Source organism: Ursus americanus, chromosome 4 (assembly GCF_024610735.1).
Source record: "Ursus americanus isolate L20-20 chromosome 4, mUrsAme1.1.p, whole genome shotgun sequence".
Taxonomy (NCBI): Eukaryota; Metazoa; Chordata; class Mammalia; order Carnivora; family Ursidae; genus Ursus; species Ursus americanus.
Window position 1 is genome coordinate 57872338 of NC_142130.1, and position 72089 is coordinate 57944426.

Below are 72089 nucleotides of genomic sequence, written 5' to 3' on the forward strand. Positions count from 1 at the left end.
AAAGAAATGGGAAAACATTCCATGCTCATGGGCTGGGAGAATATATATTGTTAAAATGTCTATAATATTCAAAGCAATCTACACATTTAATGCAATCCCTATCAAAATACCAATAACATTTTTCATAGAACTAGAACAACAATCCTAAAATTTGTATGGAACTACAGAAGACTCTGAATAGCCAAAGCAATCTTGAAAAAGAAAAGCAAAGCTGAGGCATCACAATTCTGGACTTCAAGTTATATTACAAAGCTGTAGTAAAGCAGTATAGGACTGGCACAAAAATAGACACATAGAGCAATAGAACAGAGTAAAATATCCAGAAATAAACCCACAATTATATGGTCAATTAATCTTTTAAAAAAGAAAGAATGTCCAGTGGGGAAAAGACAGTCTCTTCAACAAATAGTGTTGGGAAAACTGGACGGCAACATGCAAAAGAATGAAACTGGACCACTTACTTACACTACAAACAAAAGTAAATTCAAAATGGATTAAAGACCTAAATGTGAGACCTGAAGCCATAAAAATTCTAGAAGAGAGCACAGGCAGTAATTTCTCTGACATTGGCCATAACAACTACTTTCTAGATATGTCCCTGGAGGCAAGAAACAAGAGCAAAAATAAACTATTGAGACCATATCAAAATAAAAAGCTTCTGCACAGTGAAGGAAACAATCAAGAAAATGAAAAGGCAACCTATGGAATGGGAGAAGATATTTGCAAATGACATATCCAATAAAGGGTTAGTATCCAAAATATATGAAAACTGATACAATTCAACACTCCCAAAACAAATAATTCTATTAAAAATGGGCAGAAGACATGAACAGACATTTTTCCACAGAAGAACATACAGATGGCCAACAGACACATTAAAAGATGCTTATCATCACTCATCATCAGGGAAATTCAAATCAAAACCACAATGGGATATCATCTCACACTTGTCAGAATGGCTAAAATCAACTACACAAGAAACAACAGATGTTGGCTAGGATGTGGAATAAAAGGAAGTGCACTGTTGGTGGGAATGCAAACTGCGGCAGCAACTGTGGAAAACAGAATGGAGGTTCCTCGAAAAGTTAAAAAATAGAACTACTTTGCCATCCAGTAATCACACTACTCTATATTAGCTCAAAGAATACAAGAACACTAATTCAAAGGGATACATGTACCCCAATGTTTATAACACATTATTTACAATATAGAAGCAGCCCAAGTGTTCATTGATTGATGAATGGATAAAGAGGTGGAGATATATGTATATATTCCATATATGTATATGGAATATCATTCAGCCATAAAAAGAATATCTTGCAATTTGCAATGACATGTATGGAGCTAGAGTATAATGCTAAGTGAAATCAGTCAGAGAAAGACAAATAACATATGATTTCACCCGTATGTGGAATTTAAAAAACCAAACCAGCAAAGGAAAGAAAATTAGAGAGAGATAAATCAAGAAAGAGACTTTTAATTATACAGAACAAACTGATGGTTACCAGAGGGGAGTGGGTGGGGGATGAGTGAATAGGTGATGGGGATTAAGGAGAGCACATGTTGTGATGAGCACCAAGTGTTGTATGGAAGTGTTGAATCACTATATTGTACCCCTGAATATGACGTTGTATGTTAACTAACAAGTTAATATAAAGACTTAAAATGAAAAAAGAACTAAATTATTGGTGTGCTTGGGCTGTTCAGTCAGTTAAGCATCTGCGTTTGGCTCAGGTCATGATCCCAGGGTCCTGGGATTGAGCCCCAAATAAGGCTCCCTGCTCAGCCTCTGCCCCTCCCCCTGCTTGTGCTCTCTCTCTCAAATAAATAAATAAACATCTTTAATGAAGAAAAAAAAGAACTAAATTGTTAAATTACTGGTGTTTTGCCTTATAATTTGAATTATGAAAAATTAAAATATTTTTGTGTATTTTGTGGATACATATATAAGTACATATGTGTATTTATATGTGTGTATTTATTTATCTATACATATACATATATAACAAAAATTAGCTTTGTGCATATGGATTATTTTCATTTGAATAGCTATGGATAGTCAAATAATTTTGCATACTATGCTTTAATATTGCAAATTATTTTTGAATGTCGTGGATTTTCTTTATTTTTTTCACCTTTTAATACATTTATTATGCATTTGAATATCCTCTTGTGAAGAGTCTATTCCAGTCTTTTCCCCATTTTTCTATTTTCTTTTTGATTTTATTTTACTTGTTTATTTTTATTTTTTTAATTTAAATTCAACTAACATATAATGTATTATTGGTTTCAGAGGTAAAGGTCTGTGATTGATTTATGGACAATTTAATAAAACTGACTTTCCCTTTTTATTTGGAAGTCAGTATAAAATGCTTAGCATTTCACTTTTATTAATTCATATTGAGCCAGCAGAAAGGCTTTTAGGGAAAATATTACTTCTATGTGGCAGGTCTCTGTATAGTTAAAATATTTTTGCAATGTGCAGAACAGCTCTCAAATATAGAAATTATTACTGATAAACATTAAAGATATTTTTTACAAAATATTTTAAACACATAAAACCTTATACCTTATGTAAATCATAAATATCAACTAAAAATTAAGTGGTGATTTCTGGCTTTTCACAATGACACTTTAGACAATGAGTGAATAATGTAACTAATGATAATACTTAATGAATAAGTGAACAAAAATATCTATTTGATTGCATCATATAGCCATGGAGTCATAAAAATTATCTTCTTGGATCTTAGAAGAATTTGGTGGCTAAATATACATGGTAACTACAGCTTTTAACTATTATTATTGTGGACTTTGGTGGTCCTTATGCTTAGTTATTGAATAGAAAAAATGACATTGTGCATAAAACAAAGTCTCAAGATGCCCATATATAAACAGAAAATTTTAAATGATAATATTTTTACAAAATGAGATAAAATTTTAAATTCCAAACCCATTATATCATCATAATCACAAAGATGTTAGTTTTTCTAATTATATGTTAATTTAACTATTGTAAAAACAAAGTTTGTATTGAAGCCAATATTTAAAAGCTCATGTGGAACAGAGCTGAAACTTGACGCAGCTATTCTTAAAAATGATATAGTGTTCTTTTTGCTCTGTGAAATTTCATGGTCCTTCTTTTTAAAACAATGGTTTGAAAATAGGTAAGGACTCTGTGACTGAAAGAAATGGTTGATGTTGAAAACAGTTCTCATTGCTTGATTTGCCAATCAATGAAATCATCTTTGACGCACATGGATATGCCAGTTTCTTCCTGATGGTCAACATCTCATATATGACATTTGTGTGTGTGTGTGTGTTGCATTCACTTGAGCTGGAGACACAAAGCAAGTTAATTTTCTACTGTTCTAGGCACCTAAGAAATGTCCATTTTTCCATTCTGCATTTGAAAGTGTTGTAGGGATCTTCAATGACATCCATATAAATAATGAATAATTGGATGAAATATTCTGTTTTACATATAGAAAACTATAAAGCTTAATTTCTAAGCTAAAATAAAAGAATCCTAACTACAGGATAATAATTATTAAAAAACATAAAATTTATGCAATCATGTAACCCTTTACAAGTTTTTAGCAGAGAGAATTAACTTGCAAAAGTATCATTTTTCTTTAATGTGCAGTAGTGTAGAGTCATAAGTTTATTTAGATACAGATCATAAACCAGAATGTCTCCTGTAAGAAGCATAATATATATCCATTCTTTGTTTTAATTACTACCATTAATCCTATAATTACCCACGAGCCTACAAAAGCAGCACATTTTAACCACATATTTATACAGAAATCTTCCACATCCACAAGACTACATTTCTTTAATAAGAAAAAATAATTCCAGTAGAAGATAAATTTTTGAAAAACTGCCAAAACACAAATGCCTAACATATGTTTTAAATAATCTGTATCTTGTCTTCCTAGAAATCAAATGCTTTTTCTTAAAGAAAAGTTCTAGTCCCACCAACCTAATGGTCACTCCTTTAGCCTTATATAAGATTTTAAAGGAAAAAAAACTTTTATTTCAATAATTTTGGACTCAAATAATGTGATTAATGTTTTCTCTCTTTGTCTCTATGTCTGTCTTTTTGTCGTTTTCCTTCTTTATCTCATGCATATGTTCAAGCACACACCATAAAAAAAGCATAACTCTACCTACCTAAACTATAACTTGTTTAAAATTAACGTTTCAGTAAAACAGTTTACAGTGAATGTCAACCTTCACCAAGATTTAACTGCGGTAATGTTATTTCTTAATAATACTGAAAACTGGAAATAATACTGAATACTGAAATACAAAGAATACAATATAGGATTAGTTGAATACATTTTACTTTGACTAAACAAATATTACAATAGCACTGTATAAATGTATTTATAAGCATTCTCATATTCATGATATCATTTGAACAGAGAAATCCTACTACAAGATGCAATGTGAAGAATGACCAATTTTGTACAAACGTGTGTACACATATAGATATTTATGATAATTTTCACCTATAATCGAGGATTTTTAAGACTGTGATAAGGTAACAAGTGAATTTTTTTATTACTGACTATAACTTTTCCAGTAGCAATGCAATCATTTCTAGCCAAATGCAATATTATCTATTATAATAAAGATACAGAATAATTAAATTCTTAAGAGAAGTATATGACTAAAGCTATGAAATATCTCAGTCAGAAAATGAAAATGCCTTACAATAATGAATGATTACTTGAACAAAAACCTGATACCAGTGTTTTCTATTTTATAACTTATTTGTTAAAAATCAAAAGGGAGTGACATTTTTTTATCATGTTCTCATATAAGATAACAGTACTAAGATTCATCCTCAGAAATAACTTTTGATTTATCCATATCCAATCATTCCTTAGAATATACTTGTAGGCTTACTATATTTCAACGTTTACATGCTATTTTTTGTAGTGTAAGGCTTATGAAGGCATTCTAATGTATGTTTCGTTATATCCTATAAACATTCAATGTTTTTCTATGTCTGTTGAATGTTCTAACTTAACAAAGGAGAAAACTTTAGTTTTTAATTTTGGTAAAGAACACATAACGTGAAATTTAACTTCTTATCCATTGCCAAGTGGACAGCTCAGTAGTGTGGAGCATATTCACATTATTGTGCAACAGACCTTCAGAATTTTTCAAAAGTTTTTTGCAAACCTGAAACTCTGCACCCATTAAACAACAACCCTCCCCACCCCGTCTGCCCTCCCATAGTTGTTAAAAATAACCATTCTATAAGACTTTCTTATCTGGCTTATGTCCGTGCAGTTTGATTTTTCTGTAACCCATCTCAAAACCTGCTTTCCAAGAACGCACCAAGTCTTCTCATTTCCCATTCAGGCTGTCATTTCAGGACTTTCATCCACATCCCATTGGTTGGGACACTCTTTCCCACCTCTTGTATAGCTAACTTCTTTTCCCCCCAGATTTATCAAGAAATAATTGGCATGCATTACTGTATAAGATTCAGGCATACAGCATGATGCTTTGATTTACATATATTGTAAATAATTATCACAAAAAGTTTGGCTAGAGTCTATCTCCTCCTAAAGATAAAACAGAAAAGAAAGATGAAAAAAAAATACTTTTCCTTGTGATAACAACTCTCAGGATTTACTCTCACTAACTTTCCCATATGTCACATAGCACTCTTAGCTATAGTCATTTTTTTTACATTGTATCCCTAGTACTATTTATCTTATAACTAGAAGTTTAAACCTTGACCACCTTCCTCCAACTCCCCCTCCCCCACCCTTAGTCTCTGGTAACCACAAGTGGTTATGATAGCATTATCAACAATAGCCAAATTATGGAAACAGCCCAAATGTCCACCACCTGATGAATAGACAAAGAAGTTGTGGCATCTATATATGCAGTGGAATATTACTCAGCCATCAAGAAGAATGAAATCTTGTCATTTACAAAATGGATGGAGCTAGAGTGTATTATACTAAGTGAAACAAGTCTGACTTCTTTTTCTGTGAGTTAGGCAGGGTTTGTTTGTTTGGTTTTGGTTTTGGTTTTGGTTTTATAGATTACATATGTGAGATCATATAGTATTTGTTGTTTTCTGTCAGACTTATTTCACTGAGCATAACACCTTCAAGCTTCATCCATGTTCCACAATTTCTTTTTGTTTTCTGGCTGAATGATATTCTGCTGTATATATGTACCACAATTTGTTTATCCATTCATCCATCAGTGGACACTTGGGTTCTTTCTATTTCTTGGCTATTTTAAGTAATGCTGCTATGAACACAGTGGTGCAGACATATTTCAAGTTAGTGATTTTCTTTCCTTTGGGTATATTCCCAGAGGTATAATTATGGGGTTATATAGTAATTCTATTTTTAAGTTTTTGAGCATTCTCTATATTATTTCGTATAGTAGCTGTATCAATTTACAATCCCATCAACAATGCCCAGGGTTCTCTTTCTCCATGCCAAAATTTGTTATCTCCTGCTTTTTGATGATGGCCATTCTTAATAGGCGAGAGGTAATATTTCATTGCGGTTTTAATTTGCATTTCCCTAATGACTGGTGTTGTGGAGCAGTTTTGCATATACCTCTTGGCCTTTCATATATCCTCTTTGGAGAAATGTCTATTCAGGATTTTTACCAGTTGTTTAATTGGGTTATTTGTTGGTGGTGGTGGTGGTGATTTTTGTTTTTGTTGTGCTTTTGAGTGGCATGAGTTCTTTATATATTTTGGATATTGGTATATGGTTTGCAAATATGTTTTCCCATTCCATGAGTTTTCTTTTTACTTTGTTGATTGTTTCTTTTGCTGTGCAAATGCTTTTTATTTTGATGTGGTTTCACTTGCTTACTTTTTATTTTGTTGCTTATGCTTTAGGTGTCATATCCAAAAATCATTACCAAGACCCAGGTCAAGGAGTTTTATTTCTGTGTTTTCTTCTAGGAGTTTCAGGTCTCACATGTAACTTGTTCATCTATTTTGAGTTAATGTTTGTGAATGGTGTAAAAAATGGGTTCAGTTTTCTTCTTATATATGTGAATATCCAAATATTCCAGCAAAATATATTGAAAATAATGTTGTTGTTGTTGTTGTTGTTGTTGTTTTAATTCAGTTAGTACTATTGGCTTTCTTGTCAAAATTAGTTGATTGTGTATGTATGAGTTTATTTCTGGGCTCTCAGTTCCGTTCTATTGTTCTATTTGTCAGTTTTTATACCAATACCATACTGTTTTGATGATTATAGCTTTATAGCATAGCTTAAAATCAGAAAGTATGATGCCTTCTGTTTTGTTCTTTCTCAAGATTTCTTTGGCTATTGGGCACCTTCTCTGGTTCCATATAAATTTTAGGAGTGTTTCTTCTACTTCTGTAAAAACTGACATTGGGATCTTGATAGGCATGGCATTGACTCTACAGCTTTTGCTAGTATTGATATTTTAACAATACTAATTCTTTTAATACATGAATACAAGACACCTTTCCATTTATTTGTGTCTTCTTGATTTTTTCATCAATGTCTTATAGCTTTTCAATGTAGAGATCTCTTACCTCCCCAGTTAAATTTATTCCTAAGTATTTTATTGTTTTCAATTCTATTGTAAATGGGATTGATTTCTTTATTTCTTTTTCAGAAAATTTGTTAATGTGTAGACATGCTACTATTTTTATATGTTAATTTTGTATCCTGCAACTTTACTGAATTAATTGATTAGCTCTAACAGGTTTTTTTTTTTTTTTGTAGAATCTTTAGGATTTTCTGCATATAAAATCGTCATCTGCAAATAGAGACAATTTTACTTCTTCCTTTCCAATTCTGAAAACATTTTCTTGCCTGATTGCTCTAGCTAAGACTTATAGTACTGGGTTATATAGGAGCAGTAAGATTGGACATCCTGTCTTCTTCCTGATCTGAGAGAAAAAGCTTTCCACTTTCTGCCATTGAGTATGATATTAGCTAGTGTTTATCAGATATGACCTTTGTTATGTTAAAATATGCTTCTTCTATGTCTAATTTGTTAAGAAGTTTTGTCGTAAGTGGATCTTGATGGGTGCCTGTGTGGCTCAGTTGGTTAAGGATCTGCCTTCGGCTCAGGTCATGATCCCAGAGTCCTGGAATTGACTGCTCAGTGGGGAGTCTGCTTCTCCCTCTCCCTCTGCTGCTCCCTCTGCTTGTGTTCTCCCCCCTTCCCTCTCAAGTAAATAGATAAAATCTTTAAAAATAAAATCTTTGTTTTACAGATGAGTGAAATCTTTGGTTAGGATTGCTACTTGTGCCCTTGCAGGAATAAACATGGTTTGACAAGATCTGTGTGTTGGTTGTTTCAAGTTCCTCCCCCCTTCTCCATCACAGACTACTAGTGGTTCAGCCCTGAAGATTCCCCTGCAATCCCTATGGTGTGAGATCAGAGTAAGGTCTCCTGCAGAGCAACTCACAATGTGGTGCAGGGGGCTGGTTGTCCCTCCTGGGTTCTCTTTTTCCACTGATGAAGCCAGAGTATTCTCCACATCTTGGTGATGTCACCCGGTTTTGTTTTGTTTTTCCTAAACCACTTTATTGAGGTGTGATTGACATGGAAAAAGCTGTACATGTTTGATGTATACAACTTGATGAGTTAGGAGATAAGTATCCACCAAGAAAAATTACTATAATCTATGCCATAAATGTACCTTCCTTAAGTTTTTATTTTTAGTTGTACAATATGTGAAAAATCAAATAGCTTTCAAAGAAAATAATGCCTACTACATTATTTTTCTCCTTGATAATTATTAGTAGCACTACACTTGGTAGTTTACAGACATATACTCTTAAAATTGAATTACTTAAAACCTTATTGATTTATATGATTTTTAACTCATTATTCTAGTTTGCTTGTATGAAATTTTACTTTAAATTTGCAGTGATTATTTATTCACCCAATTTCCCTCACACTCAATTCTTAACAAGAAATACTAAAAATGTATATCGGTAAATATCTGTTAAAATTGTATTCTGCTTGTTGTGGAAGATCTTGATTTTCTGAAGAATGCTGTTATACATAAATGACAACTAATGTTTTATCTGTAATATTTCATTGTAATACAACATACTGATTGATTTTATGTAGAATTAAGTTCTTTAAACAACTTAGGATAAATACGATTTGCATATTTGTAGCTCAAAGCAGTATAATTTGAAAAAAAAATAAATATGATGTTTCCTTTTAGGTTCCTTTCAGCTTTTAACCTTATTCTATAATATAAACACTAAGGTTTTGGCAAAAGTTGATAAAAGTATGTAGGAAGTTTGGGGAAATTCCTTATCTATTTCTGAGGAAATCGGTTAATGTATTTTTCAAAAATGCTAGAATATTTTAAGTTAGGATAAGTCTTAACGACGATGTGAGCTATCCCCAGTCTGCCGTTGACCTCTATAATCATGCCATTCTCTCTTTCTCTTGGGGTTTTATAATTATTTCCTAGAGGAGTGAGGGTCCAATGCCTTAAGCAAAAGTCTTCTACAAGGCGATCACCCAAAGAAAGTGTATTCTCAGGGGAACAGCTGTCCCCATTACAGCCCTGCTCTAGTATTCCCTCCAGACATAATTAATTGGGTGAACTCTTAAAAACTAGTATTCTGATAACCGAATTTTATTTAGGGTTGATAAAAAGTGAGTGAGGATTTTTTTTACAACTAAGAACATGAAATGAATAAAAAGATAATTTTTGCTGCAAGATATTAATTTATTTTTTCTCACTTTTCTAACCCATTTACATTAATATGACCCATCCATATGTTTAACATTAAGTATACATTAAAATTTAGTATATATCTTGGATAGTATTTATCAAAATGTAAAGTGCAGTTCTATTTCAAATAGATAATAATGAAGCTTTTATCTTACAGACCGTTTTTAAAACAGCTTCATCTCTCTGGCCCAAGGGATGATTTTGAGGTAATTTGTTCTGCCTGTCAATGCTATCAGAGGACATTGGTATCTGTAATTCCTAAATGGCTTGTTTAGCAACAGATTCAACCATTTGCAAATAATGTCTCTCAAAAAAAGAAAAGTACCCTTTTTGTGTATAGTGGAATAAAATGCTTTTTGTAGTAGCATAAAAATGGGCAATGTTTTATGAGGTGATCTTCAGAAAAGTTCAGATTTCCAAATCTATTTCTAGAACAAAGGGATAGATATTTAGAATGTCTTAATAGAGATAGAATAATAAATATTTAATAATATTTCTGGTGCTTTTATTGTGCTGTAATGACACATATTTATACAATGACAACATTAATCAACTATTGTGAATATAAAGAAAATCCTTTTATTTCTAATTTCTGGGGAAAAAAGTGTTTATCTGTTGTAAAATATAGCCATCATAAGGCAAGGTAAAATATCTTTGTTTCAAAAAGTCCCCTTTGGGTTCAAGAAAACCAAAAAACAAATGAACAGAAAAATGAAAATGATACATGGTTAATATGTTTTTAGTTAATTTAAAAGAGAGATTAGAGTTTTTCTTTCTGCTTGTTATTGCTGAGGCTGTGATTTGGTCTCAATACAATAATTTATTAAAATTAAATACATAGTGTGGATAATATAGAATTAATTCTTAATTGTATTTGGCTTCCCCATTTGAACTTTACATTGTTTTCCTTTTTTTTTTTCCATTCTCATTAATCATCTGGTAACTATTTTTTACTTGAATTTTTAGATGTTCATAAAAATCAATCTTTAGACCTGAGCTGTGGGATCCATTTTTTTACCCCCCTCTTCACTATATATAAATTTTCTCTAGTTTTTCTGTTATCAATCTCTATAAACATTTTTTTCTTCATTTACCTTTGTATATTTTAGAATACAGTCTAAGCTACTATACATAGAGCTCCTGGCTTAGATGAGACATAATTTTATTTCACACTTACTTAGAAGACATGAGGTGAGTGGTTCAGCCTCTTAGGGAAGCTCAGCTCCACATGATCATTCATGCTGGAGCTGGAGGAATTCTTTTTTATCATTGAACAAGAATTACCATTATTTTGTCCATTCAATCTATAGGAAGAAAAAGAGACTTAAATTCTAGGGCAAGCAATTTCCTTTTAAAAGAAGAGACCAAAATAGTTAAAGAACTCCCTCTCACTTTCTATTTATTATATTTTAGACAAATGGACATAAAAAGCTATGTACAAGAGAGACCAGGGAATATGGGTCAGCTGGGTGACCATATCCCCAGACAATTCGCTATTATCATATACAAAGGGAATAACACATTTTGGGTAGACATTAGCAATGTGCTATATAAAATTAGAAAATTTTGAGTAATATAATATTGATTTTCTTTCTTATATAAACATTGTATAAGCAAATTTAATTCTTTCTGTCTATAGGTTCAGTTGGACATTTTAATCATTTCCAATCCTCTAGACTTCTTTAATGATATTAAGGATATCGTAATCATTTTCTAACCTACTTGAATAGTTAGGGTTGGTTAATTTTTCTACAGGACAACTTTGGAATGTATTGACTATATTCAAGAAGTATTACAAAATGTTCAGCAAACTTTTATCTACTTAAATGATTAAATTATTGGTGCCAGTCTAATCTTTCCACTATATTTCAGCTTTATCTTTTATTGTTGCCCATCCATTCTTTAAATCCATAACTCTATATGTTTACCTTTATGGTTCTGCTTCTACTGTTCTCTTTGCTTTGAGTGTTTACTTTTGCTTTTATTGGAAATTTTCCAAACCTATAAAGCCTGAAACAAATGTTACTTTTTATTTGTCACCTTTTCTTTTGCCCTAAGTAAGAATTGATCTCTGTGTTCTAAAACTCTATAGAATTTCTATTTTGCTACTTATTTTACTAATTTACCTTATCCTATGATAAAATAGGGAATATAATGTAGCACAGTAACTTCTGGATAGGATGGAGTAATTTGCTGCAGACCGATACTCCTCTCATGAGCAATAGAAAAACTAGAAAATTAAATAAAGACCTCAGAAGTAATGAGGATGAGAGGAACTAAGTTTCTGGAGGTGTAGAATCAAATAGTGATGAGCTGACAATCTTCAGACACATTTTTTTCTGAGGATATTTGTGAATCCTGGTCATTGTCAAGAAGCTTAAAATATGAATTTGCCTGGGTAGAGTGGAACTTTTGTAGAAGATCACAACATTCAGGGCTTTTTTTCATCTCATGGGCTAGAGAAAGAAATAAAAGGAACTTTAGAGGATTCCAATATGTAGTGTTACATGCCCTTCTTAAGATGTTTGCCAAATTCTAAAGTCATGTGACTGGAAGATACAAGTTTTTACTTAAAACTTCTAAAAGTAAAGTGGGGTTTTCTAAAGTCTGATTGTATTGAGGAGACAAAGAGTTGAGTTCAGGACTAGACAAAGAGGTAAGACCTTTCAGAAGAAGTAAAGGTCCCAACTAGAATCTTTTAAGGTGTAGGCACAAGGAGAAGGCAAACTGGAGATCCACTGATACTTATCAAAACTGCAATTTCAAAATCAACTCGGCTAGATCCTGGAGCTGACTAGACCCCAATTTGCCTGTCTTGTACAGGAAAGAGTAAACTGTCCTTGAATGATAATAATATAGACTTTAGCCTCTGTAATAGATGATATTTTGGTGTCACATCATCTTCAACAGGATGTCCACATCCCTAGTTGCTAACAGGATTATTTGCTAATAACTAACAAAAAGCCCAAAGAATTTTCCAAAGTATTTCCCTTGGCTAATAAGATATTCTTTTTTTGATAAGTTACCTTTCCTTATGAGGGGGTCAAATCATAGCCAATGATTGTATTTTACAAAGGTACAAAAGGCAGGCCTGTTTCCTCAAGTGGGTCCAATGGTACTATGCAATATATACTTCTGAGACAGAAGTAAGATTGGACAGCATTGGAAGCTACATATTTGCTCAGCTATCTCTTTCCCTATCCTGCCTAATGCTTTCATTATGGGATTTTCTTGACAGGCACTCTATTTCAAGCTTTATTTCTAGAGAACTCACTCTAAGAGAGACTCTAAAATTATTTTCAGCACTCTGGATTTTATTAAAAATAACCAATGAGTGCCTGGGTGGCTCAGTCAGTTAAGCATCATACTCGTGATTTGGTTCGGGTCATGATCTCTTGGATCGTGAGAGCAAGCCCTCCATTCAGCTCTGAGCTCAGTGGGGAGTCTGCTTAAGATTCTCTCTCCCTCTCCCTTTGACCTTCCCAATAAATAAATAAATAAATAAATAAATAAATAAATAAATAAATAAATCTTTTTTAAAATTACCAAGAATGTAAGATTTGGTATGATACAAACCAAAAAGCAAAAGAAAAACAGAAAATAAATGTGATCCAGGTTTTGAAAATAGTAGACAAGGACTTTAAAATAAATATAATTATGTGTAAAAAAATTAGAATAAAAATGAAAAGAAATAAGTAAATGTATGGAGAATTTTACTAAAGAATTAGAATCTATTAAAACAAAATCAAAAATAACTTCAAGAACTATAATTGACAGGTTTAGAGAGTAGAAAACAGAATTAGTCAACTAGAAGAGAGGTCAGAGCAAAATACACAAAGTGAAACACTTTGTTATGGTTGAATCATGACCCCTCAAAAATGATGTGTTGAAGCTCCAACACCAAGTATCTCAGAATGTTATCTTATTTGGAAACAGGATTATTGCCAATGTAATCAATTAAGACAAGGTCATATAGAAGGTGGTGGGCCCTTCATCCAATATGAATGTTGTCCTTTAAGAAGAGGAGGAAACACAGAAGGAAACCAACCACGTGAAGGCACAGAGATACAGAGAGAATGTCACATGAAGGTGGAAGCACAGATTGGAGTGTGCATCTACAAGCCAATGATTGTCAGTTGTCCCCAGGGGTAGGAAATGGGAATGGAACAGATTCTCCCTCAAAACTTTCTAAAGTAACCACCCCTACTTTTTCTGTCTCACAGAAATTGAATGTTGTGTAGAATGTATGTTCATCACTGGCCATATTTGTATAAATGGACAAAGGGAATTGAACCAAAATATTTTCAGTCTGATTTAAGATATCACATATGGACTGGAAACTACCATTGTTGTGTACCAGTCATGAAATTATAATTGTCCTTGAGCACTTTAAGATTTAAGGTTCTTTGGATACTGTTCATTGGACTTTTTGGCTGTTCTTGGGTTTAATGTTTCATATTCTTTTGTGTCTTATCTTTGCTTCTCTCTTGCCTATAGAATTGTGTTGCTACAATTTCAGCTGCTTTGAAACTGATCAAGAATACCCGGGAGTATGAAAAAAAAATTGACTTTTTGTGCCTATTAAATTGAAAGGGATTAGACTGTTTAGAAGTGCTTGATAACTAATTGCTTCCAAAAAGGGATAGAGCTAGACACAAATACTTACTATATCTAATGATGAAATTTATCAGTTTCCTTATATTTTGTAAATAAAGTACTGATAATTGGTGTCATCATATATCAATATTCTTTAAGCTATGGGCAAATGAACTAGAATAAAATATGGAGTGTTTTCTGTTTTCAGGGTAAGGCTGTGGTGAACATATATATATAGATGGAACTAAAGATTAACCATTTACATTGTGTAAAATTCAAAATTACTGTGTCAAAAATAACAAAAATAAGTAACAAATTGTGAAATATACGCAGCAATTTCACTCATTGAAAGTTCTGAATAGGGGCGCCTGGGTGGCACAGCGGTTAAGCGTCTGCCTTCGGCTCAGGGCGTGATCCTGGCGTTACAGGATCGAGCCCCACATCAGGCTCTTCCGCTATGAGCCTGCTTCTTCCTCTCCCACTCCCCCTGCTTGTGTTCCCTCTCTCGCTGACTGTCTCTATCTCTGTTGAATAAATAAATAAAATCTTTAAAAAAAAAAAAAAGAAAGTTCTGAATATATGTATGTATATATGTATATAAATATATGTTATATGAATTTTTAAAATCACAATCCTATACAAATTTATGCAAATTAAAATGTTTAAAAGAATAACTATAAACAAACAAAATAAAAGGAAAAAGTTTCAAATGTCCTATTAAAGATAATTATAATTAAATATTTGACATAAAAATATATTTTCTTTCCAGCTTGAAATTTTATTTATGTATTAGTTTAACAGTAAAATTTTGAAAGAGCTCTCACAAAGTACCATTCCAGAGAAATAAACAAAATTTTAAGATAATCTTGTTTTTACTGAGTGATTCACATTTAAGAAAATTATAAAATCCATGAGTTTATAGAAGCTTATATGCAAGTTTATAAAATAGCAATAAAATCATCTTAAATCAAACCATACCATTTGTTTCTTGTCAGGAACACTGTCCTATCAAGACACTTATTTTAAATTAAGTATTCACCAAGTAACAAGACTCTTTCACTTAAACTTTACCACACTAAACTAGATCTTCTCTCAATATAGTTTAGTTTCCCTGACCATATAGTTTTTATCTTGAACATCATATAAATTGAGTCATAAAACATGGACTCTTTTATGTCTGACATTCTCTCAATATACCCCAACTTACTAACCCATTCTGTCCTATATGGGTGATTGGTCTTTTTCCAACATGTGTCTATTACAAATCATATTGCTATGGACATGTTAAATGTTTTTAATGAATACATGCCTGCATTTCTATGAGGTATATATGAAGCAGCAGAAACGATGGATCTCTATCTTACCTATCTAATCTATTATCACTTATCTATCATCTATTTTTGGGTGTAATTTTTAAATATTTTTTTACAATTAGATTATACATTTCATTCTGAATGGATTTTTGTCTATATTATGAGGTAAGTGTCAAGATTGGCTTTTTTATATATGTATATCTGTTATCCAATATTATTTGTTGACTCCCAACTCTTTCCTCACTAAATTGTATTGAGACAGTTGTTGTAAATGAATTGATAGAAAAGATGAGTGTTTGTTTCTGAATTATGTGTGCTATTACCTTGATCTGTTTGCCTATCAAGCACCAGTGCCTTACTGTCTTGGTGTAGATTTAAAATTATATTTTATATCATAGAAAATTTTATGTAAAGAGAAATTTCTTTTGGCTTATTCCTTTTTCTTCAAACTCACTTGACTATTCTAGGTTCTTTGCTCTCTCTCTCTCAAATAAATAAATAAATAAATAAATAAATAAATAAATAAATCTTAAAAAAGAAAAAAAAAAAGAATTTTAATCCCGACAGTATTGAGTCATCCATGAGCATAGTGTATCCCCACATCTATTAATGTCTTTTTTACTTTCTCTCAGTAGTACATGTCATTTTTACTAGAGAGATCTTTGGCATCTTTTCATAGAATATTCCATGTATTTGGTCTTTTTGAGTTTATTATACATTTTTTTCAAATTTAATTTTTCACTTGTTTGCTATTAGTACATGAAAACATAACTAATTTCTCTATGTTGGATCTATTCAGCAAATATTCTAATTTTAAATTTTTCTAATAATGTTAATTCTTCAAAGTTTCTATAAACCTGGTCATGTCATCTAAAAATGAGAGCTTCAAAGATACAGATGTAGAAAAAGAAGGGGCACATCCACCCTAATGCCATAGCAGCAATGTCCACAATAGCCAAACTGTGAAAAGAGCCAAGATGTCCTTCAACAGATGAATGGATAAAGAAGATATGGTCTATATAAGCGATGGAATATTACTCAGCCTTCAGAAAGAATGAATACCCACCATTTGGATCGACATGGATGGAACTGGAGGGGATTATGCTAAGTGAAATAAGTCAAGCAAAGAAAGACAATTATCATATGGTTTCACTCATATGTGGAACATAAGGAATTGCACAGAAGACCATAGGGGAAGGGAAGGGAAGGAAAACTGAAAGAGGGGAGGGGAATCAGAGAGGGAGACATACCTTGAGAGACTCTGGATTCCAGGAAACATACTGAGGGTTTCAGAGGGGAGGGGGTGGGTGGATAGGGTAGCCAGGTGATGGGTATTAAGGAGGGCATGTGTTGTGATGAGCACTAGGTGTTATATGCTACTATTGAATCGTTGAACATTACATCAAAAACTAGTGATGTACTATATGCTGGTTAACTGAACATAATAAAAATAAATAAATAAAATATATAAAAAATAAATAAAAAACAATAAAAATGAGGGCTTTTTTCCATCATAATACTCACTAAGACATTTTTTTACTTATTACATTGCCGAAGATATCCAATACACTATTGAATTAAAGCATCGATTAAAAAAAAATCCTTGTTCCCAGTCTTGAAGGGAAAGATATCAATATTTCATTATTAAGTGTTAGCTATTTGTTTTTTGAAGATGCTTCTTTTAGATTAAAGATTTCCTTCCTATTTCTAGTTTGTTGATTGTTTTTTACATGAACATGCATTCATTTTTTCAAATGATTTTATAATGTATTAAGATTATTACGTTGTTTTGTGTTTTATTTTATTAATCTGATGAATTTCATTGTTTAGTTTTCAAATTTTTGAACCAACCCTGCATTTCTGGAATAAATGTCACCAAGTCTTGATGTATTATCTTCTTTAGAACTCTCTGTATTAGGGGCACCTGGGTGGCACAGCGGTTAAGCATCTGCCTTTGGCTCAGGGCGTGATCCCAGCATTATGGTATCAAGCCCCACATCAGGCTCCTCCGCTATGAGCCTGCTTCTTCCTCTCCCACTCCCCCTGCTTGTGTTCCCTCTCTCTCTGGCTGTCTCTATCTCTGTCGAATAAATAAATAAATAAATAAATAATCTTAAAAAAAAAGAAATCTCTGTATTGAATTTGTTAATATTTTGTTTAGAATTTTTGTGTCTGAATTCATGAAATACATCAGTGTAGGAAAAAAAATTTTCTTGAAATATACCGGCAAGCTTTTGCTGTGACACTCATGCTTAGCCAATTACAAGGAGTTGGGAATGGTTGCACTTTTCATGTTTTCTGGAAGAATTGCTGCAATTAGTTGTATTTCTTCTTTAAATGTTTGGAAGAATACATGTAAATCTATCTGGCCCAGTATATTTTTGTTGGTAAGGTTTTTAACTATGAATTCAAGTTTTTAACATATATAGAATTATTCAGATTGTCTATATTTTCTTGTATTAATGTTTATAAGTTGTATTTTTGAAGTTATTTTTCATTTCATATATTTTAAAACTTTTTTGACATAAATTTCTTTATAATGTACTCTAATTTCCTATATAATGTTGAGGAAATATGGAATAACAACACTTCTTTCACTGTTGACATTGAAAATTTGTGTTATCAGATACCTCTTTTCATGGATCAGTTTCAGTATTTCTCTATCAATTTTACTGGTCTCTCTCAAAAATCAATTTTGTCTTTATGATTTTCTTTATTTTATGGTTAGGTTTATATTTACTAATTTCTGCTTTTATTTTTATTGTTTACCTCCTTCACTTTCATTATAATTTATTCTTCTACTTTTCTTTCTATAGCCTTTGAGAGGGAAGCTAAAATAATAGATTTTCAATATTCTTCTTTCCTAATATATAAATTTAGATTTAATATATATTTAATTTTTTCAAGGTGCTTTAACCACATTCTATAATTTTTGGTAACTATATTTTCATTATCATTTAGATTATAATATAATATGTTACATTATAATTTCCTTTTTTGAGTTATTTAAGAGAGTGCTGAATACTTCTCAAGCATTTGGGGATGTCCTAGTTATCTTTATATTATTGGGCTCTAACATAATGTCATAGTTCTTAGACAACATCCACATGTAATTTCAATCCTTAAAACATTTTTAGAGCTATGTTATGGTTCAAAAGGTGTTCTATTTTTGAAGTCTGAATGTAGGTTTGATGATTTATCAACTTATATTTTAAAAAATTTGCACATGTATATATTTATAAAACTATGAATTTGATATCTTTGTCTTGAATTGATTTTCACTATTCCATAATGTTATTTCTTACTCCTTATAATCTCTTTTATCTTAGCTTTATCTTAGATTCTTTTAATCAGTGTTTTCAAGGAATAACTTTTTCCATACTTTTATTTTCAATCTTTCTGTGTCCTTAATTTAAAATGTGCATCCTGTGTACAGTATACAGATTGGATTGTTTATTTCAATCTACTGTGAAAAATCACAGAAAGCAGTAAAAGGTAAGTGTTTGGGGTATTTTTATCAAAAATAGTGTAAGAAAATTCAGATTTCCATTCCGGGTCACTGGTTTAGCTTTATTTAGATAGTTTAAGACTCAACTGAAAACTTGTTTATAGCATTTGGATTTACATGAAGTTGAAAGACATGATAAGAATGATTTCTAACTAGCATTGGGTGACACGGTCATTTAGGCATCCATGCTGGGTTTCAGCTCAGGTTGATATCTCAGGGCTGTGATCTCAGGATCCTGATCTCAGGGTCATGAGATTGAGCTCCAAGTCAAGCCCTGCATGGAACCGCATGTCCAGCCCTGTGTTGGGCTCCATGCTCAGTGTGGAGTCTGCTTAAGTTTCTCTCTCCCTCTCCCTCTGCCCATCCCCACTGCTCTCCCTCTCAAATAAGTAAGTAAATCTTTTTTTTTTTTTTTAAGATTGAATTTATTTATTCGACAGGATAGAGACAGCCAGTGAGAGAGGGAACACAAGCAGGGGGAGTGGGAGAGGAAGAAGCAGGCTCATAGCGGAGGAGCCTGATGTGGGGCTCGATCCCATAACACCAGGATCACGCCCTGAGCCGAAGGCAGACGCTTAACCGCTGTGCCACCCAGGCGCCCCAAGTAAGTAAATCTTTAAAAAAATAAAGGTTTCTAACTATGTTTTAATAGTATATATTCTTTCATATGCAAAATTATCATTACTTTTTACATTTATATATGCATTATATAGCTTCTGCCTTGTAAAGCCTTTTACATCTTCTAAGGAAAACCCAGACTATGACTCTATCAATGCCTCCATTTCACGTTCTATTTAGAGAAATATATTATGACTAAGCTTATTTATATAAAGCTATATAATAGATTATTATTGTCTACCATTTTCTATTATGAATGCTTGTTGCATAAAGAGGGCATTTTTCAAACTATATGAAAGGTGTCTATCTAGCTATTAACTAAATCTCTGCCATATATTCTATTACAAAAACCCTGCCGTACATGCTGGCTAGGAATCTGCACATTATTTTCAAATAACTTACGTAAAAACTTCAGTAGTGGATTTATTTGTTCAGAAAAAAAAGTAATTCTTATATTTACCTATTTAATTTATGATTGTATTAAATTATTTATAAATATTTAATTCAAGAAGGTAGCATTATCTGGCATCCTTCACATTGTGCCTTGATTTAATTTAGTGAACTAGTTCATCAAATAGCTATATATACTCCATTTATACAAAATAATATGTATTTCATGACATTAAAATATATTTAAACATGATCTATGAGAGACAAGTTTAATTTGTCATACAAATACCTTCCAATAAATATCATTTCCCTTTAGTAAAATACTCAGTTCTAACTCAATGAAGTAATAGCCATTTAAAGGATACAACTTAAACTCGTTTATTTATTAATGTGATAATAAAATGGTTGTTTTATTTAATTAAAATATGCTTTTATTTAATTTAAGTCTTTGTTAACATTTGTTGAATTATTTCCAGAAGACAAAAGATAGAATGTAATATTTGACAAATTGTGGCATTTCAGAAAATTGGAGGTCTCTGTGTTTTTGTCTGTTTGTTTCCAAATGGCACATGCTTATTTTTATTTAAGTAACTGAATGTCAAAGTGAAAATCTTCCTAAGTTCTCAAATAGTATAAATCTGCTGGTAGGTTTGAGTCTTATTTTAATTAAATTTAAAACATGTTCTTTCAGTTGAAAATTCTCATAACAAACAGGTAGTTAATAGCTTTCTGTATTAACATTACTAATACATGCATCACTTTATACACACTTATATGAAAATATATATATTTTGTATACCATCCAAATAACTTTAAAAGAAGCTACAAAGAAATATATTTAGGGGTACCTGGGTGACTCAGTCAGTTAAACATATGCCTTCAGCTCAGGTCATGATCCCAGGGTTCTGGGATCAGCCCTGTGTTGGGCTCTCTGCTCAGTGTGTAGCCTGCTTCTCCTTCTCCTTGCGGTTCCCCCTGCTTGTTCTCTCTCTCCCTCTCTCTGTCAAATAAATTTATAAAATCTTAAAAAAAAAAAGTATATTTAAATTGGATATCAAAAAAAAGTATTTATGTTAAAGAAACAATTCAAGAAAAGATTACCCTAGGAACATGTATCAGTGATATTATTTTTTGAAAAACTGTTTTCCCCTAATACTTCTCATCCATTGGAATCTTATCTGCTGAAACCACCTATCCTTTTTAAGATCAAGCCTGAAATATCTCACGGTATTATTTATATTTGAGGGGACTTTGGCTTTTTAAAGAGGAAAAGCTTCAAACCTGGAGAATATATTTATTCCAGAAGCTCAGGCACAGCACACCATCTGAGCTCGTATGGGAGGAGAGAAGTCGTTTTTCAAGGAAAGGCAATGTCTTTGAGATAAAAATGGACTGAGCCAGCACAGAGTTTGGGGTGGGGTGGAGGAAGCAAGACTCTGAATCGGAATTATCTCTAGATTCTGCTTGCCAGTGAAGTGATCAAGCTTGAAGTCCAGAGCATAGAGCTTGTTTATGCCCTTTTGTTATGCCCTCTGCTGCATCAGCCATCTGATCTTGCTAAAACTATGATTTTATGAACTTAAATTCCCTCACCTTTGCAAAGGAGCTTCAAATGCCTTCTCTTTTAGAGTTGATGTGAACATAAAAGGAAACTATGCATGAATTACTAGCCACCACAGAAAGTTCAGATGTTTCTCCTCTTTTCTATCATGGCCACGAAGTTTTCTTTCTGGTGTTTTTAAATACTTGCATCTTTTAATTGTTATTTCCATGATAATCATCAAGTTTGAAAACAGAGTTAATTAGATCTGTGAAGTAAAACCAAAGCAATGGGATTAATCTTGTTTCTGAAAATAATATATCAGAATGATGTGTGTGTGTGTGTGTGTGTGTGTGTGTGTGTGTGTGTGTGTGTGTGTGTGAAGGGGGTGGATGAGAGAAATAATGTAAAGTAGCTTTACTTCAATAAATTAAAATTATCACTGTTAAAGATATTTCAGGGAGCTTTCATATTAGGAATGTTTTGATGTGGGTATGGGTTGAAAAGTGGCCTCCAAAATTCTGTTTAAATCCTAATCCCTGGAACTTGAGAATGTGACCTTATACAGAAAAAAAAAAAAAATTAGGGATCTTTGCAGATATAATAAATTAAGGATCTCAAAATGAGATTATCTTGCATTTAGCATAAGCCCTAAATCCAATGATGGATGTCATTTTAAGAAAAGACAGAGAGAAAGGTGAGGCAGAGATAGGCCTTGTGAAGAGTGAAGCAGAGATCGGAGTTACGTTGCCAGAAACCAAGGAATGCCTGAAATAACTAGAAGCTGGAAGACACGAGGAAGATTCTTCCCCTGAGCCTTCAGAAGTGTGGCCCTGTTGACAGGGCCTTGATTTCAGACTTCTGACCTCCAGAACTTTAAAGTAAAAAATTTCTGTTGTTCTTAGCCACTCTGTGGGAATTTGTTACAGCAGTTCTACAAACTAATACAGTGTTCTAAATAATAGCATGCATAAATCACTGACAAACGGAATTAATGGTGAATTGAGTCACCTAGAGTTAGACTACCCTTGGATCAAATGACTTTTTGAAGTTTTGGGATCAATTGATTTTTAAAGTTTCCTTACCCCCAGTTGGGCATTCAAAACATATGTGTAACAGATTGTTAAATGAAGGCTTAAAAAATAGTGCCAGAAAAAGCTTTGAACAATTAAAGCATTATTAAAGAAGATAGAGATGGAGAGTGAGAAGACATTAAATATACATTTTAACTAAAAAAAAAAAAAAAGCCTGGGGTATTCTTATACAAATCAGATAATCACTTCACAGATATTGTATTTTAAATGTATTCATTCTCATGAACTATATTCATTGACCTTGGCTAAGTTGTAAACAAAATTGGGAGTGAAATGGGAAATAGTAAATTCCTTTTCAGTTGTGAGAGATTAATACAAGAGTAGTTTACACAGGAGGAATGGATCATCACATCCTGAAGAAAAAAAAAGGGCGTCATCCAGATTGAACCAGTAGAGAAGGGATTCCTTAGCCAAATTGACAATTTCATAACATTGGGGAATTTGAAATGAGTACCAGTGAATATTCCATGTAACTTATCCTTCATCAATATTATTCTCATAAGTAAATCAAGAATAAACTACAAAATATCTATTAATAGTGAAGAATACACTTAACATATTACTAGTCTTTTTGGAATTCCTAATTATAAGGGTTTTTTAATATGTTGTTTTAGTTAGCTCTTTAGAATATATGAACACTACTGAAAATTTCCCTTAAGGTTTTATTACCCAAATACTAATTTTAAGCAACCTTACCTAAAATAATGTTTCTTAAACTATGCAGGGGAAAAACAAATAAAACCCAAAACATATAAAAGCAACAGCAAAACAGGAATACATGTTTAAAATGGAAATTTCTGAGTCCCAATACAGGTCAGGTGAATCATGAATGTTTTACAACTACTGCTACTTGAGTAAGGTTTATGATCTCACTGTGTTGCAGGTTACAAAGATTACATTCCAGGTAGTTCTAAAAATGCAAGGACACTTAGGGAGGACTCAGAGGGAACTAGCATCAAACATGCCATTTAAGTGTAAGTAGGAGTGCCTGAGGTGAACAACTCTCTGTATGGCTCATATGAACAAAAAGTCTTAATCACAGATTTGACAATATAATAATGAGGATTTTTATTTGGTTGGGTCTGAATTTGCCCTTGTAGAAAAATAGACTGGAATCAGACTGAAAGAACTGATTTGCCAATTTAAGGAATCTGGAATTTAACCCTCAAGAAAGTGGAGTTTTAAATATGTAGCATCATTGAGTTGGTTTTCCTATAATAACGTATGTACATGATGTATGTACCATGAAGGCAAATCTGTTAGAGTTCTCTGTTTTCAGCTGTAGTTTGTACTGAGTTTACCTTTGGAATTTTGATTGGGTTGAAATACACAGAATGGGAGAGCTGAGAACAATGTAAATGAGGCTCCTTAAAAGAACTCATGTATTAAGAAGGTGGGTGTTCCTATCAAGTCTTTCCTACAGTGAAAGATAGGGAATTAAAACATGTGATGAGATTGAACAATAAACAAATAATCATCTAACACTCCGTGTTGGACTTCTTGATTCTGACGAATTCTGAGGTATTCTGTGTACTCGGTGATGGTTTCTGATCCAAAAGGGAAACCTTGTCCATGTACGTCCCTTAGAGAAAGAAGGTGACAGGAGCTCAGCTGTGGCCTCTCAACCCCTTACTGTTGGGCAGCCTGTGGTTGCAATGTGCATCCTTAGTTTAATACTATTGCTACATTGTGTTTTTTCCTGCAATAAATGTCAGATTTTTAAGCATTGTCATTTTGGATCCTTTATGTCTTTAACTGTTGAACTCTGTCTGACATCGTGAAAGCAAGCAGGATTTAGAAAAAAATATTCACTATCAAAATTTGATCATTTCTATATGTATGAGTCTTAATTTAGCCTTCAGAATGTGAAGCCTGATTTACAAAATTACATTTATCAAAATTAAAAATCTGTAACATTTAAATTACAATACTTAATTTACAATATGTATAATATTACCTTTAGTAAAAAGTAAAAATAAATGTGTTTTATTTGGAAATTTAATAGCAATTTGGCCATAGAGTTCAAGTTGTATATAGTATGATGAAAACTTGGAGGGTAAGAATTTAGTCTTACGAATGGCACATTTATTTATTTATACAAATATGTAATGTCCAAAGCTCTCTTAATGAACATTGTCTCCTAACAACAAGAAGAAAAAAGGCTTCCTATCAGGTTTATATCAAATCAGCTATCAAACTTTCCATAATGAAAAGCAAAAATACTCTTCAGGAAAATATTTAAGACCATTTTAAAACAGATTAACATTCATGTTGCTAATTGAGATATTGTTGTAATGGGTGTCTTGCAGAATGTATATTTGATTTAAAAGTACATCTCAGTCTAAAAAGAAAGTACGTTTCAGTCTAAATAGCTTTGAGGGACATGTAGTCAAAAGTGTAAAATCAATGTCAGAAATAAGGACAAAGATACGAAGCTGGGTTTGAGTTCAGTTTCTCTCTTCACATGATGATTATAAATAAAGGAATTATTTGATTTGAACTTAGGCTTTACAAATCCTATTGGGGATACATATCAAATTTTTTATTTTTTGTATTCTGATGTTGCATATTGAGGAAAATAGGTACATAAAATGTATGGAGTAAAACTTATCTTGTACTACAGTGATTGGTAGCAGAGCACCTTCAAAATTCTCCAAGTAGTAATAGAAGTTGAGCAATGAGAACTAAATCCTTTCAATGACAAAATGTTACTATTGTTTATGGTAATATCGATACTCCAAAAGTTTACAGAACTTATTTTCATTCAAGTTAAGACTTACAATTCAGAAATTAAGAGGGTCATAATCTAGAGTTCTAGAGACCGTCTCTTTCAGCCAATGGACAGGGAAAGAAAATGTGCAGAAAGGATACTCCTTCTTAACCACTTTTTCATAGATGTGATGCATGTAAATAGATGTGATGCTTACATACCAATTACAAGAACTTGTAATATGGACTCCAACTAGATCCAAAAAAGCTAAAAATGTAATCTCCAGTCAGGTGAAGCATTCCCTTTGAATGGGAGATCTTTGATGCAGAGTTGGTCATCTCTTGGTGTCCATCTTAGCCACTATAGGACCCTAGAAGGCCAACTAGCATGATTGGGTATCATTACTATATAGTCTTTTCCAAAATATATTCCAAGGATTCTGTCTTGTAAAATAATTCATGAATAAAAAATGACTTCAATAATGTTTATAAAATCATCTATGTAATAATCATTTGCATAAAGTTTTACTATTTATATTGATATATATAAACTCTGAAAAGCCTGACAGTGAAAATATTTTTTGACTTTATCCAGACAGATTTTTCTTTTTTCTTTTCTTTTTTTTTTTTTTAATTTTATTTATCCATTTGACAGAGAGAGAGAGACAGCCAGCAAGAGAGGGAACACAAGCAGGGGGATTCGAAGAGGAAGAAGCAGGCTTCCAGCATAGGAGCCTGATGTGGGGCTCGATCCCAGAACGCCGGGATCACGCCCTGAGCTGAAGGCAGATGCTTAATGACTGAGTCACCCAGGCACCCCCAGACAGATTTTTCTAAATGTATTTTATAAGTTCTAAAAATTCCTAAAAGAAAAACCCACTGAACCTTAAATTTGTAGTTCCCAAACATGTTTACATGTTTATTGATGTATAATCTACATACAACAAAATTGCAAATTGTTAAATGGTTTGTTTTGATAAATTTGGACATAAGTTATGTACCTGTGAAACCATAACCACATATTTCTTCTCCCCATAAAAGTTTCTTCATGCCTCTTTGTGATACCAGTTTCCCTGAACAACCACTGATTGAATTTCTGGGCAATGTAAATTAGTTTGCATTTTCAAGGGTTCAATATAAATGGAATCATGTAAGTAAACTTATTGGTCTGCCTTTTATGCATTATATTTTGAGATAAATCCATGTTGTGACATATTACTAGAATCTTTGTGTGTGTGTGTGTGTGTGTGTGTGTGTGAAGTGTTATGTTCAAATGTTTTCCCAGTGTATTTTTGGGGTTCTTTGCTTTTCTGTTAATAGAGTTGGATAGTTCTTTATATATTCCAGGTATAAAGCCTTTATCAGATGTATGGTTTGCAAATATTTACTCCCAGTCTGTGGTTTGTCCTTCCATTCTCTTGCAGCATCATTCCCTTTGCTAGTGATGGGTTTCTATGGTAAGAACGCACTGGGACTCCTAGCGTTAGTGTTTCGATTGTCATGTTGTATCTTGTGGCCGAGAATTCCTATAGCACATACAAGAAAATTAAGCTAATAAATATGATCAGATTTTGCTTCTTTTGACTCATTATTCATAATATGCTCCATGTTGTAACTTATAATACAGTCAAACCAACAACTGACTGTTGGGTAATGTGCTCCTTTTTAATAATAAATCGTTACCCATAGACCATATCTAAAGATGGTGTATAAGGATTATTACTCTTTTATTACTCTTTTAAAAGCTTTTTATTTCATCAAATAGTCATTTAAACAAGTTTCTATGCATTTTATTATATATATTGGTATGAAAAATTATTCAAATTAAGTTGAGGTAATAACGACTGAAAATCTGAACTGGTAAAGTCCTTGGGCTTAGAGGGGAAAAAAAGAAAATGATTCAATGTATGCTTTTATCTGCCAGTGCTGTTACAATAAATTTTAAAAGCTATCTCTCAATGCTTAATTATAAAACATGCAAAGAAAAAAAATGCATCAAAAAGCAGTTTAGAAGAATGCTTCCATTTTGGCTTTCTACTTCAAGATATTTTCTGGCTTCTCTTTTCTATATTCATGTTTAATCACAGGAAAATCTTTATAAAAGAACATTTTTTTCTTTTAAAATTAGTGACTTTATATCTAAGAACCAAAGTACTGTTGTAGAAATTTGTTGTCTAGTGAATAAAGAACACAGAAAAGTAAGTGTGGAATATTTATTCTTTTTGCAAAGCTTGTACTTGTTTTCTTTAATAATAAGAATATGCTGCACAGAAAATACTTTTTCCCCCCAAATCTTCCATTTATCTGTTTTGTAACTTAGGCAATTTTAAAGCCCCTATTTCTCCCAGAAAAGAAAATTTAAGTAGCATGTTCACTGACACAGCTTAAAGTAAATCAGTATTTCCTATATGAAGGGCGAATATTTGCCCTTTTATAGTTATGTTCATGTTCACACCCAAATCTCCTGACCAAAGTTTCTTCAGGTCTGTCTGTGAAGGAAAGGACAGCAAATCTGAATTCAAATATCTATCTCATGTTCAAGGAATCTCGGATAAAAATTTTAGTCTTCTGATTGAAATGATGAGTTTAAAACAACTTTTAAAGAAAGGGTTTCTAAACATTTGCAAGGCTGGGCTAATTTTGAGCTTAACATTTGTTGAATCCGAAGAGGGCTTGTAAATGGAGCTGTGGCCTACAGAGATAGCTAAATGTTTCATATTTAAAATCAGCAGAACAGACTGAGTCTTCTATCACTAAGCATTTTTGTGAGATATGCAACAAAGACTAATGTCTAATTAGCCAAATCAGCCTCAAATGTCATTCAAAGCTATAGAAATTTATGAACCTATCTGCTTTTTCAGAAATAACTTAGAAAATACTTAAAATGTGTTATACCATCTGAAGGAAAGTTTTATGTTCAAGAATTTTGCACCTGCTTATGTGCTATGTTTTCTAATGAAAAGCTGGATTTCACTATCGGTATTTTTGATAATGCAAGGCAAAATATGTCATTGATGAAATTGAAGTAAGTACCCATTTTTGTCATTGAAACATATGTTGGATGATATATACTGTTTTAATGAATCATATTGAATGATTTCTAACATTATGTGCCTGTGTATGTGTATGTAGATATATGTGTTCACTGTACATATAAGAGGGATAGACTGTTTTGTTTTATAATAATACGCTACATATTTAATATTCGTTATAACATAATGGGGAATGAAGAAGCTAAATTCTATTTCTAGTTCTATTACTCCCTATGTGACCTTGGACAACTTAATTTCTCTTGATATTTGTTTCATTTTGTAATGCTCACTCTTTTTTATTTTTATTTTTGGTAAAGATTATATTTATTTATTTGTCAGAGAGAGAGAGAGAGCACGCACAAGCAGGGGGAGCAGCAGGCAGAGGGAGAAGCAGGCTCCCCACTGAGCAGGGAGCCCAATACGGGACCTCAATCCCAGGACCCTGGGATCATGACCCAAGCGGAAGGCAGACGCTCAACTGGCTGAGCCACCCAGGCATCCCATGCTCACTCTTTTTTAAGATTTTTGTGTTATATGTGATACTTTGAAATGTGGTTACATATAAATACATTTTGGTCTTTGGGTAATTTTAGTGATGAAATCAACAATAAAATAAGACCTTTATTGTTAAGAAAACATCTATACAACAAAAGTCCCCTGATTTCTTGGCTTTTAAAAGAGAAACAGTACTAAATCTAAGAGCAGAGCTGTAAGGACCAAAAATGAACTAAAGATATGGATTCTGCTCTTTTGGAAATAAATCAGAGGTATTTTGAATTCATATTTAGAGTTAATCATAAAAGCACAAATGTGTCAATAGCCAAAACAAATCCTTGAATATTATTAAAAGCAGCCACTTTTAATTTTGTTATTGATTTAGACACGTAAAATACTGGCCCCTTTTAAACAGTTTTCATATGTTTACTTCACTTGGCATTCTCATCCACATATGAGCTGTGACCATTTAACCAGCATAGAGTTGGAGAAGTGTGAGCCTCTTGACCTTGTAAATTACTAATTACCATTAAATTGGTTTCAATCAACTTGAGTGTAATTGAAATAGCATGGTTCTCTGTTTAGGTGAACAATTTATTGAATGCTTATTTTGCTACATCAAGCTGAAAATGTTAAATGATAAGGCAAAGTACTTCCTGAGTCAATATGAGACATGTCTCAATTATCAATGGTAAGACTCTTCAAATTGCATTGTTGACGTTTTGTGTGTGTGGTTTAGTTGACTGTGCATGGGTAAATAGCCAACTACAAATCAAACCTATATGGTTTTAGATTGTCAGTCAATAGTTGCAGGTAAGGATGGCTCTAATATTTTTGAGGACTGGTTTTATTTTTTTTAATGGATTTAAATATTGATCATAATATCATTAAATAATTCTAGTATAATAGTTGGGTATATTTCATAATAAAATTCTGACTGGTATTGTTGCAGAAAATAAAAATCAGACCATTGAGAAACCAAGCGACAATCAGAGAAGTAGGAGAACACAGGTTTATTTTACGCCAGTGGACCCAGATAAGCTTACACTGGAAATTCTGGGCCAGTGGGTAGCAGGGTTACAGAGCTTTTATAGGGCAGTGCAGAGGGTCAGGTTACAAGGGCTGTACTGACTGTTGGTAAGTGGGTTTAAATGGGGGGGGGGGTGTAGGTGGGAACAGTGGTTAGGGCAGTGACAATAGATTAGATAGATACAGATAGAGATCCATCATTTCTGCTGCTTCCTTTATACCTCATAGAAATGCAGACTCGTATTCATACTAGGAAGCCTGTTTACAGAAGCAGAAATGGCTTGTTATCTCTTGCTCAAGTGGGGCTTCTGGTTATCTCTTAGTATTGCTAGTAATTTTCCATTTTCTGGGGCCTGCCGGCCTGGGCCTGCTCTGGGTAATTTTCCTCTTCAGTATTTCTACTATTTTAGTATAAATTCAGTATTAGAGAGCTCACCTATTAAAGACTGCAATATGTGGAATATATCAGAGTTTTTATAATCTCTATCAGTTTAACTGGGTATTTGATTAAATGTCTTTCATTTATCATCTTCCGTATGTTCAAAAAAGCTTTAACCCCCTGTAGAATTTCATATATTATCTAATATTAAATGAAGTATAAAATATAATGATTTTGAAAATAAATGGTTCCCAGAGAAAATATTCATATAACTTTATTAGCTTTATTGAGATATAATTCACATATCATACAAGTCACGCATTTAAAATACATAATTTAATGTTTTTTGTCTTCTAAAATAATTCCCAGGCTTGTGAAACTACCATCAAAATTTAATTTTAGAACCTCCTCTCTCTCCCCAAAGAGGGTACATACCAGTTAGCATTCACGCCTTATTCCTCATCTAATCCCCCCCAACCCGTCTCCATCCCCAGCCCTAGGCAACACTTAATTTACTATGTTTTTCTATATTAATGAGGTATAACTGACATACAATACTATATTAGTTTTAGGTGTACAGCATAGTGATTTGACATTTGTATACTCTGTGAAATGGTCACCACAATAAGTCTGGTTACCATCTGTCCTCCTACAAAGTTAATATAATATAACTGCCTTTATTCACCATGTTATACACTGTATCCCTATGACTTATCTATTTTATAGCTGGAAGTTTATACTTCTTAATTCCCTTTGCCCGTTTACCCCCCATCTGGCCTTGGCAACCATCAGTCTGTTCTCTGATTTATAAATCTGGGTTTTGTTTTTTAGATTCCACAGATAAGTGAGATCATGCAGTATTTGTCTTTCTCTGACTTATTTCACTTAGCGTAATACCCTCGAGGAACATCCATGTTGTCACAAATGGCAAAACTTCATTCTCTTTTATGGCTGAGTAGTATTTCAGTGTGTGTGTGTGTGTGTGTGTGTGTGTGTGTGTGTCCATCACATCTTCTTTTTCTCTTCATCAATGTAATTTTCTTTTTGTCTCTATAGATTTGCCTGTTCTGGATATTTCATATAAATGGAATTGTCATATAGTAGGTGGTCTTCAGTGACTTGTATGTTCCCCTTAGCATATTGGGTTCAAGATTTATCTACACTGTGACATATATGAGGACTTCATTCTGTTTATTGGTGAATAATATTCTAATGTATGGGGTATACCACTTTTTAAAATCAGTTTATCAGTTGATTAACTACTGGGTTGTGTCAACTCTTTGGCTATCATGAATAATGCGGCTATGAATTTTTGTGTACATGTTTTGCATGAATGTATGTTTTCATTTATCTTGGCTGTATACCTAAATGTAAAATTGCTGATAACTCTATTTTTAACAAATTGAGGAACTTCCCAGGCTATTTGCAAGGGCTGCTTCACTATTTTACATTTTCACCAGCTATTTATGAGGTTTCCAATTCCTACATATACTTGTCAAATTTTAAATTTTTTTTATAATAAAATTAGACTCACAAGGCAAATGGCTTGCTTAACTCATACATTTTTCAGCACTACTAGATTTACTATATAGCATCATCCAAGTTTCCTGATGTACATAAATCAGGAAATTTTCATAATAAAATGAGACATAACATTATAGGTTGGCCCAGGTTATCTTTAAAGTAGATATAAAGTGTTTGAGGAAGAATAAGGATACATGCATAGAGCCACATTCATTTTCACTCACAGGTAATATTTTAGTAAGATAAACATGTGTATATTTTGACTTTGAAAGATTGGTCACTTGACCTACATATATAAATATATTACAAACAATGAAGTTTTTATATCCTATGACTCTGATAAAATTGTGATATATTTCTTCCATATGGATATAGTGATAAATATTTTATAGGCAAGTACTGAGTCTTTTTACTTTGGATGTCAATTTTCTTATTCCAATTACATTGAATAAAAAGAGAGATATTAGTAAATTTTGGTGAGGGCTATTGAATATTAGTGATGAAAGCAAATAGGACTAAGGGACATTTTAAAAAGCAATTAATATCATTAAAGAAAAAAGAAATGACCAAATGTAACTATGAATGTTTATTATTACTTTAGTATTTTCTAAAAAGAACTTTATTATACATTTTGATTTCCTTATACTCCATCTTTTATTTGTTTCATGTGTTGGTCTCAAGATTTTTAAGTGTAGAATAATATACTTTGTATTATTATACGAGAGTATCTATTTGGTATACCACATGCCTTCGTAAATATATTTTTCCTGTCAATCTTTTTTAATAAATAGCTAAGAGTGAATGTTTTAACTTATGGACAGAGTGGGGGGGAAAAGTGACTATTGCACAGATATTTCAGTTCAGCTTTTCATTCAAGCACAAATCCATTATTTGTACTACATGGGTATTCCCAGTTAGTAAAATAGTAAGTTACCTTATAATATGGCTGTGTGTCTGGTTAAATATAGCAAGACAACTTTTTCAAAATTTATTTCTAAGGTTTCTATACATAATGACATGATTTCACTGCATTTTAACTTATGTTTTCTATTTTTAAAGCATGTTTACATATTTTATCCTCTGAATTTTGTGTGCTAAGAGTAATTTAACACTAAGTTTGTATGTTGACCATAATTGAATGCCATATTTTATACAGATTTTGAAAAATTATATGACTGATAATTTTGGTAAGCAAGTATATGCATACACATATATTGTATGAAGACATTATATTTAGAGGCCACATTTCCACTGTTTTCATGATCAACATAATACTTTTTAAAATTTCATAGTTTTAAAATAGTATTCATAGTATGACAGTGAGAGTAATGTTTATTTCAAATATTCATGATATTTGAGTGTTTAGCTTTAAAGCTACACAACCAATTGAGCTATTTTTATATTTCATTAGGCTCATATCTTGCAAACCAAAGAAACTCAGCTTAAATTATTAAATAGATGTCTTTCAGAATTTATCCAGAGACTTTGATGATCTTGGAATATCATCATGAACACAAAAGAACAATGGAGGTTGAGAGATTCAGTATAGCAAAGAATGGTACACCAGGTATGCAAGCTAACAAAATAAACTTTTGATGTGGGAAAGATGATGTTAGAGTTCAAAGCCGATGACCAAGAAAGAATTCTTGAGGTGTCTTGGTATAAAAGGTGATTTTATTAAAGCACGGGAACAGGACCTGTGGTCAGAAAAGGCTCCACTGGGGTCATGAGGAGTGGCCCATTATATACTTTCAAATTGGAAGGGGGTTTGGGATAGTGAAAGTCTCTAAGGAATTCTGGAAGCAAGGTTTCTAGGACCTTGAGAGGGCTAGCTATGTTGGAAAAAGGTCATTTATTACCATCTAATAAAACCTTGGTCATGAGACCCATCAGATGTATATTGGTGTGTCATATGCTTGGGGGATGATTGCCAACACGTAGCTTGGGGGGTTTAGAGATAAAGGAAGCTTCCAAAGGAATTTTTATATGTTAAAGTAGACTTACAGGATACTGGGGGAGGGGGTTCTCAGGCTAGGATTGCCTTTTGCCCTTAGCAAAATATTAACATTGAGGCAGTTGAGTCCCTTGAGGAATGTCCCTCTGCCTGTTTCAAGGACTTGTCAATGCGCTGTAGGTAGTAAGGAAATTTAATAGTTTTTCTTCTGCCTTTGTTTCCCACATCACTTTAAGTTTTATTTCTTTTATACCTTGGGTGTAGAAAGAGAAGGAAAACATCAACTTCAAAATTTCTTATTTTGAAAGTTACAAAATCCATGGAATTTGAAATTTACTGTATGATTTTAACCTAACATAATCTAAAAAATGTAATCCTACAAAAATTGTCAGTATTTAAGAATTAAAATAAAACTCCAGATAATGCATTTTTGAAATCCAATTATCTCTGTATAGTATTCAAATAAAAGATGTGCTATACTATAAAACAAGTGCTGATACGAAATATTTAAATTATTAATAATATTTAACATTACCTGCAATTTCTCCCAGGCACTCTTCAGTGAATGAGTTCCTTCTGGATCTGGATTGCATGCACACATTTGTGTCACTTTTTCTTCAGAGGACCCATAATTTTAAAAACTCAGAAAATGGTGGACATGAAAAAGCAAGTATTAAATATTTCTTACTTGAAAATATTCCTCAGAACCGTGGGTGGCAATTCTCAATTGTAAAGAAGCATTATTTAGCAACAATCCCTAAGAATGCAAGGATTTTGTTTTAATATTTTTAAGGATATTTTGTTAAGAAACAACAACAAGAAAATAAGGACATGAGTTAGAAGATTGTGGAATAATGCCAGAATTTTCCATTTCTGTTTATGAATATAAACCAAAAACATTAGGAGAACAAGAAATAAAAGTACAAACTATATTTTGGAAAACTAGAAGAAAACAAAACTATATGCAAAATAATTTTTTTTTAAAGTTTCAGAAAGCAGTGAAAACGGAACATAGAGATGTCAAAATGATGAGGGAATAAAAGGCAAGCTGAAGACAAAGCATAAGCTGACACTGCAACCTTCCCCCAACCCCTACTCCTAGGTGGGACATATGTGACATTCTTCCAGGAATCTCCCAACTATATTAATGTTAGTGCCTTGCTAGAGGGGAAAAACAACCTTAACTTGACCATGGCAATGCCTCCTCCAGTACCCTGTGAGTCTTCTTTAACATATAGAAGTTCTTTTGAAACCTCCCTTTTCTTTACCTCCCCCAACCCCACAGTATATAATCAGCCGCCCCTCACAACGCTGGGGCAGCAGCTCTTTCTGCTCATGGGTCCTGTCCCTGTGCTTTAATAAACCACCATTTGCACCAAGGACATCTCAAGAATTCTTCCTTGGTTGTCAGCTCCAGACTCCACCCCACTGAACCTTACCTGTATTCCAAAGCTTCATCAGAATATCAAGGCTAACAGTAGGTACTTCCCTAGATCTAGATAGAATCCACATTTATCAAGCCACATTTGCATGAATTAACCTTGCTCAGTGGCTATGGTGCACAAAAGAAATTTCCTATTGTGAAAAATTCACAGCTTATTTCTCCATTTGTAGTGATATATAACAGTTGAAGAAATTCACATTAAAAAAAAAAAAAACCCTGAGTTTTGGAGAATAGTTATACAGTTTTGAACACTCTTGTGTGTGTTCACTTACAAAATAAACTTACTCTAAATCACTCTTCCAGAACACGAACATGCTCACCTTCTACGAAGACAATTAAATAGAAAAAAAAACAGTATGTACTCAAGAACAGAGGAATAAAATGGAGGATTAGCCCAAAGTTCAAATGCTAAAGCACTAACTTTCCCCTTCCCCAAATACTGCTACTAAGTCAGTGAAAACAATTAGTACTTTAAAATATTTAAAGATTTATATAGTTAAAATTTTTTATTTTTATTTTTAAATTATTTTATTTAAGAGGCGCCTGGGTGGCTCAGTCATTAAGCGTCTGCTTTCAGCTCAGGGTGTGATCCCGGCGTTCTAGGATCCAGCCCCACATCAGGCTCCTCCGCTATGAGCCTGCTTCTTCCTCTCCCACTCCCCCTGCTTGTGTTCCCTCTCTCGCTGGCTGTCTCTTTCTCTCTGTCAAATAAATAAAATCTTAAAAAATAAATAAATAAATAAATAAATAAATAAATAAATAAATAAATAAATAAAATTTATTTTTATTTAAAATTTTTATTTAAATATTTAATGAAAAGATGTAAGATTCAAGATAAAGGAAGACAGGGTGATACAAGTCTTAGCAGAGTGCAGAAAGGATGTGGGAGGAACAATTAAAATATATAAAAATAAAAAATTTGGTATATAAGGAAAAACATATACTGATAAAAACATAGTATGAGAAATCTAAAAGTGCAGCTAAAAGGAAGAATAATAAAGAACAAAATAAAAAGCTCTGTAACGGAACAAATATATGTACATGAAAAGTTCATCCAACATCCCTACCAAGGGTTTCCCAAGGAATAAAACTTTAAAAATGAATAACAGCAAATTTTTACATGTTAAAATACAAGCATTTTTAAAATTTCAAGTTTTAGAAACACTTGAAAGGGCAAAATATTTTTAAAAAATAATTTAGAATGATATACATGAAGAAATATCCTATTAAAGTTATTGGATTTCAATGTAAGGAATCCATTTGCAAGTAAGGCAAAATACAATGTCATTTATTAATAAAATACTCATATTTCTCCAGTTGTCCAGGGCAGTGCCAGTCTAGTCCTATTATCCCAGGACCAAGCTTGTCGTTTTTTAATGTGTTTTACTATTATAATTACTACTTTTGCTATTAAGAGTTGTCTTAAAATAAATCAGAGTAAAGATAAATAGAACTCCATTTTTGCTTCCAGTTTCTGTTCCAGTGTCCCTGATGGTGTATGAATGCAGGTGCAAAGCTCATAAAATTTTCAACTTTGACAGGTGACTGAAACAGGAAGACCAACAGGAATAATCTTCTCTCTGACCCTTTTCAGATACACCGTAACAGACATCTCCCCCAACACAGTGTGTACAGATCTTACTGGTAAAACAAAGTGCCCCCGATGGAGGCTGGAGACAGCAAACTTCTTCCACTCTATTACAAGTACTCCACTCTTCTTTCTTATCTGGCCACTTGGTGTAGCAATCAGTTGTCCATTTGTGTGTGTGTGTGTGTGTGTGTGTTGGTGGAGGGGGGTATTTTATTGTTTGCTGACTCTTGTGCAATTAGCCATTTTTTATCACTGGACTGATAAAGAGAAACATCTATCTATTCAAAAACTAAGACCTGAATTTCCACTGCTCAATAAAGTTTTTGTTGAATACGTAACTTAAAACGTTTGCCCGCATTTGCCGAGATTTCTACTGTTTACCATTGAGCACCAAACTGATACCACTAACCACATGAAAATCCGAAGCATCAGCATCTAGTTCACAGACAGTAGCTACTTTGAGAGCCCTGTGCCTAAGACGGTGATGAAATGGGGAAGCTCTCTATTGTAATTCACACCTCAGAAGTAGGTAAATATTTTAGTCCCAATTATGATAAAACTAAAAGTAAAAATAGTGCTTAGGGACCCTAAATATGTTATTGCTTAGAAAAAGAATTCAGAGGCTCCTGAGTGGCTCAGTCGGTCAGTAAGTGCCACACTCTTGATTTGGGCTCAAGTCCCGATCTCCGGGTCCTGAGATTGAACCCGGGATCAGGCGCCCTGCTGGGTGCAAAGTGTGCTTAAGATTCTCTCTCTCCCTCTCCCTCTGCTCTGCTCTCTCTATCTAATAATAATAATAATAATAACAATGATTTTTAAAAAAAGAAAAAAAGGAAAAGAATTCATGTTTGTTTTATATATAGCAGTACCTGTAGTGAAATCAATAACCACCGCTTCTTTTGGGATCCATCGTTCTCCTACTGGTTTTGAGCCTGTGTGAACACTCTGAAGCATGTTGGCAGAAGTTTATTTTCTCACAGTTCTAGAGGCTTCCAGTCCAAGATCAGGGTTCCAGCAGGTTGGTTTCTGGTGTGGCCTCTCTGTCTTACAGACGACCACCTTCTCACTGTATTCTCTCAAGGTCTTTCCTCTCTTCCCAAGTGGAAAGACAAAGAAATGTTTGGTGCCTCTTCCCGTTTTTATAAAGACACTAGTTCCATAGTGTCCTACTGTTATGACCTCCTTCAGCTTTAATTGCCTCCTTCAAGGCCTTTTCTGCAAATGCAGTCATATCAGTGGTTAGACCTTTAACATCAAAGTTTGGAGGGAGATGATTTCGTATATCACATTAGTGAAAGAAATTTTTTTTAAAGGAACTTGACCCTTGCATGATATCCTTTCAAGAAAAAGTAAACATGGTGCCAAAGATGGTGGCTGAGATTCTTACTGGTTATGCCTATGATATGGAGACATTGGAAAAGCTCAGTTTGGTGGCTGTATGGCCAGAGAAGCTGTTTAAAATGTCTATAAAGTAAGCTGTGTGAAAGGGAAAATAAGTAAGTAATTATAATTACTTGTGATTACAGGTAAAGAATGTCAAAATTTATATCAAAGCATGGTTGTTAATTTGTGTTGGTATTAACATTATTTGTTAACAGATTCCATTTTATAATGCCAATGGAGAATTATTGCTTTATAAATTGTTCTACTCTGAATATTATTTATTTTTGTTTTTATATGTAGACACAGACATGACCCATGCATATAGATATTGGTGCTATATGAAAATTATGTTTTTGATTCAAGAACTATGAAAGGAAATTTTCAACTTGAAATTTAATAATATCTTAAGGTTTTTATTATTTAAATAACATGTAAATAAATAAATAAATAAAATCAAGTATTACATCACAGAGTTTATGTTTAGATTTTACCACTTGATGAGTAATTCTTAATGTGTTTTCCATTCAAGCACATCTGAGAATTATACAAATCCCCCTTCTGTAACTATGTCTAAGACGTATGACTGGCAGCGTAAAAAGGGAAGAGGAAAAGTTGTCTGACTTTCTGTCAGATGAGAGGAAAGTAAGAGTTTGAAACCATGAATATAATATGATTCCCATCCTGATTAAGAATAATCAGACTTGTTCTTTGTGTTTGCCTTATTTTGGTAAAATTTTCTTAATTATTTTCTTTTCATTAGTTGCTTTACTACAAATAACAATCTTTTATAAGCTAGCGGCGAAATATCTCTTTTCTTTTTCTGGTTAACTCCTTCAATTTCTTGTACTTGCTTGACTTTCTTGAGAACTACAGACTGTTTCCAATACAGGTCATATATTACCATTGCTGCTTTCAGTGAAAATTAGGTAGGATTTATCCTTCTGCTCTAAGTCATGATACAAGTAATTCAACTTGAACACGTTCAGCTCTTTACCTGCAGCTTATGTTAATACTTTAGCTGCTCTATGTTCATTTTCTGCTTCTGCAACTCAACCACTATTACTTGTTACTTAAGCTTTTGATGCCAGGCAGGTAGTCATAGCCCTGAAGTATGAGCTTGTTGCAAAAAATAAGTTCAGTTAAAAATACTGTGAACTTAGCACGAACTGATAAAAAGTATGAAATTTTCAAAGCAAGAGCAGTTGTGATTTTGTTTTTGTTTTTTAAGTGTTACACATCCAGAGGACTGGCTTCTCCAGGGATGCGTGGCAATCAAAGTGAGTTAATCTACACGTAGAGTGAAATAATTGAATACTTGATTAAATTGAATGTTTACTATCATACTTCAGCAAGGAGAAAGAACTTCACAATGCCTAAAGCAGGTCTATGTGAAGAGAAATAAAGTGGACTTTGAGATTTACATACTGCATTGAACACTCCTACTCACCATTTCTTTGCTGAAATACAAACTCAAGCGTTATCTAAGAAATCCATGTCCTTAGAATAAAAACTGCTCCATTTATCTCATTGCATTTAAATGAAGGTTAAACTAATAAGGAACTTGCTGTTCTGGAATTCTGTGAGCAAATGATACCAGGTAATTAATGACGTTATTGTTTGGCCAATAGTCATTTAGCTCTCAGAAGTATAATGACACCTAGGGATCTTTCACCAATGATGACTAAAGAAGAATCTAACATGAACTTGGGGTGTCGGTGCTTTGAACAATCGCAGGTTCATTGAAAAAGTACACAATGTTAGAGAAACTCTACCTATCCTGGTAAGTTCAAATCAAAATAGAAAACTAGATTAATTTTGCCCTTTCACCCCTCAGGGCACCCGCCTCAAGGCACTCAACATGCCTGTCCTTCCCTGGCACACAAATGGATTCGGGTGATTTTTTCAGTTCATCCCTGTAAAGGGATAACTGATAATTTTCTAGGTTGTTTTATCCATGGCATGTTATTAAGGAAATACAGATTTGGAGACTTCAAATCCAGAGGAACAGGTTTTTGGGGTAAAATTTTAAGACTTGTCATGGAGTCATTATGCCTGGCAGCAAATCCTTTACTAGCACTCACATATTCCTCCTCTTTGTGAAGTCAAAGCTATTTCAATTGCCTTTAAGAAAGCTATTCTATAATAATAATATTGCTATTAATACAAAAAACAGCTAACATTTATTGAGCAATTACCACTTGCTATTATTTGTTCCAGTCATTTTACTTCTATTAATTCATCACTCCTCAAAATAATGATATGAGCATTGCTGCCATCCTCCTTCGACATCTGGAAAAATCTTAAGGAATAGAGACGTTAAGCTATATGCCAAGATTACACAACTAGGAGGTGGCAGATTCAGGTTTCAAACGGTTCATGCTGCTGGTAATTCAACCTGAGCACCTACAGCTCTTTTAAGTCCAGTTTACAGTGATAGTTTAGATACTCTGCTTGCCACGCCTCTAGTCTTTACTGCTATATGGCCTTCAAATACACATATAAAATGTATTTATGTTGTATGCATTCATCAAGTTCATTTATTTCTGTATTTATTTATCTCATTTTTTACTAAGGTACAATTGATATAAAATTGTAGCATATTTAAGGTATACAGTGTGATGATTTGATATGCAGTGTGAAAGGGTTCTCCCCATCGAGTTAATACATCTATGACCTCACATACATATATTTACATGTATGTGTGTATCTATCTCTCTCTATATATTTCTCTATATATATTTTGGGGAGAGCATTTCAGTTCTACTCTCTTAGCAAATTTCAATTATACAACCTGGTGTTATCAACTATAGTCGTTATGTTACACATTAGATCCTCAGACCTTATTCATCTTACCACTGAAAATTTGTCTCTTTCACCAACCTCTCCCTATTTCCCCTACTCTCTTGTCCCTGGAAACAATTTTCTACTTCTTTTTTTAAGATTTTACATGTAAGTGATACCATGCAGTATTCGTCTTTCTCTGTTTGGCTTACTTCACTTAGAATAATGCCCTCCAGGTTCAAATTCTTCCATGTTGTTGGAAATGGCAGGATTTCCTTTTATTATTATTTTTTTAATGTTTTAAAAGATTGGCATGAATAAAATGTGTTAAAAGAATGACATGAATAAAATTTTAAAAATATATTTTCTAAATAGCATTATAAGTCTTCTAGTTTCTGTGGAACTATATGCAGAATCTCTTAGAATAAACATTTATTTTTATCTCATTGCATTTAAATGTAAGTTAAACTCATAAAGAACTTACTGTTCTGGCTAATCACAAGTAAAGTACAGTCATTATTGATATAGTATTAACAAAGGAACCCAATAAATCTATGCATTTCTTGTTGTATCTACGTTCTTGAAGCTCAACAGCTAAGTAAATGACAGGGAAGTTTCATTTCCTCCTTTATCAATACCAAAGTAAAGTGGAATTTAAAGTAGCTATGAAACTTGAAACAGAATTGAATGGTGGGTAAGCAATTTTAGACCATTATAAAGACAAACAAAAAGCCATTTCAAATGGAGGGATAGATAAACTATTGTTTACTTTAGCAAAATTTTTAGTTTAGTAAATTTATTTAATAGTATTTTTCTTTAATACCAAAATCAGTATGAAAAATCTGTGTTAAAATCATCTAAATTCTATGATAATGGAATGAAAACATTTTTACTTTGTTTTTCATGCGTCAAAAAAATTATTCATCATAAATAATAAAAAAGGAAATGATAAGAAATAGCTTGGGAGTAGTACATTAGAAGTTTCAGGTTTTAATAATCCAGGAAATAATGTTGGTGTCTGTTTTATTTTTTTATTGATGATTACACTAATGCTTTATTATTGTTGGCCAAATTAGGATGAAAGTCCAAGCATAAGTGATCATTTGTTATACTTTTTTAATAAATTGAATTTGACCTTTGATGGGTCTCTTACAGGTATTTATAGTAGAGAACAATGTTTTTGCTCTACTGTATTAGCTATATTTTATAAAGCATTAACTATCCTATCATAGTCTATAATATTCTATATAATATTAACTATGATTTTATTCACCACTTAATAAGCAACCATTTTTTCTTTTGATATTAATATTCTATATAATGTTAACTATAATTTTATTTACCAGTTTTCTTGAGTTAAGATACATTGCAGCTGAAGGTTCATTGCATCCTTAAATTTTCTTCATTTTTCTTTGATCAGGGTGTAGGAGTGATATCTGTTTTCTGGGGATAACAGTAATTCAGCTAAAGAGTTGCTCATTATAAGACAAATGACTACAGGTTGTTTAGTCTTGTCATGTATTGGAGGCATGCATACAACATCAAGTCAAAATGGACCGATGGACATAGCTTACTAGTGACATTGTTAAATTGGTCAAGTTCAAGGGGCCCTTTCTCTGTTTTATGTCATTTAAATAGTTTAAACATAGCATCATTTAATAAATATATTTTTAAATTATAAATTGTTATAAAAGATAAACATTTTAAAATACGAAACATAGAGTGGAAAATAAAATGTCTCCAGTACCATCTTCACTACCACTGTAATGTCTTGCTGTAGTTCTCTCCATTTGTACATACTGTTTTATATTACTGAAATATTACACTTGGTACTCTTGCTTACTGATTTTTAATCTTAACAGCTTGAAATGCTTTGAATGGAACCAACTCTAATCTCCATAATTCTCTCCTGAGCACATTTACTAGGTTGTAGTTACTTTAGTTGTGTGTATCTATGGATCTCATCCCATATCCTTATTATATTTCTGAAATTTCTAAAAATTCTCCATATTGTAACACACTATTTATTATTTATACGATGATGTTGGATTTAATATTTTCTTTAAAAACTTAAGTAGGAGGTGCAGGTCACCACACTCGTTTCAATGTAAATCCATAGTGTTTTTTTAAACTCGTTTCAATGTAAATCCATAGTGTTTTTTCCATGTTATAAATACATGGAAAATAAATATACAAGTAAAATTGCTTGGATCTACAAATAATCTTTCCAATATGTAATTTTCTAATAAACTTTGTTCAAATTCATTTAGCCAACAAGTACTGAGTACTTACTATGAACTAGACTCTAATGATTAAGTAGTGGAGTCAAAGCACTTTCTCTGCTTAAATACATACACAGAAGGCGAAGTTAAATGAAAAAGCAAAAGGATAACCAGAATAATTTTAAATAGGGACTCCTGGGTGGCTCAGAGAGTTAAGTGCCTGCCTTCAGCTCAGGTCATGATCCCAGGGTCGTGGGATAGAGCCCCACATCAGGCTCCTTGCTCAGTGGGGAGCCTGCTTCTCCCTCGGCCTGCCTCTCCCCCTATTTGTGCTCTTTCTCTCTGACAAATAAATACAACCTTAAAAAAAAAAAAACAAGAAGAATCATTTTTTAAAAAGAATAATTTTAAATAGCAGTATGTGCTTGAAGTCAGGCAGGCAGGGTTATGTGGAGGTATGTAAGTAACTGCTGGGAAGAGACCTCTACACATTAAGAGAAGGATTTTCAGAGTAACTTAGGCCTAATGAGTCATCAATGAATGGGATTGGCTTGGAAAGATAGTGGGATGAGGACGTTGGGCTTAAGCAATATCAAGTGGAAATGCACTAAGAAAGGCACTGTGCTGCTTTTTTTAGGAACAGTATTAAGGAGAATCTAGGGGAAGTGAGATGGGATTAGCAGCTATTAAAATTGGAACAGGAAGAACTTGAAAACTTCATAGAGGCCATTTTTATTTTGGTAGAGATTTTGACTGAGTATAGTGGAAAGCAATTTGAATCTAAATCAAGAGGAAACTGGTATGATTTTTTTTTTTTCCAAAGGACTATTCTAGATGTGAGGATTCGGGGTGGGGGGGAGCAGAAGGGTGGAGTTAGGGGAGCTTGTGAAGGAAACAAGTCGGCTGGGTCCACCACTAGTATTCCCGGGAAATTTGGATGCCCTGGGAGGTTTCTGGGAAGCTAGGTGCTGGGACTCCAGAGGCTCATGCGTGGGTGCTACGACTGTGGGTGGCCCAGAACCTCCCTCATTTGGGCCCAAGCTGCAGTTTTTGCTCTGTGTCTTGGGGCTGGATGGTGGAGGCGTAGTCTTCTGAGGCTACTGGTCAATTTTCTCCCCTGTTTTTAGCAATCCAGTTTTCTTCAAAGCCCTAGAGGGAGTCACAGTGGCAAGGAAAATTGTGCTCCATAAAGTCATTTTGGAGCGGAATACAGAGAAAATCATCTGAAATCTGAGAATGAATACTGGTTTATGCTGGGAAGATACATTTAAAGCATAGAAAGAAAATCACATTTAGAGAGTATCTGTCCAGCCGTTAGCTGACCATTAACCTCAGCTGAGACGTCAGTGGCTGCACGTGACAAAGAATAGACTTAACATAATTAGGTCAGAAAAGTTATTAACCAAATAAACACCAAATAGCAACAACAACAACAGAAAAACCTAAGGGTGGGAAGAATCTGATATGCACAGTTTGCAGCTTTATTTAAAATGGGCAGTTGGGGTGCGCCTGGGTGGCACAGCGCTTAAGCGTCTGCCTTCGGCTCAGGGCGTGATCCCAGCGTCCTGGGATCGAGCCCCACATCAGGCTCCTCCACTATGAGCCTGCTTCTTCCTCTCCCACTCCCCCTGCTTGGGTTCCCTCTCTCGCTAGCTGTCTCTATCTCTGTCGAATAAATAAATAAAATCTTTAAAAAATAATAAAATAAAATAAAATAAAATAAAATAAAATAAAATAAAATAAAATAAAATAAAATAAAATATGCAGTTGGGGCACCTGGGTGGCTGAGTCAGTTAAGCAGCCGACTCTGGGTTTCAGCTGAGGTCAGGCTCAGGGTCCTGAGATGGAGGCCCCCATTGGGCTCCCTGCTCTGTGGGGAGTCTGCTTGTAGTTTCTCTCCCTCAGCCTCTACCCTCGTTGCACACACTCTGTCTCTCTCATAAATAAATCTTCTTTAAAAAATGTGCAGTTTTCAACCACAACAAAACACTTATGAAAAATGCAAAAGACTCAAAGAGTGTATGGCTCACACACAGGAGAAAAGTAGTAAATAGACGCAAGAGAGAAATATTTTTGAAAACCAAGAAAAGAAGTAGGGAAACCAGGTAAGCTCCACCCTCACAGTTTAGCATGAATAGTATTTCTGTTTAGTACCATATGGATATAAAATAATTGAACAATTTTATAAAATATTGAACAATTTTATTTCAAGATTTCACCATTCTGTATACTAATGTGAAGAAGATTATAAATATAGATTATTTTTTAAAAATTATCTCTTTGGGATTAGTACCTCAAACAAGAATTATTTCATCATGAGTTTTAATTTTTTTCCTGAGTTTTAATTTTTAATATTCTGTATACTCAGAAATTAATTTCCCAAAATCTTTAGAAATATATGTTTCCAAAAGTTGTGCTTAAGACTGATCAACCATCTCTCCTAATTTTATAAGCATTTATTTTTCAATATTTCCAAAATATTAATGTGTCACTTACTCTTTTTATCTTGAATACAAATAAACACACGTGCCTGACTGTATTTCTTTTTGTAAATTGTTCATCCATGCCCTTTGCCTTCATTATATTATCTGTGGTAATGATTTGAAAGAGTTCTTTTGATATTAACAAACTAACTGACTTGGCAGGAAACTTCATAATTTCAATATTCAAAACTGTTGTCTTTATAGGTTGAACAGGATTATTGATAAATGCTTGTGTAAGATCTAGTGAAAATTCTTGGTAAGAGGTACTTAAAAATTTTATCATTTTCTGGAGATTTTACTGTCATCTTTTGTGTGCTAAATTTAAATTTTAGTACGTAAAAAAGTTATAGAAAACTAATGAATATTAGTAGAGATTTTTTTTTTCTATTTTAAGCTAGATAGAACTATACAAAGCTGGAGATTTTAATGTAACTCTCAAATATATTTTGATAAAATAATGTGAATTATCTTTGTCATAGGACTCACCTGTTGGGGGCGCCTGGGTGGCTCAGTCATTAAGCATCTGCCTTTAGGCTCAGGTCATGATCCCAGGGTCCTAGGATCCAGCCCCACTTTGGGCTCCCTGCTCAGCAGGAAGTCTGCGCCCCCCTCTCCCTCTCCCCCTGCTTGTGTTCTCTCTCTCCTTGTCTCTCTCTTTCTGTCAAATAAATAAATAAAATCTTTAAAAATATAAAAATAAAAAATAAATCATCTGTTCAAGAGTTAAAGAAATGCTTATTCAGCATTTTGTGAGGGGTCATTGTGACATCAAATGAGATTTGTAGTTTCTTTGGTTTGTTGATTTTTATTTAATTGAACAAATTACTGGTTATTTTTATTCTAAACAGATAAAAGTCAAGATTCTATATTTAAATTAAAATAGAAATGCAGTATATAATTTCAGTATAAACCTGGCACTAATAAACCATATATGCATTTTCTTTCCAAATAATTTTACTCATATTCAATAGACAAAACCATACATGATGATGTGTTCAATATTTCTTTCTTTCTTTTTCTTTCTTTCTTTCTTTCTTTCTTTCTTTCTTTCTTTCTTTCTTTCTTTCTTCCTTTCTTTTTTTTTAATTAGAGGGAGAGAGAGTGCATGTGCATGGGGGGGGTGGCAAAGGGAGAGAGAATCTCAAGCAGGCTCCGAGCCTGATGTGGGACTGGATCTCAGGACCAGAGATCATGAACACAGCCGAAATCAAGAGTCCAATACTTAATCGTGAGCCACCCAGGCATTCCTCAATATTTTATTTCTAAATTTGTATAGAGTAATTATCTGGAGGTGGTGTAGAAACGTATGAACTAGTGTTATTGTTTCTGTTATAGTTTATTATTTTGAATTAATTTGTATGCTGAAATTTAAATGGCAAATTATCAGAGAATTCATTAGTATATAACCGTTTTGGGGATTTTGTCCCTTCATTTTATTTGGATGTTTCTAAACACCAAAATTAATATTTTTGGAAAATGTAATTTATTAATGCAAGTCATATTTTCTTTAATCTGCTACAGACTTGATGGTGTCTTTATATTTGTGTATCGATACTGTATATATGCATATTATTTATATTATACATATAGCTAAATAATCAAATTGTTTTTTCTCCAGGACACTTGCATCATATATCCGTTTGTTTCTCCTTATCATGTTTCTTTATTCAAAGTTTACCGCATGTGAATCCTATAGACATAGGATTAAAGATGTTTGCAACCTGATGGCATTGCATGCTTGCCAATTTAGTCCCATGATTGTTTTGCACAGGAAATCGTGTGTGCTGATACCTTGATTAGATTCACATTCTCAGGCTAAGTTCTGAAAATTTATCATTGAAAAAGTAAATTTACATTTAAATGTTCTCCTGCTACAGCTACAAGTTAAATTCCAATTTAGCCCTGTCAATAAAAATTAAGCTTATATATACAAAAGTCTAATCTGATGGAGTGATGATCAGGTATGATGTATATGACTTTGAATTTGATGTTAGTTAATACTTTCTGAATAGGCAGATAATTATAAGTTACAGACTGAAGCTTAGGAACTTGAATGCTGTTATATAAAAAGTTCTAAATTGAGTTTCTCAGGTTTGTGATGAAAAGCTGCATTTGATTAGTTTGTGAATCAAGTGAAGGGGTGGAAGAGAAAGAATGGAAAGGATTTGGAATGAAGGGAGGTGAATAAGATGTGACTGACAAGACTTCAGATTAATATTCCCAGCAAGTGGCATATTTTCTGCTTTTAAAATACTATGAATTATTTTTAAAAAAGTAAAAATAAAAAATAAAATACTATGAATTATTTTAAAATGTGTAACTTTTTTGGATTGCTATACCATCAAAACTTTCAGGGAGGGAAAGCCCTGAAATTATTACTTGTTAAATTAATGAATAAAATGTATCCAGTAGGGTACTCTTGTCTATACTTTGCACACAAGAAAAGATTGTAAAAATGAATAAACCTCTGTAATTAGAGAAAAGCCTTTTCTAAAAATTCAATCAAAGGGAGGTGTTTGGAGTGCATGACCATTTGACAGAGTGGTTCTGTTGAATTTTTAGGCAATGGATTATCTACTCTAGGTATAAAAGACAACAAATAACAAATAACAAAAAACAATGGTGCCAAAACAAACAAATTACTAAAGAAATTTTTGAAATTTGGGTTAGATTCATAGAATACATTTTAGAAACTGTCTTTTTTTAACTTCATTGCCATGCTTAGAATTCATGCAAGTTTGTTGGTTATTATTAGTTTTGTTTTCTAAATCAAATGCTTATGTTCCAGTGATTTGAAATATGTTAGAGGAAATAAGACTGGCTCAGGGGGACTGATGAATGTGGCAGAGCCGATGAAAGCATTCAGGCTGAAAATAATTTTTTCGGTATGATGACTATGGTTATCCAAGTCAAGGTTCAGGGGACTTGGCTGGAGAAAGCACTGGGGATGTTAAATTGGAGCAGTGAATTAAAGAGGGAAAGTTTATAATGCCAAGAGATTAGGAGAGGATTTGTGAACTATTCTTAGATCTTAACTCCATATAGGGCCCCATGTAGAGTAAGCTGTTATATGTGCGCTATAAGTGGGAACTAAACTTCAACCTTGTCTTAAAATTATACACAAAGATGGAGTGTATAGTATATATCACCTTTCGTGATTGGAATACAAATTCTGCCTCTAACCTCATCATTCAGTACACAATTTATTTTGTTATTTGTTGTAAGAATGTTTCAATGTTTATAGTTTTTTGAGTTGACTGTTCTCATTGCCTTTGTGATTCCCGTTCTTTTTTATGTGATTTTTAAAAATTTTACTTTAAAAGCTTTTGTGTTACGTTCTTTGTACATGCAATACCGTTAAAATGTTTATGCGTCCAGGTAAAATCCTTTTTCCTTCATCTACTTTTCAAGTTTGGAGAAAAACCTTATTTCAGCCCACATAGATGTTTAAACATGTAAAGATTTTAAAGATGCAAATATTTTTAGCATATTTATTACACCATATCCTTAAAATTGGGAAACAAAACAGGAAAAATACATAATTTGTTTAGAAAATGAAGACTCCGGCCCTGGAGAGCTGACAGTGTTAGTTTCGTGGAGAGAAAAGTGCAACAGGGCTGGGCACCTGCTATCCATGGTGAGCAGTAGCAGAGACTTTGGAGATGTTCCTTGGGCAAGAAGGAACATTCTTAGATAACATAGAATGATTTAGAAGTGATAAAATTTTAAATCATATTAACAGCAAATAGTAGGGGCAAAAACAGTACAGATTTTTGAAGTAATGATAGAAAATTATAATTTGAGTGACAAGAGAGTGTTAATTTCTAATCAAAACAGAGAGGGGATGAGATCAATCAAAAGGAAGATGAACAAGGTAGACAGTTAAACCGAAATGTAGAAATAAAATACACCAAGTGAATGAAGTTCAAATGGAGCCTGAAGAAAATTAAGCCAGAAAATAAATCCTTCCCAGAATAAACAGATAAAATGTGGAGATAAAAATAGGCAGAATATGATGAAACTGAAGAAAAAGAATAGTTACTTGAGTAAAAAGTATGACAATATTTAATATATAATGGAAAAGTAATTGTCTGAGAAAAGACAATACGTTGTGTGGTCAATGGCTAATCTAGCTGAAGCAGAAATACACTGTGACCATGAAGAAAGCATGCCTCTAATTGCATCCTCCACGTACTAGTAACTAATCTATTTCTAATATACTACCTTTAAAATATGTTAAATTTGTTAGCTATTCTCTTTATCAAATTATATTTGCTACTATATTAAAAATAAAGCTTTGTTATTTTTATTATAATTGATAATCTGCTAATCACATTATTTCATATAGGTCAATACATTAATATATAAACATTAATATACAATACATACATTAATATATAAATTGAGACTTTAGTCTTCTAATATTGCATAATTGTCATTATGTAGTCTGACTAAACAAGTCCTTTGACAATCTATCTAGATTGAATTATTAGTAGGTATGATAAACCAATCTTGTGCACATCTCTGGTTACTTTCTATAGATTTATTTCTAAATGTGCAATTTCCAAATTGAAGCAGAAGGATGTAATAGTCTTCTCACCCTGAAGTTTACAAGCAAATATTCTATAATATTGATAAAAGCAACAATCCCTTAGTTGGTTCTTACATAAATGATGATACATGTTTTCTCAATAAATATTATGCTGGATATTGACTTAAGGTGATTATGAAATAGCATGGTAGTGACTTGAAACCATTAATACTGATCAAATGGTATAATAAAATTATAAACCTCTATGGTGGTCTTAAATATGCTAATAATAATTTTTTTTTAAAAGTGGAATGAAAGGTGTAAATGTTCATAATTTCGGGTTGTTGACTTATGAATATTTTTCTATATGTTTAAACATTCTCATAATTCCTACAGTTTCAACAGCCAGCTTGTATTATTATTTCCTGAAGTGAGATCTAAAATAACTGTAATTCAATATTAGTAATATTATTGATCTTTAAACTTCTAAAATAAATAGTTTCTTAAGTTAACTACATTTGTCCATTTCACTGTGGTCTGGTACACTCTGCTTGACTTCAGGGAAAGTAGATATATAGTATGCAAGGCATTCAATATCTAGAAAGAATAAGATATCTGAAATCATTAAAGGTTGAAATTAGAATATGTCGCGCATGATAAAATATATTAAAAATTAATACAAGAGATACAGAAGGAAAAAGTACTTTATTTGGAAATGCACTATCATAGTATAAATTCAGTTTTAAAGATGGAATAAAAATTCAGATGGAACGTCACTAACTGCTCCCTATTCTTCAAGATATTGGAATCTATGCAGTTGGGAATAGCCTAAAATATTAATGTGTATTAAAATGGTTGTAAATTCACTTACTGTTTGTTCACTATTCATATAATTTGAGATAAAAATTCATTATACTATCCCCCTCACCTCCTTACCTTCTCACATCCCCGTCAAAAACTCATTACATTATCTGTACCCTTTATATGTTAGGAAAATGTGTATAGTTCAATGCTTTACAGTGGTGTACACAAAATTAAACAATACCGCATAATTATAAACATACCATAAAATGTGAGGGTATTTAAATGTATTATATTTTTGCTCATTGAAACACTTAGCTCAGTGCTTTTAGCATTGTCTATTTCCTTTTTCCCTTCTCTTCCTTTTGGAATTAATGTTTTCTTACACCTTTCTAGTAAACTCCCAGACATTATTGAAAAACTCGAACTGTATAAATCATCCAGGAGAGAGACAGTGTGTTTTATGTAGTTGTATTCTCCAATGTGACTATCTCATGTGTTTCACATAGTAGGTGTTCTATAACTATTGATTAAATGCAGATAATTTGGGATCTATAAATTACATACAAATCTATTTCATGCTTCCTACTTGAATGGAACAGATTAGGATATATTTCAAACAAGGCAGGTCAATTCCTTTTGTTCATTTGTAATCTCGTTGAAGTTAATAGACCCCATAAGTCACTCTCTGGTAGTAAGTAACTCAGTTGAAAAGACATATTAACTCTTTCAGTGTACAATGGAACCATTCATATTTTAAAGATTGAATTATTACAAGTCACTTAGGCGTTGGTGATCATATGTTTATTAAGGAAGTTTAGGATACTGAGCTGCCACTTGCATAAACAATATTTCATGTAAATATACAGTAGAAGAGAAAATAAAAGAGTCAATATTATACCAATAGCCCAACATTCTTATTGAGAAAAAGCTGTCAACTTCATTTTTTTAAAGATTATATTTATTTATTTATTTATTTATTTGAGAGAGAGCGCGCACAAGCAGAGGGAGAGACAAGCAAAGGGAGAAGGAGAAGCAGGCTTCCTGCTGAGCAGGGAGCCCGATGCAGGGCTCGATGTGGGACTCGATCCCAGGACCCTGGGATCATGACCTGAGCTGAAGGCAGACGCTTAACCGGCTGAGCCACCCAGGTGCCCAAAAGCTGTCAATTTTAAAAGAACTTCTGTGTCAAACCACTATCCTCACACTACTTTTTAGAGTATGTGAATGGTTTAAAGGCAATGCAAAAAATATGCAAAATGTCCTCTGTTTATCACTCAAGGAAAATATGGCCTTCTAATGAAGTGAGGCAGAAATCCAGGATATGATAGATGACCTCTCCCCCCACCCTCCACCCCTCCACACACAGAGGGTACTTTGTTCCAGAGCAGTTAAGATGCTACTAGGATGTATGTTTTAAAAAATAAGAGGGAAAAAGGTAAGAATTTACTCTCTGGCTCCAAAATCCTGCAATTTTACTCTCTTTCTTCAGAAAATTTCATTACATATAGAATACAGAGAACTCATAAAGGTGAAGCATATGTATATCATATTGCCTCTGCCTACGTGGGCAAAAGGAAATAAAAATGCTACAGTTCTGGGCATCAGGGTGGCTCAGCCGTTAAGCATCTGTCTTTGGCTTGGATCATGATCCCAGGGTCTTGGGATCGAGCCCCGCATTGGGCTCCTTGCTCGGTGGGAAGCCTGCTTCTCCTTCTCACACTCCCCATGCTGTGTTCCCTCTCTGCTGTTTCTCTCTGTCAAATAAATAAATGAAATCTTTTTTAAAAATTCTACAATTTTTTTGTTTTTATGTAACTTTAATGCCCTATTCTTGGTCTTATGATCCCAAATAAATAAAAGCATATGGACATTATCCTCTAAGAACTGATGCTGACTTAAAAGTTAATATAAAATATCTATTTGCTATTTAAGTCCACATGATAGCAAGAGAGTTTGATTTTTTTTTAAAGATTTTATTTATTTATTTGACAGAAAGAGAGCCAGCGAGAGAGGGAACACAAGCAGGGGGAGTGGGAGAGGAAGAAGCAGGCTCCCAGCAGAGGAGCCTGATGTGGGGTCTAGCCCAGAACGCCGGGATCACGCCCTGAGCTGAAGGCAGACGCTTCATGACTGCGCCACCCAGGCGCCCCAAGAGAATTTGATTTTATTATTAATTTTTAAGAGTAAATTCCTGAATGAAATTCTTTCTCATTGGCACCTTCTCTCTTTCTCTCACATCTCTCATATTTATAGAGGTGAATGAGCTTGGACAATAAGAGGTTGTACATTTTAAGTTTTAGTCCTAGGATTCAGGATACAAAAGTCACTTTTCCATCCTATCCCTACTTATATCCATAAACTTTAGCAAGGCAATAAAACTGTGGACCTTGGTTCTCCTCCTACATAAAATTCATGGATTTCATAGCAACTCAGTTCTATGACACTCTATTAGCCCTTCCCTGTAAACATTTTTCATCTTATTTATTAAAGATTCCATGATTTCTCATCTTAATTTCCATACAACTAACTCATCTTTCTTAATTCCCTCCTTTTTTTGTTACAAACACATGTAAATAACCAACTCTGGATGAATTCAATCATTTATATTCTCCATGTGTGCATAGCAAGGTGCTGTAAAAATGTACAATTTACTTAATATTTTTGATCAACTCCTATGTATCAGGCACCTTTCAAGGATCTAGGAAACAGAAAATAACAAAATATATGAAGATTCCTGGGCTTGTATTCTAATGAGGGAGATGCATAATAAATGAGATAAATTAGAAAATTTTATGGTAATAACATAAGTGCTAAAGAAAAAAGATAAAGCAAGGAAAAAGCATATGGTTTGGCAGTGTGTTGAAAGAAGGCTTTATGAGAAGGCAAACATTTAGTAAGACCTGAAGGGAGGTCTGAAAGAAGTGAGGACATGATCCATACAGATATATGTAGGAAGAGCATTACTAGCAGAGGGAACAGCATGTGCAAAATCCTAATGCAAGATCAGGCTTGGCATGTTTTCAAGCTGCAAGAAGGCTAGTTTACTTAGACAAAGGATCAAGGGAAATTATTATATGTGATTAAAGTCAGAGCAGGTAATAGGACACAAGAGCCTTAGAGGTTATTTAAGAACACAAACACATGTGGCTAACATCATGTGATTATTGGAGCTAGTAGGTTTAAAATCTGTGGGGCAAATCCAACACTCTGGAAACTCAGGCAGGAGTTGTTATATAAATGGGCCAAAAATGACCCCTATACATTAGTGCTTAAATTGTTTACTTCTTCACAGAAGGCTAGGAAAGCTAGCCCTGAGATTTCAAAAGGCCCTTCCACCATTCCATGAAACCGTCTGCTTCAGGATGATGGGCAACATGGTAAGACCACGGAATCACGTGAGCATAGGCCTTTTCCCACACTTTTTTGTCGTGAAGTGAGTTCTTTAAGCAGAAGCAGTGCCACTATGACAGTGGATAAAGCATTCTGCACGTAAGCAAGCAGTATTCTTGACAGAAACATTGCATGTAGGGAAGATAAACCCATACCCAGACTGAGCTAGTCCAGTAAAAAGCCTCTTTTATGATGGAAACCATCCAAAGATATTAACCTGCAAATCTGGTAGCTGGCTGATTGCCCTGAGAAATGGTGCCATAATGGGGACTCAGTGTCAGTCTCTACTGCTGGCTGATTGATCATTCAGCAGTGGCTATCAGGTCAGTTTAGCCTTTGTGAATGGAAGCCTGTTACTGAGCCCATGCATAATCTCCCATCATGGCCATTTTGTTTTTGAGCCCATTGGGCAATAATATAAGAGCCTGGGGAAAGAGGCTGACTTGTATACCCAAAATGGGTCACCCTATAAAATTGATTATCAAAATCCTCCTCTGCTGAAGTCACACTTTGGTGAGCATTGACATGGGATACAAATATCTTATTTTTTGACCATTCTGAGATGTGTTTCCACATACTTCTTCCCTAGACCTTCTTGTCATCTCTGATTATTTTTCTTCCAAGTTATTAATCATCCAGCTACACCATTTGGCCCGAATCCACGAATAAGTATGCAGTTGCTCATCTGACTATTTTCTCCTTGCCAGTAAAATGGGAAATCACGTGCACTGCTCGAAGTTCTGCCCACTGGGAGGATTTTCCTCCATCACTGTCCTTCAGGGATGTCACGGTAAGTAGTGTATGGTGCTAGAGCTCTCCACTTCCAGGTGGTACCTGCATATCCCACAGAACTACCTGGAAACCACTGCCATGTTTTCTCTTCCTCAGTCAATTGATTGTAGGGAATTCCCCTTGAGGTTATAAGTGCAGGCTGGGAGAGAGAAGGTAATGTAGCAGGAATGACATGGACATTTGGGCCACTTTCTCAGTAGTTGACTTGTGCCTTCAGGGCCTGCTGTAGTCAAGTCCTGTATTATACCCCTTGTATTTGATGAAGTGCTGCTGTGTGCATGCCCAACTTTATTGCTGTGTCAGATGGCACCCAATTCATAATGCTCAGATCACAAGGTAACTGGGGCTCAGGGTTAATATTTTATTCTCTAAGAAGGCCCAGAGGACAAAAGCTGTTTCTCAAAAGAAGAGTAGTTGTCCCCGGTAAATGGCTCTATTCATGATTTTCTTGTACTACTGCTGCAACTTCTTAGTTTGAATTTGCCTCAACATATATCATTTGTTTTCTCTGCTCATTTCTCTCCCATATGAAATTACTATTTACTTTGAACTTGATTCCCCTTCTTAAACATAATAAACACTTAACATATGTGTGCTAAATCCTTGGAAATAAAGTAATTTAGAAGTGGCGAAGGTTCATTTAAAGAAGGTCATGTGTTTATCCTTCCACAGTATGTATTAAAAGATGTTTTTCTGCTAGTTATTCCTTTGATTTATAAAAATAATATTTTTTCATCTAAGCCATGACATCAAAATCTGTTCTCTTTGGGAGGTGTTTTTGTTTAAACCCTTAGTTTACAAAATTTTTTGTTTTATTTTTTCTAAAATGGGCTGATTCTTTCCTTCAAATATTAAGGAAATTTAACAGAACTAGAAAGACTCTTCAGTACTGTGAAATAATTTGTTTTTGTTTTGTCCCCATTCTTTCTCCCACTTTTCTAACAGAACTTTGATAATTTTTCTGGACTATAATTTTGATATTGCTTAAATCCGGTATTTTTAATATTATTTTTTTATTATTTTTAATAATATCTAGGGAGATTCAGATAAGTTGAGAATCTTGAGACAGAATCATCAAGTGATTAGTATTTTTTGGAATTTACTCTTTTTTTTAAGGTGCTTTCCATGAAACTAAATCTTTCCACATTGGTGAGAAACAGACATCTATATTTCAAATGCATGGTATGCATAAATTTGGACCACCTTACTTTTCTAATTAAAGTAAGTAATCAAAAACTTCATTTTGTTAAAAAGGGGCTCTTATAGCTCAAGAAATGCTGAATTTTGTCTTTATAGTGTAGAGATCACTTGTCTCAATTCCAAGCTCTGTTTTGCACATTAGAAAACATTAGATAGTTGATTCACAAAATATGTTTTATGTTTTTGTTTGAGTGGCTGGTTAGTTGAGGAGTGGAGATTATTGTGAGGAAGAACGGCAAGGAAGGTGAGTGAGTGTGTGTGGGGAGGCACTGCACAGGAGTAAACGTTCATGGTTAGAGCATATAAAATAAATGTGCCTATTAGGAATTTAAGTTACAGAGATACTGACTAGATGTAGAAAGTAAAGGGTGAGGAGATTCATCTAAGCAAAGATTTGCATTTGTAAGATTGTATATAGCACTTTAAATCCATGAAATTAGGTGCGATTTCTTAAACATAATTTATAGATAGGGAATATAAAGAGGTCTCAGGCAACCACATTCAGAAATTCCAGAGGAGTCACAAAGAAAAGACAATGACAGTCCAGTCATGTGGAGTATGGAATGTCCCAAGGGGAAGGGGAAAATGTCCTTGAATAATGATAGAATGAACCCCTCTCATCAAATATTGCTAAAATAAAAGTCTGATAAGAACAGAGAAATGGCATTTGCATTTTGCAGTATGAAGGTCATTTGTGCCTTTCACAAGGGGAGATTCATCATAATGAAAAGAAAAAAAACTTGAAGTATTTCAAGGGAAGAATATGAGAATAGGTAAGTATAGAATGATGACAACAGAAAACTTTCTTTAGAAGATAGTAAGTGAAATAGAACAAAAAAAAATGAATTAGTAGTCCAAGGAGATTTAGGACAATAACTTTTTTTTTCAGAAATTCTCAAAACCAAAGCCTGTGTTAACATTTATCTCCAGGATTTCTGATTTCTCTTCATGTGGGGAACTGGTGTTCTTTAATCCATCCTGTTGTCATTGTTCAACATCCTTTTTAATCCAGCAATTCATTTGTTTCAGTAATAAGGTGGTTTAGGTCATCTAATCTGGTCCATAGTCTGTTTCTTTGTGTAAAGTTTTATTGGAACACAGCCCACCATTTCTTTAAGTGATCTCTATACTTGCTCTTATCCTATAGCAGTAGAGTTGAGAAGATATAACAGAGACCTTAAAACCCATAAAACCTGAAATATTTTCCAGATATTTCTTTACATGAAATGATCCTCAGCCCCTCATCAACTTATCCAATTTCTGTAAATTAAGTCCTTCTTTTATTTCATCCTTATTTGTTGATATTTAAAATATCACCCAAAAGATGCATCATGGAAAATTCTATTAGTTTCCAGTGTATTGAAACACTTCTTAAACAAATGTGATGGTGGATTTACATTCATTTATGCCATTGTATCAAATCTGGTTGCAAAGACACAAAAGTAAGGTATTAGTTATGTTGATGAAAGTAAAAAAATAAACAAAAATGAGGTTAAAATCATTGCCATTTTTAATGAAACCATGTTATCCAAGATAGATTTAAATGTAAATATAAAATATTGAAAATAACTTTTTTCCTTAATCTGAATTTTGGAATATAATAATTGCTAGCAGATTCTGAAATTATATGGAATGAAATAACCCTCAAATTAAGCATTTTATATTCTGTTGCTTAAATCATTACTTAACTGATGGTTATTGAATTTCAATGTCAATCTGCACTACAAGTCACAAGAAGTAGTGACTGAGTTAAGATACACACACACACACACACACACACACACACACACCCTTATCCTATGAAACAGGAACAAAGAAGCTTAGAGCAACAAAACAAAAGACCCTGTGGTCAGTTCCTTTTGAATTTATGAGTTTTTATTATCTCAAAGCATTTCCCTTGAGAGCTAGAAATATAAAATCAAAGTTCCATGGAAAGAAGATAAAAGGAAAATTATTAACTGCTGAACAAAAGAGTGTAAATAAATTTAAGCAGGCTGTCACTAGAATTTCTAGTAATAAAACCATTTCTTTAACATTCTAGAAATTTCTATTCCTCTTGTATATTACTTTTGAAATAATGTTGTGAAAAGGAAAAAAATCAGATAATATTTTAAAAGATCAATGAAAGAGATTAAAGATAAAAATAAGTTCATTTCCTGAAGAGAAATTAAATATAACCATTGATATAACTGACATTAGAAGGATTACAAGAAAATACTGCATGTAATTATCAGGGCACATCTTTTAAAATCTAGAGAAAATAAATGTTTAAAAGCGAAATGAAAATCACTAAAATTAATCCTCAAAGAAGCAGAACTTTAACATCCAAATATTGCGAAAGAGACTGGACAGACATATTGAAACAAAGACATCAGGACCACATGCTTTAAAACTGAGAAAAGAAGGCTTTTCCCAAAATTATTTAAATGACTTCACAGCATATAAAAATGAAAACTTCCCCTTATTATTTTTATACATTAGAATAGTATTAATTCTAAAATTGTTTTAAAAAGTCACATGTGACTACCATATATGTGTGGTTGTGTGTGTGTGTGTATGTTCAACTCCCTTGTTCCCAAAAACTTATTTCAGCTACTTTTCATAACACATATTTTGTAAGGCTCCTTTTACTACTTTAGAATAAAACTCATTAATTGATAAACTATACCTATGTACACCAAAAATCAATATACTGTTTAACTGTAGTATAAGGAATAAATATAACTCAGCTCAGCTAAAAATTTACTAGAAAACAAAGTTTGATGTATGTGCTCAGACTTAGAAGTCTGTGCCTATAGAAAGAATCAATGTGAATATATGGTTTCAAATGTAGAAACATAGAGTTGGGTTGCACTATTTACTCAAACATTACTGTTGGTGTTAGTGAAGGGATTTTAGGAAATGATTGCCAACTTTCAGTTTTAACTAAAAAATTACAGTCTTTCTTCAATTCTTTGAAAAATTAGTTTATTTAATAACTCCCTCCCCCTAGAAAAACTAACAGAGAAGGCTTTCAGCCACAACTACATTTGAAGAAAACTTAGTGTCATGTATTCAAAGAACTACCCTATGACCAGGCAGAGGTTTATAAATCAACAATACAAAAAAAGAAAAAGGTTTCAATATTAGGAAATGTAGAAGGGAAATTCATTTTATTAACATATTAAATAAAAACTCATTTTAGTAATGAGTGCTAAAATGTAAGTTGAATTATTTCAACAGCCATTCTAATAAAAATTCTAAGTAAAGCAGAAGGGATTATCGAATGATAAAGACTATTTGCAATATCAACAGCAAGAAATATAAACAGTGAAATTCTGAAATCGTTTTCAAGATTTTGTGGAGTAAGCATTGACATGTATTCTTACCATGTTCTTAATGCTGAAATGGAAGTTCAATATTGAAATGAATTTTTGAGGATTTAGATAATAAAATTATACAAAAACAAATAAAAATATCTCTACATGCTAATGAAATATAGAAATTTCAAAAGACTTCTAAAAATTTACTGGAATAAATAAAGTAATTTGATGAAGTGGCTGGGTGCAAGAGAAAGACACACAAATCAGTATTTTATTCCTGTTCTGGCAATCACCAACTTGAAACAGAAGTGGAAAATAAACTCCATTCCAAATAGTCATAAAAACTATCAATTTAGCAATAAAGGTATAGAATTAATAAACATTATACATAAAATTTATTGAAACATATAAATCAAAGGATAAACAAATGGGTGACTAGTAATAATGGTGGAATTTTGGTAATTGGGAGTTCAGTATAATTCTGCATTTACATTGGTAACATTGAAATGAACATACACAAGACACAAAGCTAAATTGGAGTAGAAAAATATCAAACACCAAGTATCAGCAGTAAGGGCAAGTATACAGCACAAACATAGGATTCAGTTTCAAATAACTTAATTAAATGGTTTCTTAGAAACTCAAATAAGAGGGAAATAGTTTGGATCCACAGGCTCCCACGTTTTTATCGTCCAGTCAATATTAGGAACACACTTATGTTCTTACCCTGATAAACGTGCTTCATTTTGCAATGATGTTTCATTGCGTAAAATCTATTGCTACCATCTGTTTCTCATGACAGGAAAAAAAAAAAGCTGATTGCTTAGTGTCTGCAATGTTATGGAAATGATGCCTGCATTCAGTTCTATAATAGACTAAATGACTTACAAGTTTTCCATCCCTGTCACCATTATACATTCTAAATTATGTTTCTCTGTGCTACTTGGGATCTTAATATACATACAAGATATCAGAAAAAAAAGTCTGTTTTCAAAATTTTTGATAGTATTCTAAAAAAAATTTTAAAAATAGTCAGTATTCCCAGCTTAAGAATGATAATTCTGGGCAGTTTTGGACTGATAAAGAAATCTGAAATCCATTATGTTAGGCAGCTAATTAGGCATGAGCAAGGAGGGATAAAGCAGGTGCTGACCACACCCTCGGTTAACACCTCTGAGGGTTAACAGCCACACCTTCAGACCCACCTCTGAGACTAACAGAAGAGGAAAGGCCTAGCCACAGAGCTAGCTTAAAAGCCACGTGTGGACGTTCTAGAGCTGAGCATGCGCACAAAAGTTACAACTTGTCCTTAACTGCCTTTAATGTCACAACAAAAGCTCATTAGACACCCATAAATATAGACTACATAAATAAATACAATTATCACAAAACGCATCACCGGTGGACACGTGTGCAGAGGCCGAAATGTGATATAACCACTAGCTGTCGATCCAAAATGTCAATCAAAGCTAAATTTACATATATACAAAGCGGGCTTGAAAGGATGCAGCTAGAGCTGCTCCTGGCCATTGCCACTCTTGCTCTGCTTTCACTCTTGCAAATGTACTATACTTATCTACTCCCGGTAACAGATAGAGGCGTTCAACAAAGATCCTGATTCTGGGTCCCTTTAGTTATACTTGAGAAATTGTTATTGATGGTATTAGAAAAATTACCACAGCCCCACCAGGAGTATCTTGGGAGGGAAGTAACTTTAAAACGACCCCGGGTAAAATTGTAAAGAACTCAGTTAGATGAATCCAGCAGTTTAAATTGCCATGAGTAGTAGATGAATAGGCACCACAAATTACCCTCTTAATCGGCCAAGTCAGTACCTGCAACATTTGTCGTAGTATACAAGTCGACCGACAGACTTATCCAAATCAAATATGTGAGACACAGCAATATCCAACCAAAGCTTATCAGACTATTTCCGAGGGGAAGGAAAGAGAAATAAAATTCAGTAAAATCAGTAAGATTATTCTAGCATATGCCAGAAATCCTGAAAATGGTTCTGTACATGATTTTTTTTAATAAAAATTGCCTGCTGGCCAGAGAAAAGGCTATATCTACTGTTTAGTGAAGGTATTTCTATTAATAAATACTTTAGAAAGTGGGCCTCTAGTCGCATAGCCTATGAAACCTCTAACTCTAAGGACTTTCTTAGAAAAGATAAGGCTACTCCTTCAGAAGCCTGAATTAAAAATGGGAACTTTGATTTTATATTCATTTTCAAATGAGTGAATTTGAAAGATAAAACACCAACTATTGGAATATTCTGTTATTACTTCACATCTATAAAATTGTGGATCTGGAAAAGATCCAAGAAAATATTCTTTAAACATTGTCAATAAGAATTTAAAATGTGTCTCTAAGATTAGAATTGCCTCAGTACCAGGTGGCAGAGGAGGATTTGTCTTTGTTGGACATATAGACTTAGAAACTTGAGGGGGAAATTACATAAAACCTGATTCAAACTCCTTTCCTTGATACAGAAAAATATATATTTGCCTTTGTACATATAGGTGATTTTAAATAGAATTCTCAGGAATCATAGGGGGCTGTATATATTTAGATTTTTTAAAGTAAATTTTCTTACTCTACATGCATTTACTATTAACAAATTACTTTCAACACAACCTATACACTAAAATATTCCAACACCATTTTTCCCCTGGAGTGTAGGCCCATATTTAGAATATTAGTGTCTTCATGTCTGACAGGCATCTCAAATATATTTCCAGCTGTTGCATTGAATGGTAGCTGTTGTATAATACCTACTATCCATTTCTTCTTTATTCATTCACTTTTATTCATTTATCCATTTATTCATTAACTACTTTATTAACACATATTATGGGATAAGCAATAAAGACACTAAGGTTCTAGCAGACAAAACCCTTCCCCTCACAAAGTCACTTCCCAGTATGGTAGACATACTCAAAACTGGATAAATAACTGAATTTTGGTATAGAATAGTGATAAGTGAAATGAAAAAAAGGGGGGGAGAGGAATTGAGAATGTCATTCAGGAAAACATGTCATTTATAATTAAGAATAGGGTGGTCATAATGTTTTCCAGAGTAGCTGTACCAGCTTGCATTTCCACCAATAGTGTAAGAGTGTTCCCCTTTCTTCACATCCTTGCCAACACTCCTGTCTTGTTAATTTTGGCCATTCTAACTGGTGTGGGGGGTATCTCATTGTAGTTTTGATTTGTACTGATGTTAAACATGTTTTTCATGTGCCATTTGTATGTCTTCTTTGGAGAAGTGTCTGTTCATGTCTTCTGCCCATTTCTTGACTGAATTATTTATTTTGGGGTGTTGAGTTTGATAAGTTCTTTATAGATCTTGGATACCAGCTGAAATGTCATTTGCTTATACTTATACTTATCCGAAATGTCATTTGCAAATATCTTCTCCCATTCTGTGGATTGCCTCTTAGTTTTGTTGACTGTTTTCTTCGCTGTGCAAAAGCTTCTTACCTTACTGAAGTCCCAAAAGTTCATTTTTGCTTTTGTTTCCCTTGCCTTTAGAGACAGTTCCTCAAGACATTAAAAATAGAGCTACCCTACTACCCAGCAATTACACTGCTAGGTAATTACCCCAAAGATACAGATGTCGTGAAAAGAAGGGGTACATGCACCCCAATGTTCTTAGCAGCAACGTCCACAATAGCCAAACTGTGGAAGGAGCCGAGATGCCCTTCAACAGATGACTGGATAAAGAAAATGTGGTTCATATATACAATGGAAATATTACTCAGCCATCAGAAAGAATGAATACCCACCATTTGCACTGACATGGATGGAACTGGAGGGGATTATGCTAAGTGAAATAAGTCAAGCAGAGAAAGACAATTATCATATGGTTTCACTCATATGTGCAATATAAGAAATAGCACAGAGGATCATAGGGGAATGGAGGGAAAACTGAATGGGAAGAAATAAGACAGAGAGACAAACCATGAGAGACTCTGGACTCTGAGAAACAAACTGAGGGTTACAGAAGGGAGGAGGGTGAGGGGATGGGGAAACCGGTGGTAGGTATCAAGGAGGGCACATGTTGTGATGAGAACTGGATATTATATGCAACTAATGAATTGTTGAGCACTACATCAAAAACTAATGATGTACTGTATGCTTGCTAACTAAACATTAAATAAATAAATAAATAAATAAATAAATAAATAAATAAACCAAATGAAATTACCAATAATTGATTCATTTTGAACTATGAAAACATTAATTTCACAAGCTTCAACCTAGGTGCAAAATGAGATCCAGGAAAAAAAGGTACAACAATCTAGATGAATATACTATGAATAAAATTGCTCTGTTTTTTCCTGGGGGGAAAAAAAAGAATAGGGTGGTCAGAGAAAGTCTTCACTGGATAATGAAAATCGGAGCCAAGGTGATTCCAAGAGGAAGATGGGCTGCAAACCATGGGCTATCTGAGGGGAAAAAAACTTCAAGTACAAGGATTAGCCAGTATGAAGACCTTCCACTATAGATACTGTTGAAGGCCTGTTGAAAAAATTTAAGGAAGACAGAGCGCTGAAAGCAGAATGATTGAGGGCAGGGTAGTAAGAGACAGCTCATGTAATGACATAATCTGAATTGTGCTATTAAAGGATTACACAGTCAGGCTGCTATATTGATAATAAACCAGTTAATGCAGCAGTTAGAATAGACCAGTCAGAATTCTACTATAAAATCCAGGTGTAGTTTTGGCTAGGGCATTAGCATTGGGGGCCATGAAAGTGCTCTGAATATGGATATATACTGAGGTCAAGCCAACAAGAGGTTCACAGTAAAGGTAGTATGTGAGAAGAAAAATTCAGTCATAACTCCCCATTGTTTAATTTCAGCAACTAGAATAATGGCGCTGCCTATTGATGAGATCTACAACACCATAGATGCCGAGGTGGAGGAGGAGGAGGAAAGATTGCAAATTCTGCTCTGGATATATTAAGTAATATATATCATCACTCATTTGTGGCAGCAATGTACCTTGCTGGAAAATCATTCTGAGAATATGTGGTTATCCTTGAGATTAGATTCTGGTCAACAGTGTGTAGCAGATGCAGTCAGGAATGGTTTTCAAATGTCCTTAAAAATGAGGATTTACTTATTTATATAAAGGTCTTTGTTCTCCCTCTCCACATTTCTCTTCTCTACTGCCTGGAATACAAACATTATGGCAAAAACCATAATGTCTATTTTCAGCTATGAGGATACCGCCTTGCGTGTGGAAGGTCACAAAGCAAGAATGGTACCGCAGCAAGTCTAGGGGAAGTTGGATCCTGGACGTCAGGAAAGGGCCAGGCTAGCCCTGTATTGCCTATCTCCTGACTTCATTTTATTCAAGGAAAAGAAACCCTTGTCCTAATTAAATAACTGGTTTTGGCTTTTTCTTTTTTTTTTTTTTTTGTTTTTGTTTTTTAGATTTTTTATTTATTCATGAGAGACAGAGAGACATGAAAGACACACACAGAGAGAGAGAGAGAGAGAGAGAGGAAGAGGAAGAAGCAGGTTCCCCACGGAGCAGGGAGCCCAAAGTGTGGCTAGATCCCAGGACCCTGGGATCATGTCCTGAGTGGAAGGCAGCCACTTAACCGACTAAGTCACCTAGGCGTCCAGAAAACATGAGTTTTATACCTGAATGTGACTCAGTTATAAACCTAAGATTACTGAAGTCACTGAAATTGGATTGTTTTGTTTTTGTTTTGTTTTGTTTTGTTTTTTTCTGAAAGTGACTCATTTAAATACCCAACTAAGAGGAATAGGAGTTCAAGATAGGGAGCACCTGGGTGGCTCAGTTGTTAGGCGTCTGCCTTCGGCTCAGGGCATGATCCTGGAGTCCTGGGATATAGCCCCGCATCGGGCTCCTCTGCTGGGAGCCTGCTTCTTCCTCTCCCACTCCCCCTGCTTGTGTTCCCTCTCTTGCTGGCTGTCTCTCTCTCTGTCAAATAAATAAATAAAATCTTAAAAAAAAAAAAAAAATAAGGAGTTCAGATAGAAAGCACCTTAAGGTAGAGAGAAAAATAAAATTAAAATTCCACACACCAGAAGTTTGTGACTGAAAATTGATACATGCAATGTGATTCTAAGTAATTTTGTTCAAGTGTCTTATCTCAGAAATATATTCAATTTCTAGAAAACTTGAACTTTTAAGATAAGATATCAGGATTTTTTTTTTTAAAGACTAGGTAGTGATCCAAAGTACAACACATAATTCTTCCAATATCAAGTACTTGATATTAATTGCATTGGAGGTAAAAAAAAAATCCATATATATGCTCATAAGTATGTTCTCAGGCATCTTAAACAAATATAGGCTATTTCTACAACAAAGTATAAGAAAATAAATATTTTCTAGATCCAAAGAAAAATTTAACTAAAAATCCATTACCCACTATTTCCCAATTTAAAACATTCAAGCTTAAATCATACTGCCTGAATTAAAGATTGACTACTTGATGAAAGTAAGATCAAATCTCTCCATAATTTTACTATCAGTTTGATTTAAAGATCCAGAACCCTTGATGGTGTCAGCTCACTCTTCTATCTTTACCAGTGATCCAAAGTTGTGAGTTAAGATTTTCCATATCCTAAATATATAACATAAGTAAAAATAGAAACCTGAATATGGATCTCACCCTACAGCTTAAGCTGAATGTAAAATTGAATGTAGATAGTTGATAAAACATTATGAACATTTTTTGCTCTATTAATATTACATAATAATGATTATTAATGTTCTGTATATTATATTTCAATTAAAAATATTTGGTGAAAATACAAGAAAGAACAGATTGAAGACAAAAACTAACTACTACAGTAACAGTGTTATGTGAAAAAGTATATAAGTGAATATCTAGAACTGTTACAAAGAAAATGTTAATGTATTAAAATACATTCTTTAAATTGTGTGCTGCTAAGATTGTAAATCCTATTTAAGTTTTTTCTTTTGAAGTTATATTAACAGTTATTAAATTATTAGTTTAATTTAATGAGTTTAATCTTGAATCCTGGTACTTAATCATGCTGTATAAAATTCATTATGCCTTACCTTTGCTTAATTTATAGCATAGATTAATGAAAATGTCACAGTTAAAAAATATCTCAGTGATGCATTTGTAGAAATGATACTGCATTTTGTTATGGTTTCTTATTTACTCACCAATCTCTTCCAGACAAAATTAAAAACTCTAGCTGAAAGAATTATATTACACATTTGTTATATAGAGATAATTCAATATTGAAAAGGCTTGTTTATGCTGCTAAGGATTTTGCTGGTACCACTCTGGCCATTGAATATAGGATCCCTTTTCAATACCACAGACAATATTCATCTACTGTCTGATTGAAAATATGTAAGGGACTAGATTGCCCTACTTTGGGAGGAATTTTTTCCTATATTTTAACTGTGTTGATAACTGTACCAGAAAAGGCCCACCATTAATTTTCAACCATTTGTCTTATTGTAGACATTCCAAAAAATTTTAAAGACTTTATTTATTTATTTATTTTTAGGACAATTTTAGGTTCACAGCAAAATTGAGAGGAAGGTACAGATATTTCCCATATGCTCCCTGCCCCTGCACATGCATAGCCTCCGTTATCAACATTACTCACCAGAGTGGTATATTTATTATGGTTAATGAACCTACATTAACATAAGATAATTATCCAAAGTCCATAATTTAACTTAGGGTTCATTCTTGATAATGTACATTCTATGGGTTGGAACAAGTGTATAATGACACATATTCATCATTATAATATTATACAGAGTATAATAAAATCCTCTGTGTTCTGCCCTTTTATCCCTCCCATCCCCTCAACCCCTGGCAAGAAACATAATTACTGGACCATATGGTAAGAGTAGGTATAGTTTTGTAAAAAATCGCAAAACTCTCTTTCAAAGTGGCTGGACCATTCTCACCAATGATGAAGAAGAATACGTGTTGCTCTACATCCCCATCAACATTTGGTGTTGTCAGTGTTTCAGATTTAAGAGAAAAATGTATAATCTCACAGTACTCTAAGAAGTAGGTAGGAAACTGCAATGTCACTTCCGCCGTATTGTACAGTAAATATAAGTCCCTATGACAGGCTAAACTGACATCTAGATGTATGGAATGGCATGTGTTTAAGAGAAGAAAAGGAATTGATAATTACTATCTTTTACTCTATCAACCACAATCTATTATGCTTTTGATTTTAGTAAATCAAGCATGATTTGGTAATTTTGGTAATAACTAAATACTTCATTAATCAAAGATGTTAAGAGGGGAAAGAAAATGGGACATAGAATAGATGATCCAAATAAAAATCAGTGGTAAATTGATAGATATAAATCCCATTTATATTTGTCATTACTTTAAATGTAAATGGACTAACAGATATTATAAAACTAAGATTTTCAGATTGGTTTAAAAGAAACATATGCAAGACTCTTGACTCCAGGAAACAAACTGAGAGTTGTGGAGAGGGAGGGGCCTGGCGTAACGGTGATGGGTATTAAGGAGGGCACATGATGGGATGAGCATTGGGTGTTATACGCAACTAATGAATCAGTGAACACTACATCAAAAACTAATGATGTACTATATGTTAGCTAATTGAATTTAAATATAAATAAACTTAAAAATAAATAAACAAATAAAAGAAATATATGTTTCTTACAACATACATATCTTAAACGTAAAGATAAAGAACGTTTGAAAATAAAGGACAGAGAAATGTATTTCATTAAATCATTATCTGCAGAAAAGTTGATAAAAACTTTAGGGTGCAATGCATTTCTAGAAATAGAGAGACCACCTGATGGCATGGCAGAGGTAGAGAAAGCTACTTAAGGTCAAAAGAATCAATCAACCTGGAAAATATTTTAAAATTTGCACGCACCTTATCACAATCTCAAAAATATTTAAGCAAAAAAAATCAATAAAAATAAAAGTAGAAGAAGAACAAAATCCACATCCACCTGGAGAGATAGAACAAATACAAAAAAACCATCAAAGTTATAGAAGTTCTGAATAGCGCAATTAAACTCTATTTGACATATACTGCAACTGGCAATGTTCATGTGATCACATATAGATGATAAGGCTCAACAAATCTGAAGCCTCGGACAAAATGGTCAATGGCAATAGAGAAATTAATCCAGATCTTTATTATATGCTAAATGAATAATCACTAAATGCTTGAAATTAAATACACTTTTAAATAACTCAAAGTCAAAGAAGAAAACCCAATGGCAATTATAAACTACTCTGAATTAAGTAATAAAAATTAAATCAAAACTTGTGGTAAACTGAGAGGAAAATGTATAGCTTTAAGGCATAAGATAGAAAAAAAAGGCTTGAAAAACAATCTAGATAGCCTTCTCAAGAAGTTAGAAAACAAACAACTGGGGATTATACCCACTGAACTTAGAGGAAGGAAATAATAGAATAGAAAACAAACATATCATGAAGTAACAACATTGCCAAATTTGATTCTTTGAAAAGACTGAAAACATTATTTAATAGAATGATTAGAAGAAAAGTGAAAGAAAGAAAAAACAGTATAACATATTAAAGGAAATATCATCAAAATATAACAAATGTGTACTAAACACAATAGTATGTTTGAAACAATTTTTCCAATAATCTGAAAATTTAGGAGAAATGAACACATTTCTAGAAATGTATAAGTTTTAAAAACTGAAAGAATAGAAAATTTGACTTTTCAATACTAATTTTAAGAAAATAAATCTGTAATTAAAAAGCCTTCTCCAAATAAATATCCAGGCCCATATGTCTTCCTCAATGATTTCTTCTAAACATTTTATATAGGTCTTAAATAATCTGTTAGAAAATTGGAAGAAGAATTGTTGAGGGTTTCCATGAAGCCAGCCACTTTTATTTCCCAAGCCTGACAAATACACTAAAAAAACAGAAGAGTAGTATCTGAGAGCCAGGAGCTGGCCTGGAGCTAAGCCTTGTACTTTCAACAAGGCTTTGGTGTTGTTAAGAACTCATATGGCACTCAAAGCTATACCATGGCGCTCTTCTTCATAAATAATTTAACGTCAACATCAGAAGAGACCCCTCCGGGAACTCAATGGATCAAGACAAAGCAAGACCACTCCCTATTCATGTATAAATTTAGAAAAAGCAATAATATTCTCCAAACTACAAAAAGAGCCAAATAGTCCCATTTCTGGCTAATACAAATTACTGCTGCTTCTTTATCAATGACAACTTTAGCCTCACATTGTTCTTACTATTTTCTAGATAAGAAATATTAAGATACCAATTAATAGCATTATCTCCACTTCCTGATAGTATCCAATGTAGGGCAAAGCCCCATGTTCTTAAATCCTCAGAAAAATCCCCCAACACAAAACAATTACCGTGTAAGCAGAGACTTGCTGGGAAGCAAGCGGCTTGATTCCCGTGGTGTGCATTCACCCTCAGAGCAGTGAGTCAACCAACATCACTATATTCAAATACAGGTGCTCCTCATAACCCCCCTTTTTTTTTAAGGACGTTGATAAATCTTTTATATTTGAGCTTAGTTGTAAAATGGTGTGAGAGGTGTGAGATGAGATTAGGGAGTTGGGAGAAAGGAGAATGCCAGCCTGAAGGATTTTATAAGCTCTCACCAAAACTCAGACTTTTCACATTGTACCAGTTCGAGAAGGAAGCAAAAACTGATTTGATCCTGCTCCACCTTTAATTTTTATCAATTAGATCAATTGTTAGGCTTCCTAGAGTCACTGAATGGGTAGGTTGTTTGGGTTAAGCAATTTTATAACAAGCTACTTTCCGGATATTTTATCTACAGTCCTACTCATTCCAAACTAGCTGACATTGAAAATTATTTGATACAAAAAAAAAAAAGAAGTAATTCTGACTAAAATATGGCAGAAACTTAATTTTGTGGTAACAAAACATAAGCCACTTCTCTGATCTAATCCCTTCCCACTCTTCCCCTAATTGGCTTTTTTGCTGATCATCAAATGTGTCAATTATGCCCCTACCCCCTCCTTGCTCTTGCCCTTCTTATTGCTCAAAACACTCTCATGGTAGACAGTCTCATTTCTAACTCCTTCACTCCAGGCAGGCTTCTGCTCAAATGTGAGCTGTTCTGACAACTTACCGGCAGGGCCACCCACGGCCTCTGGTCACTCTCTGGCTTCCGGGCATGCATTACACTTTTTTATTGCATGTGTCAGTATATGGCCAGATTCTGTCCTAACACATCATAAAAGCTTAATACATGTTTGATGATACATAAATTAGTTAAAAAGAAAAGTTGGAAATCCATTTACAACCAAAAGCTGGTATCGTTCTGTTCCTATTCTTTTCTGCTAATTCTGAATATAGTGTTTTATTTAAACTTTGAGATAAATGCAATAAAAACAAAATACATTACTTAAACATGAAACCAGCTTCCTTTACTATTCATTTTCTCATTTTTACTTCATACTGAGCGTGGTACATAGCTCTTAATTAACAGGTACGCCCTAACCTGAGAAGAAAATACTTAAAAAAAAAAAAAACAACTTTCAAATATTTCCCTTATCAATCTCCAAAGTTTTACTGATACCTGGGGGTGGGGCAGCTATTAGAATGCAGGTTCTTGTCAGCACGATAAATGATCTTGAGCACTCATTATAGTTTCTATTTACAGAAATTTTAACTCTTACAAGTTAATGAACAAAATAGCAACTTGCCGTCTTATACTATATCACAAGATAAATTGAAGGAGATGTGCTGCTTTCACCTTCCTGAAGAAGCTCAAATGTGATAGATGGAATGTCAGAGCATTATAATAAATGCAAAGGCTCATAGCCTATTAATCCTACTTGATATGTGATGGAGCAAATTAAGAAAGATTATTTCTGCACTGCATCTACTTTTAAATTTTCTTTAGCATCCTTGCCAGCAAAACAGTAGACTCAAAGTTTACCATCCATGGGTTATCTGTACAGCAAATTGATGCGCGGGAATTAGAGGTAAGGAGGTAGAACTATTTAAATCAATTCACTATTCCATATTAATGTTTAGAGAGTATACCATACTTAACATATAGATATATCTATGTTATAAACATGTGTTTCTATGTTATATATATATTCACATATATATTGCTACGTCAAAAAAATTTTTTTACATATACACAGGAAGAGGGAGCTTGACTTAAGGACTGCTTTGAGAAATTGAAGAATATAATTCTTAA